General features: G+C 36.5%; 7 protein-coding genes across 7 annotated transcripts; 2 read left to right on the top strand and 5 right to left on the bottom strand.

Annotated features, from left to right (window-relative positions):
• The first annotated feature begins 3,476 nt into the window (after positions 1-3,476).
• On the top strand, positions 3,477-4,337 carry LOC111150054 (olfactory receptor 10AG1-like). The gene has a single exon (XM_022507384.1). The coding sequence runs from the start codon at positions 3,477-3,479 to the stop codon at positions 4,335-4,337; it is 861 nt and encodes a 286-aa protein (XP_022363092.1).
• A 2,644-nt stretch (positions 4,338-6,981) lies between these two features.
• LOC111150080 (olfactory receptor 10AG1-like) lies at positions 6,982-7,947 on the bottom strand. The gene is given in 1 exon segment (XM_022507421.1): positions 6,982-7,947. A coding segment is annotated over 1 exon segment (966 nt).
• Positions 7,948-18,459: 10,512 nt separating this feature from the next.
• On the bottom strand, positions 18,460-19,428 carry LOC111150083 (olfactory receptor 10AG1-like). The gene has a single exon (XM_022507424.1). The coding sequence runs from the start codon at positions 19,408-19,410 to the stop codon at positions 18,460-18,462; it is 951 nt and encodes a 316-aa protein (XP_022363132.1). The 5' UTR covers positions 19,411-19,428.
• Positions 19,429-27,432: 8,004 nt separating this feature from the next.
• On the bottom strand, positions 27,433-28,365 carry LOC111149874 (olfactory receptor 10AG1-like). Its single transcript, XM_022507176.1, has one exon. It carries the CDS (start codon positions 28,363-28,365, stop codon positions 27,433-27,435), a length of 933 nt encoding a protein of 310 aa, XP_022362884.1.
• A 20,802-nt stretch (positions 28,366-49,167) lies between these two features.
• LOC111149873 (olfactory receptor 1094-like) lies at positions 49,168-50,182 on the top strand. The gene is given in 2 exon segments (XM_022507175.1): positions 49,168-50,142; positions 50,144-50,182. Coding segments are annotated over 2 exon segments (1,014 nt in total).
• Positions 50,183-56,996: 6,814 nt separating this feature from the next.
• Positions 56,997-57,953, bottom strand: LOC111150079 (olfactory receptor 10AG1-like). Its single transcript, XM_022507419.1, has one exon. The coding sequence runs from the start codon at positions 57,951-57,953 to the stop codon at positions 56,997-56,999; it is 957 nt and encodes a 318-aa protein (XP_022363127.1).
• Positions 57,954-68,347: 10,394 nt separating this feature from the next.
• LOC111150245 (olfactory receptor 5F1-like) lies at positions 68,348-69,292 on the bottom strand. Its single transcript, XM_022507671.1, has one exon. The coding sequence runs from the start codon at positions 69,290-69,292 to the stop codon at positions 68,348-68,350; it is 945 nt and encodes a 314-aa protein (XP_022363379.1).
• Between the last annotated feature and the right edge of the window lie 2,797 nt (positions 69,293-72,089).

The following is a 72,089-nucleotide window of genomic DNA, read 5'->3' as shown; positions in this document are numbered from 1 at the left end:
CTGGATATTTTAAAAAATAAGTCTGTACCCTGCCATCAATGAAATAAATCATTATTTCTAAAGAAACACCATCTTGAAATCTGAAACTTTAGATCATTAAAAAATTATTGAGGGGTACCTGGTGGCTCAGTCAGTTAAGCATCTGCCATTGGCTCAGGTCATGATCCCGGAGTCCTGGGATTGAGTGGGGAGTCTGCTTCTCCCTCTTCCTCTGAATCCTACCCCACTCATGTTCTCTCTCTTTCTCAAATAAATAAATAAAATCTTTAAAAATATGTCGATATTAGATTTTTTTTTTTCTGATGAAAGAAATACTACAGACCAGAACTGCAAATGTAACTGCCTGTCTTTGTCCTTATCCAAGGGGATTTAGAGTTCTGAGGTCATGAGCTAGATAAAACAGAAACTTTCCTGTGTCCCTGAGGAAAAAAAAAAAAAGTCTGATTGCAATGAAATTGCATCTATTAAATGGACAGAAGAATCAAGTCTCTTGTTTACCTTTCAGCTTGAAGGACTTTTGAGAAAGACTGAACGTAGTGTTAATTTCAGAGTAGTAACATGACCTTCTTGGTCTCTAGGCATAATGAAGGAACACATACATGCAATCAAACAATGCTTGTAATACAATCTCCTCTCCAATTCTAGGTGTGAATTTAGTGTATTAAAAATATTGGAAACCATATATTACTAATCATTAAGGTAAATATTAGTTATGAAAATGCTTAGAAGAAACCTCAGGTTGTGACTTTTCCATCCCCTGCTTCCTCCTCCCTTCCTTCCCCTCTGCCTTATTTTCTCCCTTCCTTCCTGTTGCTTGAACTTCTTCTGGTTCCTGATTCATTTATTCCTTAAGCGTCATTTGAGAAAATAAAAGGTGTACAGCTTTATGGAAGATATGGGTAAAACCATCTTTGAATTGCAAAACATTATAATTTCACTGGAAAATTTTGGAAATTAGACAAAATCATGAAAGGTATAAAATCAGTCATATATATGTATATTATATATGAAATCATGTAAGTAAAAACTGCCAAACAGAATCGGAAATATATAGTGGAATCAGAATAGGGTTTACATTCTGAGACCGCTGGATATCTGCACTGATTCTTTATAACTCAGTTGTCTTCAATTTACTTCAATTTAATTTCAATTAAAAACTTGAAGATTCTAGTGCCTGGGTAGCTCAGTGGGTTAAGGCCTCTGCCTTCGGCGCAGGTCATGATCTCAGGGCCCTGGGATCGAGCCCTGCATCGGACTCTCTGCTCAGCAGGGAGCCTGCTTCCTCCTCTCTCTCTGCCTGCCTCTCTGCCTACGTGTGATCTCTGTCTGTCAAAGAAGTAAATAAAATATTAAAAAAATTGAATACTTGTTTATAAACCTGCACTATATCTGATCAATACATAGTATCTTTCAATATTTTAGTAAATCTGCTTATGAGTGGCATTATTGGAATAAGCTGAAAATTAACAAATTCATAGAAAAAATGCTACCTAATTTTATATTAAGGAAAGCTTTTATGATATTATAATATTTAGGGAGGGAATTAGAAACTGTGGAGACACAGATGATTCTGATTCCTACATTTCCATGTCTTTATTGTATAACTCCATGTTTATAATGTATGTGAAATTAAAAAAATATTCATCATTACTTCTTTCTTTTTTTTTTTAAAGATTTTATTTATTCATTCGACAGAGAGAGATCACAAGTAGGCAGAGAGGCAGACAGAGAGAGGAGGAAGCAGGCTCCCCACCAAGGAGAGAGCCCGATGCGGGGCTGGATCCCAGGACCCTGGGATCATGACCTGAGCCAAAGGCAGAGGCTTTAACCCTCTGAGCCACCCAGGCACCCCACATCATTACTTCTTATTCAGAACTTGCATCAAACCCCATTTGAGCAAATTAGTGACTTCGTAAGTTGTAGATTATTTTCCAATTTATTTTCCAGTTATTTGTTAATTCTGCTTTGTTCTCTTTTTCCAAAGTGTTCACTGGTTAGAATACTAGAGAAGACTAAAGACAGGACTACTGTGTGACGGGGGAGAGAGAGATGAATACAAACACAGTATGAGAATAGCATATCCCACACCCACCACTGGTAGAGTGTATAGTGCTTGCCAGTTAGTAACAGGAGTTGTTATCCGTTTATTAATCAAACACATGTTGAGTGGTTTATGTACATTAAGTACCCAGGAAGGATATTTTATGGTCTCCTGGTTTTACATGTTATAATAAAAGTAATTTGGACTTTACTTGCGCATAAGCCTGAATTCAAACTTCAATAATGCCATTTATTTACTGTGATCTTGGTTGGTTCATAGAACATTTAAAGTTGAAGTTACAAGTGAAATGGTGATAGAATTACCACCCAGCATGATTGTGAGGATCGAGTAAGACAGTGCCTGTGAATGCACCTACCACAGCATTGAATTCCGCTCCAGGAGTTACCTGCTTACCTGCAGTCCCCAGATACTGGAATACGTGCACAGCCTTTGCTCAGTACCATAGGAATAATACCATCATTCCAGAACTTTCCATTATTTGAGTACTAGGTGAATTAAACTCTTACAGAATTCAACAAGGTTCTCTTGGTTCAATAGAGCTTGGGAAGGAGTTGGATTGTCTAGGAGAAACTGCTAAAGGAACTGGGACCTCTGCATAATTTATAGAATACTTTATGAAATAGGAAATAGGCAAAATGAACATAGGATCAGAGTAGGAAGGGCAACCTTCTGCTTGGACCATTTTAAAAAGAAAACCCTCTCAGATTTTTCTCCCTTTGACTTAAGTCTTGAATGAAAAACATGACTATTCACCTCAGGAATTACCATTTAAATGCAGTATTTGCAATTTGGTAAATATCTTTTTACCTATTGATAGCCACTTTTGAATGACTTCTTCCAGTTGAAATACACTGGCTATAATAATGATTATAAAACAAAAGAATATCACAGAGATCACCCAGGAAATTACTTTCTTCAGCTCATTTCTTAAAATATAATGGTATGATGTCACAAAAAATATTTGAGACAGCTTAAATCCAAATGTGAATAAATAGAAATATTTTAAAAGAAATAACATGACAGAGAGGAATTGATGGACAAGGTCATTCTAAGCAAAATTGTCAAATGGCTTGCTATAAATATTATTTTTATTAATGTAATTCCAATTAGACTTTGATATTCCTATCATCAAAGCTGATAGCAAAATACAGCATTACTCATTATCAATAGCAAGAAAATATACCATTTTTCAGCAGACCTAATCCCTGACAAGAATGTTTTCTGGTGGATAATAGTGAAAGAATGAACATTTTTTTTTTAAATCATGGTTTAACATCAAATGCAAATGTTTCCCTAGGAGTCATTGTTAGGGACTTGTCCATTTTTAAAGTGCAGTGCTCTTATTTTATAGTTAAGCAAGCTACAACTCGGGCAGATAAAGTGACTTCACATCTCGAATTCTTTATTTGCACAGATGATACCCAGAGACCAGATAGGAGGAGGAAATTTATCTTCAGTCGTGGAGTTTGTCCTCCTAGGGTTTTCTGACCTTCCAAACTTCCAGGGACATCTATTTGGAATTTTCTTTCTCATCTACATTTTCATCTTAACAGGAAATGGTCTTATCATACTAATTACGAGGGTGGACTCTGTTCTCCAAACACCCATGTATTTCTTTCTTGCAAATTTTTCCTCCTTGGAAATCTGTTATGTGTCCGTCACTCTCGCCAGGATTCTGGTGAACCTTTGGACTCAGGATAGAAGCATTTCTATGCTGGGCTGTGCCACTCAGATGTGCTTCTTCCTTATGCTCGGAGCCACTGAATGTTTCCTGCTGGCAGTGATGGCCTATGACCACTATGTGGCCATTTGTAACCCTCTGCACTATCCTCTAGTCATGAACCATGAGTTGTGCCTCCAGCTGGCTGTCGGCTCCTGGATCGGTGGAATTCCAGTCCAGATAGGGCAAACATGTCAGGTGTTCTCCCTGCCTTTTTGTGGTTCTAATCAAATCAATCACTTCTTCTGTGACATCCCCCTGTTGATCAAGCTGGCCTGTGGGGACACTTCATTTAATGAGATGTGTGTCTATGTAGTCGCTATATTATTTGCCATGATTCCTTTTCTACTTATACTTGGCTCTTATGTGAAAATCATTTCCACCATCCTGAAGTTTCCCTCAGCCAGGGGCCGGTCTAAAGCCTTCTCCACCTGTTCTTCCCATCTCATTGTGGTGCTTTTGTTTTTTGGGTCGGCTTCCATCACCTACTTAAGGCCCAAATCCAGTCATTCTGCAGGAACTGACACACTGCTCTCTCTCTTTTCTACACCATAGTGACTCCGATGTTTAACCCCATGATATACAGCCTTAGGAACAAGGATGTGATTGCAGCACTGAAAAGACTATTACTCAAGAAAACAGTGTGAGCATCTTACAGATCACATTTTTAATAAATTTTCCTCATGGTTATCACAGAAATATAATTTAATGTCTTTCTATTCATGTTTACGATAATTTCAACTGTTAGAATTGTTTTTAAAAATGTGTGGAAGAAATAGGGCTGGCCTTTCCTATTTGTCAAATATTTACAAATATCATGCTGGAATTCCCACCTGTATCTATGACCCATTCATTTCTTTGTGACAGGTTTACACTAGATATGTGTTGAGGGAGTAAACACAAGACAAATTATAAATCATATTTTAAATATTTTAAATTGTAAACAGAAATTAAAAACAAAATGAAAATCTTTAATTATGTCCACTTTCTCAGTATGAGTTAAGAAAATGTTTCCATGTGTGTCCAGAGAAAGTCAAACATCTGACTTGGTCCTATCATTTTGTTTTAAATATTTTTCATGGGTGGGTGGGGGGACAGGGTAACTGTGTGATGGGCATTAAGAAGGATACTTGATGCAAGGAACACTGGGTGTTTCATGCAACTGATGAATCGCTAAACTCTACCTCTGAAACTAGTAAGGCACTATATGTTAATTAATTGACCAAAATAAAACAAAATAAAATAATTTCATCATTGTGCTTTATACCTGTTTCTCAAATGTATTTTTTTTTAAGATTTTATTTATTTGACAGACAGAGATCACAAGTAGGCAGAGAGGCAGGCAGAGAGAGAGAGGGAAGCAGGCTCCCTGCTGAGCAGAGAGCCCGATTAGGGCTCGATTCCAGGACCCTGGGATCATGACCTGAGCCGAAGGCAGAGGCTAGCCACCCAGGTGCCCCTGAAATGTATTTCTAACTTCTCAGAATTCTTTGCCATAGCTTGCTTGATTTATCAAAGTTGCAGTGAAAAATAAATCTATGACTTTTTTTAAAGTGAGCCACCCAGGCACCCCAGTCTATGACCTTTTTCACACTTAATTTAAAGAACCCATTTGAAACTGTAAAGGGGAGAAAACAAGAAACAAATTTCATACACAATTACTTTATATTACAAATAGTAATATGTACATATTGAAGATGCCTAACATGTCTTCCTACAAGTTATATTTAAATTAGTGTAACAGTGACTAATCTTTCCCATTTTATCCTTGTCTCATTTCTATAAAATAAAGTTCTTTTTGCTGGAAAGTACAGGTAAAACCAAGAACTAATCAATCATAAGTATCTTAAGGGTAAGAAGATTTAGGGGATTTATCAACATTGTACTTAACACCCACTTCTCTGTTTTGAATGTGCAACTCAGAGGATACTCAGTCTTTATTTCTAAACATTCTTGTTAATACTGAGGACTGTTTCATTTATCCAACAATTATGCCACTTTATACGTTTTGTTATCCTTGTAGATACTTGTTCCTTCAGATTAGGTCCTTTTTATAAGGACTTGCATTTTAAATGCAACATTCAATGTAAAAGTTTGAATTTTCATTTTTATGGACTTATGTTTTAAACTTCCACCAGTTAACATGATGCTATGATTCCCATAAATTTCTCACCTCTTTTTATTACAGGCAAATATTTTATTTTATTTTTTTTAAGATTTATTTATTTATTTATTTGACAGAGAGAGATCACAAGTAGGCAGAGAGGCAGGCAGAGAGAGAGAGAGGAGGAACAGCTCCCTGCTGAGCAGAGAGCCTGATTCAGGACTCGATCTCAGGACCCTGAGATCATGACTTAAGCCGAAGGCAGAGGCTTAACCCACTGAGCCACCCAGGCAACCCACAGGCAAACATTTTAATAACAATATTTACTTTTATCAAATCATAAAACTGTATTACATAGAAATGTTTGATCTGGTAGTAGCATAAATTGTGTTTAATATTGATTGGTATTAGTGCACCAATAGTTTATAAAACTATGTTTCCAGTGAAAGGTACTTTTTTTCTTTAATGATTTCTTGTAGAGTCATTGCAAGATATACATATTTATTTATTTTAATGTTCGTTGTGAAGCCAGTTCTTAAAGCAAAAGCAACTCTCAAAAGCAACTCTGCGGAAATGAATGATATGGTTTCCCATAAGTGAAACAACAAAGTCTATATTACAACTAAGTTCATTACGTTGAATCTTGTCAAAAGTTCTTAAGAGAGGAAAATAAAACACAAGAAAACTATGAAATTACCAATGGATTGTCTTGTTATTTGTTAAAATGTGCACAAATGTATGATTTGACACATTAGAACATTACAAGTAATTTCTTTAAAAGATTTTATTTATTTGACAGGCAGAGATCACAAGGAGGCAGAGAGGCAGGCAGAGAGAGAGGGGGAAGCAGGCTCCCCATGGAGCAGAGAGCCCGATGTGGGGCTCGATCCCAGGACTCTGGGATCATGACCTGAGCTGAAGGCAGAGGCTTAACCCACTGAGCCACCCAGGTGACCCATAAGCAATTTTTAATCTAGAAAAAAGTTACCATTGTATAGACAGATAATTAGAAATTAATATAAATATCTGTTGAAATTTCAACACCAATACATAAGGAATCAATTCCTGCAAGTATCACACTTTTAATGAAGTGAATTATTTACGTAGCAATCTTCTCAATGCCTTTATGACTTCCTTGTTCCTTAGACTGTATATGAGGGGATTAAAGATGGGAGTCACAATAGTGTAGAAAAGAGAAAGCACTTTGTCAGTCCCTGCTGAGTGACTGGTTTTGGGTCTTAAGTAGGTAATAATGCCTGATCCAAAGAACAACACCACAACCATAAGATGAGATGAACAGGTGGAGAAGGTTTTGGCCTGACTTGTGGCTGATGGCAATTTAAGGATTTTGGAGATGATTTTGCCATAGGAAATAAGTATCAAAAGAAAGGGAGCCATGACAATCAACACAGCAACTATGTAGACCATCATTTCATTCACAAATGTGTCCCCACAAGCAAGCTTCAGTATTGGGGGGATGTCACAGAAAAAGTGGTCAATTAAATTAGAGCCACAAAAGGGCAGAGAAAAAATCTGGAATGTCTGCCCTATTTGGACTGGAATTCCACTGACCCAAGAGCCAGCCACCAGTTGGATGCAAAATTTGTGGTTCATGACTAGAGGGTAGTGCAGAGGGTTACAAATGGCCATGTAGCGGTCATAGGCCATCACTGTCAGAAGAAGGCACTCTGTGGCTCCCAACACAAGAACACAGCACATCTGTGTAGCACAAGCAACGAAAGAAATTGTTCTTCTCTGGGTCCAAAGGTTCATAAGCATTCTGGGGAGAGTAACAGAAACATAGCAGATTTCCAAAAAGGAAAAATTGCCAAGGAAAAAGTACATAGGGGTCTGGAGAGCAGGATCCAATTTTGTTATTAGAAATATGATGCCATTACTCATCACAATAACAGTATAGGTGACTAGAAAAATTCCAAATAGAAGCCACTGGAGATGGGGAACATCAGCAAAGTCCAAGAGAACAAATTCTATCAATTCAGTCAGATTTTCTTCTCGTGGTTTTCCTTGGTGTTTCATCTGCGGAAAGGGTCAATTTAGCATGTACTTTTATTTTATTTTAATGCATCAGTACCTATTCTCTAAATTGCATTAGAGTATCTACATTGGTTTTCATAATCACTGTAATTGTTTCTAATTTAATAATGTTACTATTTGTGTATTTCTCACTTTCTCAGTTTGGATCCTGTGGGTTATCACTGTACACACTCCCATGAAATTTCCTTTAAGATCATCCCATATACTTTTCGAATACAGCCCAGGAGAAACCAAACTATGCCCTGCTCAGCATAGACGCTGGAAACATTGGAATCACTGAAAACAGATCTCCTGCTATGTCATATGATCCCATTCTTAATTACATTTCTCGACAACCCTATTGTACTTCCCTATGGTTTCCTCTACCACACTTCTGTAGAACTACATCAGACTTTGTCTTCCCCATATATTTTCAACTGCCTAATTGAACTCTTCAATATCCTCCTATCACTTGATTTCTTCATCATGCATTTTCTTATTATACAGTTAATATCATTAGGACATTTACCAAAAAAAAAAAAAAATAGTAGAAGAGTATTTTATCACACATAGGGAAATAAAACAAATGTCTTTTGGTAGGATACCAAATGGGGACTATAAAAGGGTTTCATTCAGGAAAAGTTGCGTGGGAGCATGGATACAGATAAAAATAATAAAGAGGGTGATGCTGGGAAAACAAGGATAGCCTGGAGTGTGTTCTTTCCTTGTGGGTATGTGTGGGGTGGGGAGGTATGGGTCTGTGTGCTGTGCGATCTCCACTACCTCTTTTGTTCCTCAAAAGACACTTGACATAACAGTTTCTAAACTCACTTCTCAGAGATAAGAATATTGAGATTTACTAATGATAGATAATGTGATCATGTATACATAGGTGTTATGATTACGAGTCAGTGCTTACTTTTCTAAATATTTTATTTATTTATTTGAGATAGAGAGAGAATCAGAAGAGGGGTAGAGGGAGAGGGAGAGAAAGAATCCCAAGCAGACTGTGCCAGGCTCAGATTTTGATGTGGAAATCGATCTCACAACCCTGAGATCATGACCTGAGCCAAAACCAAGAGTCAGATGCTAAACCAGCTGAGGCACCCAGGTGCACCAGTGCCTTATTATTATTTTTTTTCTTTAGTTGGACTTGAGTTTAAATCCTAACTTCATGATTTATTATCTGTGTGACATTAAGCAATCATTTAGATTTTTTAAAGTTGCTTTCTTATTTGTGATAATTAAATGAGATAATATTGGTAAAATTACCTATCAATTTAATTCTGATTTATTATTAGTTATGGTCTTATAACTATAATTAATATGCTATGAATATGGTAATATGTTCTTAAGTCCTTACTCTCCAAGGTCGTAACACATTGTTTAGCAAAATTGTGTTTAATACAATTATTTCATTACTTGTTGGTGATCATGTCTATTTTTTCATTCTTTCTTTTCATCAAGGCCAGGACTAAGGTAAGGTGAGTGAGACAGCTCAGGTACAAATTTGAGAGGCACTCACTCATTCTCAGAGCTGAATCTGTGTTGTTGAATCCTGAGAGTGAATGAATCCTTAGATATTGTACCCTTGGAATTTCTTGGCTCAAGGTCAGTCGCAGGTCTGCCTTTCATTTCTCCATTCTGGTGGGTTTGGACTTTGTCCACCAAACAGCATACTATAATGTCATGGATATGGAATCCACTGCCAAGATGGGCTGGATTTAAATCAAGGGTTCACCACCTGCTAGTTCTGTGACCTCATGAGAGATGCTTAATCTCCTCATGCTATAGTTCACCCAACTACAAAACTGGCTAAATACTGTACCGACACTTAGGATGTTTATATTAATGTATTCATTTCACACATGTAAAACAATTTGAAGTCCTGGCACTCATGAAAGTCTCTCTAAAAGTAGCTGTTATCATTGTTATTAAAAACTAAAACTTATTCTTCTGAATTGTACTCTCTGCTCTAAGCAGCATGAAAAAATTCTCTAATTTACTTTTTCTTGCATCAAGTGATTAATTTGGAAATGGAATGAGACCTCAAAGCATTCATCAGAATGTCATAAAAAATGTCACATTCTGCAGATATGCATTCTCCACCAATAGTTTTGTATATATTATTATCTCTATTCTGTGAACCTAAGTCCTAGAGTACCTATACCTATCAGCAAAGATTGTTGCAGTTTGGTTAATTCCTTTTGTAACCTTTCTTTTCACTAATAGTGTAAGACCTGGGAAGTAAAGACCGTGGCTGTTTTCCCAGTTAGGATCACTTATAGGTCTTAGAAAATGGCTACACACATAAGATCGTGACAAGTATTTGATTCTGAAGTTAAGTAAAGCAGCAGACATGTTTTAAATAAAATCATATTCTAGGAGAAGGAAAGGAAAAGTGAAGGGGGGGAATCAGAGGGGGAGATGAACCATGAGAGACTGTGGACTCTTAGGGGAGATGGGTGAGCCTGGTGGTGGGCATTATGGAGGGCAAGTATTGCATGGAGCACTGGGTGTGGTGCATAAACAATGAATCTTGGAACACTGAATCAAAAACTAATGACGTGTTTTATGGTGATTAACAACACAATAAAAAATTAAAATAAAAAAACAAAAAAATCATATTCTTAAAGGGGGGAAAGGATTAATATACAAGAGAATAAAATTCCAATCTTTATGTATCTCTATTACAAATGGCATTTATTTAATAGAAATGATTTCATGTTTATTATTGGAAGAAAATTACCATGCTAAATAAAATATAATTTTTAGTTGTACAAACTCAACATTTTGGTGATGAAATCATTGATATATAACATGAAATAGTAAGATTTGTGTATGTATTTCTCAAGAGTGGAGCAAAGCAGAAAGAGCAGAGGTTTGCTCCATGAGCTCTCACAATATTATACTACTTTCTTTCTTATAAATATTTAAGTTCTTATTAATAAAGGGAAATAAACTGAATGTTGTAAGAGTTTTCTTTAAATCCAAGCCTCCATTATGTGAAAAACTCCAAATGATTAAGAGAAGGTAAAACAGCACTCTACTTCAACTAAATATTGGAAGCCACCCAAGCTTCAGTTATATTTATAGATTTGGTATATATTAGCAACTTAAACCTTAAATTAATTTAAAAACAATATTGAATTTAAAACTGTTTTTCATTATCTTGCAAGTCCTTAATTCTATCACTTGTTTTCTTTAAAATAAATGTTCTTTGGGTTCCCCAATGGTTGTAACATGATTTCATGGATTACTGTGCTTTAAATCTCTTATTACATTATCAGGTTGAATACATAAATATAACACTTATTTGTTATAGTGTATTGGTGCAAAATGAAATTTCTAATAATATTACATATACCTAGAAAAATTACTTCAATTATTACAGTTTTCAGTATTTCTAAATGACTTAATCCCATTATTTATTAACATTATTTCATTGTAAATTTTATTTAATAAAATCAGAAATATATAGAAATCACTGTAACAAAATGATATATGGGTTACTTTGTGTTAAATGCAAGTTTTAAATTTAAAAATATCATCTAAGCCTAGTATCAGTATAAAGTAGTTTGTATTTACCTTTCTTCTTTGGGTTATTGCTGATTTTTTTCACTATAGAGGGTTTAATGGTTTAGTTACTGTGTTTGAAAATCACTTGTGTCATCAAAGATATGTAAACCACCTTTATAATAATCTGTTCTTTCCAAACATGAACTGTTCTTTAAATGAAAGTTGGTTAACTCTACCTCAGGGATCTCTTCCACCTGACAAATTTAGATTTCTAATTAGAAGCATCACTATGGCATCTCTGATGTGTTGTATTTTAATTTTTCCACATAGCTCTTAGCCTTCCCAGAATCCTTTCTCTTCAGCCCCTATATGGACTAGAGCAGACAGCATATTTCATTTCTTAGGCATGAACAGAGCACTGAACACTACTATTTGAGACCATCCAAAATTGACACACATCTGATTCTTACCTTATCTATTCTATTCTAAATGCTCCATTGGGAGTCTGTTCCTATCAGACTGAGATGTCAAATTTGTTTTTCTTATGTTCTCCTCTATGATAGGTTCCTTGATCACTAGTTAGAGCTGGCCTGTGTAACCATTGTGTTAAGTGTTCTGATGAAAAATGTTATTTTTATGCACAAAACTATTATACTATTGGTTTCTTCATGGTCACCTGCACAACTTGAGATTTAGCTCTTGAATGAATTACACATGGTTCAAAAAATTAAAATTTTAAGCTAAGGCTAATCTGAAAAGGGGATATTTTTCCTTCCTTCGGCAGGCATATCAATCTTTTCCCAATTTCCTTTTACATCTTTAAGGTGTGAATATTTTCAAGCTTTACTTAGGGTAAAATGAGAATCTGAAATAAAACTAGCTGAGATCATAGGAAAGACTCAGAGCAAAGAGTCTGTGAATTCTAAGCTTCAATTCTAGGAAAGGCAATTTTGTTCCAACAGATTGTTTAAGAATCATGGCTTGGGAACAATTTCTCACATCAAAAATAGGATGTTGCTTCCAGTTGTTTAGTAAATAGTGATTTCTATGAGTTTAGGATTAGGAAAGGAAACTATTTCAGAGAGAGAACTCCTATAGCAATGTGGTAACAGAAAATGATTAGGAAATCGACCTGGGATCCATCAGGAGCATGTGCCCCAGATCATGGAAGGCAATGAGGAGGAGGGCAGCAGATCTCACAGAGGAGCCAGATGAGAGCTCGGCGAGGGACTGAGAACCCCACCAGGCTGGAGCTACAAGGATGTGTATCCGAGATGTATCTCTGCTGAGGACTTCAAAGCCGCAAAATCAGAAGGTGTAATACCAGGCATTGGTACAGAGGTCTTCTCATGATATAAAATAGAATATTGAGAAAAAAAAAAAAAACAAAACTAAAACACAAATGAGAAATTGTCACTCAATAAAGATAGCCTACCAAATTGGTGAAATACATTTAAAGTACATGCCCTTGAGACAACTGGGCAGCCAGTTTCCAGACAACAGGAAAGAACAGTGAACTTTTGTGAAGAGCATATATTATTAAATACTTTAGTGACTGAAGTGATGAAAACTTTCTAAGGAAAGGGTCTTATAATTGTGGAGTAATGAAAGTTTATGGCTCACAATTAAGAAGGCAGGAAACAAAATTTGGAAAAAAAAAAAAAGGATGTGTCAAAATAAGTAATTCTGCATGATAAAAGAAACAAGCCCCCAAAGTAAAGTCAAATAGAATGGATACAATGGGAAAAATAATTACAAATAATATCTTGGGGCACCTGGGTGGTTCAATTCATTAAGCATCTGCCTTCAGCTCAGGTCATAATCCCAGGGTCCTGGGATCCAACCCCACACTGGGCTCCCTGCTCAGAGGGGAGTCAGCTTCTCCCTCTCCCTATGCACTCTCCAATGCTGCTCTCTCACAAATAAATATATAAATAAATCTTTAAAAATGATATCTCAAATGAAGTGGTCTTGGCTTGTTTTTTTAATATTAAAAAAAAAGTCCAAAATATAAATAGAAAAATGTACTAAACCTAACAGTGCGATTGCTGGGTCATAGGGTAGCTCTATTTTTAACTTATTGAGGAACCTCCGTACCATTTTCCTGAATGGCTGCACCAGTTTGCACTCCCACCAACAGTGTAAGAGGGTTTCCCTTTCTCCACATCCTTGCCCACATTTGTTGTTTCCTCTCTTGTTAATTTTTGCTATTCTGACTGGCATAAGATGGTGTCTCACTGTGGTTTTGATTTGTATATTTCCCTGATGCCAAGTGATGTGGAGCATTTTTTTTTCATGTGTCTGTTGCTCATTTGTATGTCTTCTTTGGATAAATGCCTATTCATGTCTTCTGCCCATTTCTTAACTACATTATTTATTTTTGAGATGTTAAGTTTTATAAGTTTTTTAAAGATTTTGGAGACCAGTCCTTTATCTTATATGTCATTTGCAAATATCTTCTCCCAACCACAATTTCCCTTTTAGTTTTATTGACTGTTTCCTTTGCTGTGCAGAAGCTTTTTATCTTGATGGAGGCCCAATAGTTCATTTTTATTTTGTTTCCCTTGCTTTGCTATTTAGGTTTTTTATCCATTTTGAGTTTCTCTTTGTGTATGGTATAAGAGAATGATCCAGTTTAATTCTTCTGCATGTGGCTGTCCAATGTTCCCAGCACCATTTATTGAAGAGACTGCCCTTTTTCCACTGGATTTTCTCTCCTGCTTGTCAAAATTCAGTTGACCACAGATTTGAGGGTCCACTTCTGGGTTCTCTATTCTGTTGCATTGATCTATTTGTCTGTTTTTATGGCAGTACCATGCTGTCTTGGTGATCATAGCCTTGTAATATAGCTTGAAGTCTGGCATTGTGATGCCACTAGATTTGGTTTTCTTTTTCTTTCTTTCTTTTTTTTTTATTATTATGTTTAGTTAGCCAACATATAGTACCTCATTAGTTTTTCATGTAGTGTTTAAAGATCCATTAGTTGCATATAACACCTAGTACTCATCACAACATGTGCCAATGTTCATAACAGCAATGTCCATAATAACCAAACTGTGGAAAGAGCCAAGATGTCCATCGACACATGAATGGATAAAGAAGATGTGGTATTTATATACCATGGAATATTACTCAGCCATGAGAAAGGATGAGTATTTAGCATTTACATTGACATGGATGGAACTGGAGAGTATTATGCTGAGCAAAATAAGCCAATCAGAGAAAAACAATCATCATATCGTTTCGCTCATATGTGGAATATAAGAAATAGTGTGGAGGATCTTAGGGAAAGGGAGGAAAAACTGAATGGGAAGAAATCAGAGAGGGAGACAAATCATGAGAGACTTTTAACTATAAGAAACAAACCAGTTGCTGGAGAGGAGGGGGGGTATGGAGTAATTGGGTGATGGGCATTAAAAAGGGCACAGGATGTGATGAGCACTGGGTGCTATAGACAACTGTTAATTTATTGAACCCTATATCTGAAACTAATGATGTACTATATGTTGTCTAATTGAATTTAAATTAAGACAAAAAAAAAAAAGGAAAGGAAAAGTGTACTAAATAGATTAAGTAAGAATTCACAGAAAAGAGAAGAAGAGCATTCCTTAAATAGGGACATATATTCCTTTGTTTTGTTTTGTTCAATTTCTTTTTCTTTCTGATTGGTATGATTGTGATATTGTGACCTCAATAAGAAATACATATTGATCTCTGGCCCTGACTGCTGACACCGTGCTCCTGGAACTCTCATTATTTCCTAAGTGATGAGCACACTTGGAGCATCTTTTGTTTTAATATTTGGTCTTTGACCCTGGTTCCTGACCCTGCTCCTGAAATTCCTATAATTTCTTGGGCAGTAGGAGTGTCTTTTGTTCTAATGAGGCAAGCTTGGGTGGGATCCTGGATGACTTTTGCATGAGGACTGATTGATCAACAGAAGAACCAAGCCATGATTAGGAACTTAGAATTTTCAGCTCTCCTTACCTCCATTTTCTTTAGAAGAAAGAGGGGCTGAAAACAGAGTTAATGGCCTGCCTTGCCTATGTAATGAAGCCTCTTTAAACATTCCTAAAGCTGTGGCTCAGAGAGCTCCCTGTGGGGTAAACATATCCATGTGTCCGAAGAGTGACACATCCCACCGCATGAGGACAAAGAAGTTCATACATTCGGGAGCCTCCTGACCTCACCCTATGTATGCATCTTTTCATCCGGCTATTGATCTGTACATAAAATTTATCTCCATTCAAATTCCAGCATTTGATATCCTAGCATCAAAGAGCAAAACTGAATCCAAAGGCAAATATATGCTAAATCCTAAACATACCAACATTGTTAACATATATTAGTAGGTTTGAATTTTACAGTGTTCTAAAGTAAGTGAAGAATATTAATACAAAATCATATTGACATAAAATAATTCACACTTTCAGGTGCCTGGGTGGCTCAGTGGGTTAAGCCCCTGCCTTTGACTCAGGGCATGATCTCAAGGTCCTGAGATCGAGCCCCGCATTGGGCTCTCTGCTCAGCAGGGAGTCTGCTTCCCTCTCTCTCTCTCTGCCTACTTGTGATTCCTCTCTCTATCAAATAAATAAATAAAATCTTTTAAAAATAATTCATAATTTCTCTTCTATGTTTAGTTATAGCTTCTTTTTCCTCCCTCAGTAGAACAGTGTAAGTAGCTACATTTTATATATATTATATATGTAATATATGATATAAATATATACAAATACATATATAATCATATATATGCAAGAAACTTTTGTTTTGGGACACCTGGGTGGCTCAGTCAGTTAAGCATCTGCCTTCAGCTCAGGCCACAATCCCAGAATCCTGGGATTGAGTCCCAAGTTTGGCTCCTTGCTCAGCCGGGAGCTTGCTTCTCCCTCTGCCTGCTGCTTCCCTTGCATGTGCTCTCTGAATCCCTCTGACAAATAAATAAACAAAATCTTAATTTTTTTTAATGTATGAGATTATGGATTGCTAACCTTTGTCTTACAAAAATAGTTATGTTTTATGCATGCATTTACTTTCTCACATGTCAGGAAAGCTTGGAAATTCTTCAGTGAAGGGGATCAAAAACATTGTCTTGAAAGGCTGGCTTATATTATATGGTGTAGATGTACTCCACTATCTCGGTATGTTTCAACTGAGAGCACCTTCCCTTTGCTTCTTGTTTCCTTTTGCACTATTAAAAAAAAACCTCTTATAAACACTCTTGAACAAACACATTTAATAAAAATTCTTTTTTTTTAAAGATTTTATTTATTTGACAGAGAGAGATCACAAGTAGATGGAGAGGCAGGCAGAGAGAGAGAGAGAGAGAGAGAGAGGGAAACAGGCTCCCTGCTGAGCAGAGAGCCCGATGCGGGACTCGATCCCAGGACTCTGAGATCGTGACCTGAGCCGAAGGCAGCAGCTTAACCCACTGAGCCACCCAGGCGCCCCACATTTAATAAAAATTCTTAAACGAATACAGGTAATAATTATTCTTGGAAAATATTATTTCTACAAGATGAGTTTTCATTGATATGTTTTTTTTTTAAAGATTTTTATTTATTTATTTAACAGACAGAGATCACAAGTAGGCAGAGAGTCAGGCAGAGAGGCAGACAGAGAGAGAGGAAGGGAAGCAGGCTCCCTGCTGAGCAGAGAGCCCATCGCGGGGCTGGATCCCCGGGCCCCAGGATCATGACCTGAGCTGAAAGCAGAGGCTTTAACCCACTGAGCCACCCAGACGCCCTTCATTGATATGGTTTTTAAAATAAAAGGACAAGTACTTTGATTTTTTCATTCAAAAGAAAAAAATGCCAAATTACTTCCCAAAAAGGGTACAGAATTTATTCCAGAGGATTCAAATAGATGCAATTCAACGAAAAGACTATTTACATAGTGCATTACTTTCCTAGGTCTACTGTAACAAAATAACACCAATTGAGGAGCTTAAAACAACAAAAATTGAATCTCTCATAGTTTTAGAATCCAGAGTCCAATATCACAGTGTTAGCAGTCTCTCCTCGTTCCCTCTACAAGATCTAAGGGAGGCTCATTCTTTGTTTCTTCCAGCTCTTGGAGGCTCTTGATCTCTGTTTGGTTCTGGTTGCATCACTCCCGTCTCTGCCTCCACCTTCACATGACATTCTTCTCCGTGACTCTATTTTTTAAGCTGTGTTTACCTTTCTGTCTCATAAGGCCACGGGTCAAGGAGTATATTGCCCACCTTAAATCAGGATGATCTCATTTCCTTGACTTGATTACATCCACAAAGTCCTTTTTTTTTTCCTTTCCTTTTCGTTCTTTCTCCTTTTTTTTTTTTCAAATAAGGCACATTTGCAGATTGTAAATAGACATTTATTTTAGAGGGACCAACATTTCAATGTGTTACACATCCATTTGGATAGTTTATAGTGAAAACTCCAGAGACTTGTAATACTAAATAGACATTATCAAAGCAAAACCTGAAGCTACAAGGGGGAGGGAATGATGTCACCAGAGTAAAGGGAAAATTGTAATCTTAAAGCAATATGGACAATGACAGAGATAGACAGAAGGGCAAATGCAAAGAAAATACTGATTCTCCTGCTTCCGCCATCTTGGTTGCTGCTGGGTTTTGTCATTGACTAAATTCAATCACAAGTACAAAGAATGGCAGCAAATATATTTGAAGGAATGAGAAGGTTAAAAATAAAATGATCACAGCACATGACCCTAATCCTTCGTTATAAAACACACTGAGTTAGCTATTATTGTATTGTTCAGGCAATCTCTTAACTTACTAGTTCACAGTAGAGGACAGATGGATCTTCAAATTAGATTGTCGCAATTGAGATAAATTGTGCTTTGATTTGCAGAAGCCCTTAACTTAATCCTGTAAAACTAAATTTTCTTAATATAATGTAGGTTGCTATGATGACATTAATGATCATTATTGAGAAATAAAACTAGAAGACTTTTTTTCTATTGTCTCTACATGATGAACACATAAGCAAATTCTTTCCATAATTTCATGTATTTGAGTCACATTAATAACTTTGTTAGTAGTTTTCTCAGTGCTACCATGATGTCTTTGTTCCTCAGAGTATATATAATGGGATTCAATGTTGGGATCAAAACAGTGTAGAAAAGAGAGATCAATTTTCCAACTCCTTCAGACTGATTTGGTTTGGGTCGTAAATAAGTGATGGTAGCTGTTCCATAGAATAAGACTACAACTATCAGGTGAGAGGAGCAGGTGGAGAAGCCTTTAGCTCTCCCTTTGGCTGATGACAATTTCAGAATGCTGGATATAATTTTGCCATAGGAGAAAACAGTCAACAGAAATGGAACCATGATGAAGACCACTGCAACTACATAGATTGCTATCTCATTCACAAATGTGTCCCCACAAGCAAGTTTGAGTACTGGGGGGATGTCACAGAAGAAATGACTAATTGTGTTAGACCCACAAAAGGGCAGTGAAAAAATCTGGCATGTTTGCCCAATTACAACTGGAACTGTACTAATCCATGACACAGTCACCAGCTGGACACAAACCTTGTGGTTCATGACTAGAGTATAATGCAGAGGGTTACAGATGGCCACATAGCGGTCATAGGCCATCACTGTCAGGAGAAGACACTCTGAACCTCCAAACATAAGGACAAAACACATTTGTGCAGCACAGGCAAAGAAGGAAATATTTCCTTTCTTGGTCAATAAGTCCATGAGCATTCTTGGGATAGTGACTGTTACATAACAGATTTCTAAGAAGGAAAAATTGCTGAGAAAAAAATACATGGGGGTCTGCAGAGCAGAGTCAATTCTTATTATCAATATTATGATGCTATTGCACATAAGGATAGTTAGGTAGATGACTAAAAATACTCCAAAAAGAATCCATTGGATATTGGGAATATCAGAAAACCCCAAGAGAACAAATTCAAAATTGGCAGTTATATTCAAAATTTCTATTTTTAATTTGTTCTCCATCTGCAGATATAGTAAATTCAAGATGGTTAATTCACCTTTTTTTTTTTTTAGAGAAAGAGAGAGTGCAAGTAGGGTTGGGTGGGGGGCAGGGAGAGAAGAGAGAGAAAGAGAATCTCAACCAAGCTCTGCACCCAGAGTAGAGCCTGACACATGGTTCTATCTCATGACCCTGAGATTACGACCGGAGTCAAAATCAAGGGTCAGAAGCTCAACTGAATGAGTCACCCAAGTGCCCCAATTCACTAACATTTTGAACCACATTTTTCTCTCCTGTTACCTGGAGTAGATGATGAATGTATTTATGTAATCTCAAATTATTTCCATTACTTTGCTCTATTTCTAGGAAACAATATGTGTAACCTCATAAATGAACTGATGTGCAGTTAAAATCAATTCAAGAAATAAAATCCTAATATATAGGTCTTATACTTGCATGTAATAATACTAGAGATACTGAGAAGTGTATTGTGCAGGAATAATCTGTATTTATTTCACCCCTATTAAAAGTGGAATTATTTTTCTATTGTTTTTGTCTGAGTTCATCATATTTTTCTGTATTGCTTGACTTATTCCATCTTCTTTCAATTCAAATATTTTCTCTTAAACCTTTGTTTAATTCTTATTCAAAATGAGTTTTAAATCTTCCTATTTATATTCCAACGAGAATCACTTTTTTAAGCCAATCTTTTGTTCCTGAGGGAATAAATATATGCAATATTATTGTTCTACTTTATGTACCTCTCCATCACTTTTGCTAAATATTGAAAGTTTAATCTCATCATACAGCTCAATAACCTCCCTTATTAACACATCCTGTACAATGCATGATAAATATCAAGTAAGCTTTAATCCAATCCAAAAAAATGACCCATTCAGTGCAATTTTTTTCCATATATTGCTCTTTACCTATGTAAGATTCCACTGTAATCAAATGCAACTCCCTTTCTTTATATTCTTTTTTTTAAAATTTAACCTATTAAAGTGTAACTTTCATTAAACCTAATTATTATTTATTCTGAGCATGCAAATGGTCAGAGCATAAGAATGGGACTAACACATACACACACTATCTTACTTCACTTAATAATGCCATCTAATATTAGGCAGTCAATACTGCTTAATAATTTCATTATACCTTAATATTTGTTCTCCAACTTTCCAAAACAAATATTAAGTTTTCCTACTTCACCAAATCCACTATTCCTGTCTCCACCTTATATCCCTATCAGCTGGCATTTTTGCCTTAATGCTTTGATAAATAAAACTGAACAAAAAAAATAAAAAAAAATAAATTTTAAAAACTGAGCAAATTCTCTCATATTTTCCCATTTCCATTAGAACTAGTTTTCAAAATTACCTTAAGTGAATATTTTTATTACAAATATAATAATGATTGTTATTTTACATATATCTAATTTTACTTTATCATTAAGAAAGATAAGAACTATATGGATCATGTTAAGTAATGGGGAGTGCAGGGCAGGCTGCCCCAAATATACCACAATGGTATAATGATTATTTTGTATTAAAGTTACTTAAGAAACAGCCAGTACAAGAAAAGCACTCTGACACCCTCTCCTTTTGTCTCCAGAAAGCAGGAAATAAATTTTCCATATGAAAGGACCTGTAGCAGGATATAGAGAGACATTCCTATCTTCAGAGATAGGCAACTCAGGGTGGAAGAAACCTATTTAAACAAACCTTATTACTTTTACTGATTATTACCCCAGCCCAAATTCTGTTTGGAATCCCTTTGTCTAAGATGCATAAAAGCAACACGATTACTTCTTTAGGTCTCAATTTGTTTATTGGGCTTCTGAGGACACAAAATTAATTTTTTTTTCTCCTCTGTTTGTCTCAAGTCAGTTTCTCTTGGACCAGCCAGAAGAATCTTGAGGGATATAGAAAATTATTTCCTCCCCAAGAGTAGGTAACTCATTTTCAGATAAAGATCTCAAAATTTTATGCTTTTCTATTTTGTTCTTTGTATCTTGAGCCTCAATTTTAGAAGTACCCTTAAATAAAATAGTCTAGCTCAAAATTATAGCTTACCTTTATGAATTTGCATGAAGCTATCTATGGGAGTGTAGGTATTTTGTAACCAATAAAATTTTTATGTTCTTCTTTTGTGTTAGTAATTCACTGTAATTCTGCAGTACTCTTGCTGGCTTCAAACATTAGCTGCTTTTAAATAGGAAGTCGTCATGCTCATCCTGGGGGACATCTTCTCTCATGTATCATTTTGATTTCCAGAAGACTGCCTCTGTTGAGCAATCATTTGAGTTTATTTTATAAAACTTTCTCTGTAGATGACCTGTCCTTCTCTTCAGGTTCTTCTTGCAAAAAACTTCCCCACTATGGGGGGGGGCAGTCCCTAGGGGGAGAAAATGTGTCATTTTTTTGTCTAGTATTACTTTCAGGGAAATAGTTTAATTTTTTGTTTGTTTGTTTTTAGATCCTTAATAATTGGTATGGGTTTGCTTTTCTTACTTTCATTCTGTAATTCATCCTGGTCTAGATCCTCCACAACCTTAGAAAAAATGTTTTACATGTTTTATCACATGAACATGGTACTGGTTCTTAAATATATTAGGCGGTGAGATCCATTTTCAGAAGAAGAGAGGTCTGTTCCTAGATTAAATTTTGTGGAAATTGAAGCATGCCATGTCTGCTGACAAAAATCTAGATGGTTTAAAAAAAAAATCTAGATGGTTTTAAGTTATGTCATCTTCTCAGGCATCAGGGAAAATATCTAGCTGATTCAAAATGTAAACTACCTCAGAAATAAGCATTTAAAAATATTTAAGAAAGAAAGAGAGAGAGAGAGAAAAAGAAACTTCCCTGTCAAAATTGTTTTCCTATTTAGGCTACTTCTAGCTAGGTATGGAGATAAAATTATCATGCATAAAGTTGCAAACCCAATATCTACTTCTATTTGCAATTACATTTGTTTCTTCCTTTTGGGGGTTCTTTGGCTATTTGTGAAAATTCTGTGCTTCCATTTGTCAAAATGATACATTTCTATTTGTCCAGATAGTATGTTTTCAAAACTGCCTTTCCTTTCTGTATTTTAAGGCTGCTTCTCTTCACTATAGCATGCTTCCTATACATTGGCTCTCTAGACTCCTTATTGTCACTGATTTGATATTGCTGAGGGACTTCCTTCAGGTTTATATGCAAATGGGCACTTCATTCATGATTTGCCTTAAATAAGATGTCAGTTACTTACAGGCTGGGACATACTGAATGCCCATCCCACACTGGAGTAGACTGATCTATTACCTATCCTATCCTTAAGACAAAAAATTGAGTGTTTCTTTATTCAATTAATTATCACCATCACCAGAAAATAATAATAATAATTTAAAAAGTGAAACAGTGTCTTAGATGTATCAGTTTCTTAACAAAATAAAGAACATCTTTCATTTTTACTACAGTACAATTTTGTGACCAATAATTAAGAAACTATGGTTTCTTTCATCTAATAATCCTGTTGTACCCTAGTTTGCTCATGTTTGTAATTCCTCTTCCCAATGGGAGCCATTAAATCAGTAAGCATCCCCATATATTGTCTTTTAACATTACCTAAAAGGACATATACACTATGTTTATGGTTTATTTTGTTCACTGATAAGACTTCAATCAAGTTGTATATAATTGTGTTGTTCATTTTGATAGATCTCTACTTTTCCTTCATGTGAAATTTACAGTTGTTACAATTTTGATTTGATAAGTGTTTGCTTTCATGAAGGTTGCTAAAATAAACATTCTTAGAGGGTTCCCAGCACCCATGTGTATGCAATTCTGCTGGATTCGTACCTAAGAGGAGAATTATCTAGATGAAGGCAGATTACTCTAAATGGGTTAACAATTCACATGCTAGCATCAGAAGAGTTTCCATGGCTCGGCATACTATGACCAGTTTTCTTGTTTTACTTTTATCATTTTATTTTATTTTTTTCATCATGATAAATATACTCTTTCATCCCAATCCCCTGTTTCACACATCCCCCACCTACCACCCCTCTGGTAATTATCGGTTTGCTCTTTATTAGATAAAAGTCTGTTTCTTAATTTGTCTCTACCTCTATTTTCCCCCTGCTTATTTGTTTCTTAAATTTTACCTATTAGTGATATCATATGGTATTTGTCTTTCTCTGACTGACTTACTCCATTTAGCATTGTACTCTCTAGCTCCATCCATGTCATTGCAAATGGTAAGATTTCATTCTTCTTGATGGCTGAGTAATATCCCATTGTATATTTATACCACATCTTCTTTATCCAATTGTCAGCCAATGCACATTTGGGCTCTTTCCACAATTTGACTATTACAAATAATACTGCAAGAAATATAGGGGTACATGTGCCTCTTTGAATCAGTATTTTCCTATCTTTTGGATATATATCTAGTAGTGTAATTGCTGGGTCATAGCATAGTCCTATTTTCATTAAAGCTTTATTATGGTGCATTTCATATTTAGGTTTGCAAACTACCTGGATTTTTTTTTATAAATAATGTGAGGTATGGGTTTATTTTTTAAAATACATTCACTTCTAATTAAATTAGTACAATTTATAAAAAATCATCTTTTCTATATTATTCTGTGGTTTTTACATATTCAAGTGAGTCCATGAGCTTGGTATGTACTGGGCTCTCTATTTTGTGCCACTGGTCTCTTTATCTATCATTGAACTCCTTCCTCTGGTCTGAATTCCCAGTTTATAATGTCCCGATGCCCAACAGAGTGGGTGCTCCCACTCTACTTCTCTCCAGCAGTGGTTTGGCTATTGCTGGCTGTCTTCATTTCCACAACAGTTTTAGAATCAGGTTGGTACATTACAAACACATATCTTGCACACATACAGATGGGTTTTTATTGTATTGTATTGAATTTGTGGTTCATACTGAGGAAAACTGACACCTGAAAATTATTATTAATATTTTCAATTATTGAAAAATATTGAGTTTTGATCCATGAACATGTCCTTGCAATCCATTTACTTTACTTCTCTAAAACTTTCCTCAAATTATCTTATAGTTTACTGGGTAGACTTCCTGCATGTTTTTTTATTTTAACTAGATTTCTCTTAAGAATTGGATATATTCGATCCTATTTACATAGTGCTTTAATGTTAACTTATGTTTGCTTCTTTTGTGTGGAAATACATTGATTTTGCTTATTGATTATGCATTCAGCACATATATAGGATTAATTTATTAACTCTAGTAATTTCAATGTAGATTCTGGAATATTTCTATATCTATATTTATATATTTTTGCCAATAATTACTTTAATACCTATCTTTCCAATTCTCACATCATTTCTTTGTCACTGCAGAATCTAGTATTGCCAGTAAAATGATGAACACGAACTCTAAGACACAATCTTTTTCATGGTCTCAATTGCAGAAAGACACATTTCAATATTTTTACACATAATTATGTTTATTAGCTCATACTCTAACACGTCTCTTCCTTATTGCCATTTATATGTACTGTACCTTATATAAACTAGTGAGTGTGGGATCCTTCCTCTCCTCTTTTCATTTATCATTTCTTCATTGTCTTCACTTATCATTTTTAACTTAATAATATGTAAGATTTTTTTTCTGTAGGTGAGTCTTATTGCTGAGATAAAAAAAGAAACCTCAGTGCCTGTCATGATGGAAAATATTCTTTAACCTCTGATTACCAAACTAAATTAAAAAGTGTTCTATTACAAATGCAATCTCAATCACTTTACTGTACATGATTTACTTCATAATTTTAGACTATCTTATTAACGTATTTTTTAACAGATTTATTTATTTATTTATTTATTTATTTATTTATTTATTTTGGAGTGAGAGGGATTGACCACGTGTGAGGGGAAGGACAGAGGGAGAGAATCCCCAAGCAGACTCTCCACCAAGTGTAGAGTCCTAAGCCAGAGATCATGACCTGAGCTGAAACCAAGTTGGATGCTCTCAATTGACTGAAGCAACCAGGCTCTCTTCTTACTAATGTATTTATCTAAGTATTTAACTGCTTCTTCCCATGTATATGTAAGTTACATAACAACTAGATTTTTTTTTCTTTGAAATCCACGATTGTAACGATATCATATGGTAACACAAAATAATATATAGTAATACAAAGCTATTTTAGACATCACAGATTAGATCAGTTACCATCTGAATACTCCTTTAGGGACCACAGTCAATGTCACATGGAGCAGAATAATCACTCAGTGGATCCTGCTCCAATTCCTGACCCTTGTTCTAAGCTACAAACCTAGGGTGTGATTTGTTATGCAACAGTAAAAAACTGAAACAGGACACTTCCAAATGGTTATGAAATCAACGTTCTTACCTTTCCTTCCATTATTTCTCTAGATGGTTAATATGTTTTAGTCACAGTTATTCTCTGAACATTCTCTTCTCTGAAAGGAGTACCTTAATTGTTCTGTATTTTTAGATGTCTTTATTGATGCCATGATACCTCTTTAAACAAGAGAACTAACTGATTTATAAATTATGGATATTATTTAAACTTATAGAGAAGAGATACAATAAATAAATACCTTAAAACAATAAAAAAACTGTATACAAACTACATTATTTTCCAATCAAGTTTGATTGAAAATATATCCAAATGAGTTTTCTGTATTTTAATGGGAAACATTTAAAGAAATATAAGACTTTTGCTTCTTAACTGTAACTTTTGTCTGTTTAGTATAATGATTCTCTTTTCTCATTTATCCTCCTTTCATCCAGAACAACTTGGCAAAATAATGCAATAAATATCAGAAACGCTGCTATATTAATCTCAATTATATGTTCCACCAAAAGAATAAAAAAATTAAGTCAAGTAATCTTAGAGAATGGGTGAATCCTTTTGGGAACAAAGTAGTTCAATCCCATACATATTGTATGTCTGAAAAACACAGTACACTCATTTTTTGCATTAATAAAATCTAAGGTAAGACATTATCAAAACATCACTGGTCATGATTCAGCCATATAGAAAAAGCATATGTCAAAGAGAAGATCAGGCTGACTATAGAATAAAAAAAAAAAAGGGAGATGGTAAAAGATGCATTGCCATCTTATCAATTTCTAAATATCCATAATCAAAGGGCTTTTGTTTGTTTTAGTCTTTCCTTTGGTGTTCTCAAAATCATAACAATTTTAATATTAATAATAATAATAATAATAACAACAGTTTGATGAATGGTAAAATGTCTCATAAAAGTATAAGCATGTAGATATTTAGCAAATATTCTCCAAAAGCTTACTATATTTACAATCGAATAATTTCACGAGAAGAAAAAAAGACTGTTACATAAAAGGGAAAGTATCAAAAACATTCACTAGACCATCTTTTATTTTTTTTTTAATTTTTTTTTTTAAAGATTTTATTTAGTTATTTGACAGACAGAGATCACAAGTAGGCAGAGAGGCAGGCAGAGAGAGGGAGAGGAAGGGAAGCAGGCTCTCTGCTGAGCAGAGAGCCCGATCGATGCGGGACTCGATCCCAGGACCCTAAGACCATGACCCGAGCCGAAGGCAAAGGCTTAGCCCACTGAGCCACCCAGGCGCCCCTAGACCATCTTTTAATTGCAAGTTCCTGAAATAAAGTCCATTTGCTCTAAGGAAAAAATAAAATAAAATAAAATAAAGACTATAATTTTTAGGTGGAAAAAAGTATATGGCAACAATTACTAAATAAGAAAAATTACATTTTTCAGTAAAAAGTAACTAGTAGTTACTAGTAATATTGAAGGAGAAGTAGAGTGGTGGCCTGAATATGGAATTGGCTGGATACTTAGTTTCTTAATTTCTTAATTGGCATGACCACCTTGTGGATATAATCCCAATATTAGAGTCCAGCAAAAAACAAGTTCAGCAATGAGTACAGGTAATTAATGAATAGTTAGGTAGGAAAACAAACTGAGTACTAATTTTTGATTGCACAATGGCAGAATTAAATAAGAAAATTGACAATAAGTTCAAATCAGCAACTAATACATTAAACTTCAAGGCAACAATTTTCTCAAGGCTATCATGACATCCTTATTTCTCAGAGTGTATATCATGGGATTAAACATTGGGGTGACGATGGTATAGAAAAGAGAGAGAAACTTGTCTGTTCTGGAAGAATGTTTAGTTTTGGGCCGTAAATATGTAATGATTGCAGATCCAAAGAACATGGCCACAATTATGACATGAGATGAGCAGGTGGAGAAAGCTTTGGTTCGTCCTGTAGCTGATGGCAACCTCAGGATGGTAGAGATGATTTTACTGTAGGATCCAAGAATCAACAGAAAAGGGATCATAACAAAGAGCATAGCAACTGTGAAGACTAACATCTCATTCAGGAAAGTGTCCCCACAAGCCAGACTGAGTAGTGGGGGAATGTCACAGAAGAAGTGATTGATTTGGTTGGACCCACAATATGGCAGAGAGAAAATCTGGCATGTCTGTCCTATCTCGACCAGAATGCCTGTGATCCAGCAGGCTGCCACCAGCTGGACACAGACCTTGTGGTTCATGACGAGAGGGTAGTGCAGAGGGTTACAAATGGCAATGTAGCGGTCATAGGCCATCACTGTCAGAAAGAGGCACTCTACGTTTCCGAGCATAAGCACAAAACTCATTTGTGTTGCACAGGCAAACAAAGAGATACTTCTTTTTTGAGTCCAAAGATTTGTGAGCATTCTGGGAAGAGTGGCAGACACAAAACAGACTTCCAAGAAGGAAAAATTACTAAGAAAAAAATACATGGGGGTCTGGAGAGCCTGGTCAAGCCTGGTTACAAGAACAATAATGCCATTTCCCATCAGAATTATCACGTAGACAAAGAAGAATATTATGAAAAGAAACATTTGAAGATTGGGATAATCAGAAAATCCCAAAAGAATAAATTCCGTCATTGAAGTGAGATTTACTTCTACTGGGTTTTTTCCCATCTGAGAAAACAATAAAATTAGCCACTTATCTTTTGAGGGCTGCTTTCCAGTTTTTTTTTGTTTTGTTTTATTTTTTTTTAAATTTCTAATGGACTAAAGGGACTTGGGGGAATTAGCACATACAATTTCTATTGTTTACTAATTTCCAACTTTTTATATCCTGGGCTCTAAGAACACAACTGAAGTCTAATGGAGAATACATGCTCAATTCTAAATATATCAACGTATTTGATATTTAAGGCTAGGTTTGGATTTGGATGAAAGTAATATGTTCTAGAATTATTAACTTTGAATTTTTGTATGTTTGTGTGTAGACCAAATTAGTCCATTTTTTTCTTCATATCAACAAACAGAATCCTGAGGCAGAAACTTTTACATCACATTTTCTCAGTGGTGTATTACCATCATATTTCAAATTATTACTGTTTTCTTGTAATTTCTCCACTCTTCCAAGTATAAGGCATGCCTTTCTTTCCACACTGTACAGCTATAACTGTTACTACTCATGCATGCATGTTATTTGAAACCATCTGGTTTCATTTATTTATCAAAATAAACAACATAGTCATCAGGTATCACAATGCAAGATCTTTTATTTATCTTACTCAAAGATGCAGTAAATGTTTGAGTGTTTCTTGAGCTATTGATTATTTAACTAATAATGACAATATTAAAGGAATTACATTGATGAAATGATTTCTAAAACTCTGCCTAGTAAATTTATCTTCCAGTGACTTGCTACCTGCCATTGGCCATTTTCGTCTAACAATTTTCATTTTAATAATATGTCAGAGGTGAAAAACATAAAAATCATAATGGAATGCTACAAAGTATTTTAAAATATCATTATTAGTTTCCAGAAATACCAAAGACAGAGAATATGTATTTTAAATAGAGAGTGAGCAAGTATATTTTGATCATGAGTAATTAATAAGACCTACAGAGACTCAATAATCTCATGTGTTGAGATATAGGTGGACAATATAGAAATTTAAACAAGAAAGACAATTACATTATACCATCAAACAATATCTGAGAAAACAAAGGACAAAAGTGATTTTAACTAAGTGACCATTGTGTTGGCCAAGAACATGCAATAAGATCTCTCATGTAGTCTAAAATGATCTTGAATTCTATGCTGGTGTCTTCATGGTACATTATAGGTGGAAGTACTTAAGCTCAAACAGTTGTATGACTAACCTAAAAACCCTTCTATTTGGGTCCCAAGATTCATGAGCATTCTGGGAGGGTAATGGATACATAGCAGATTTCCAAGAAGGAAAAGAAAATTCAAAGATTTTATTAGGAAAAACTTTAAAAACAAAATCTACATGGTAACCTGGACAATGGGGCCCAGTTCTTTCTTTTTTAGAAATAATGGCACCATTGTCCATCAGCATAAAGATATAGACAACTAAATCCTGTGGATTATCACTGTAAAATCTCCCCTGAAAGTTCCTTGAGGGTCATTCCATTACACTTTCTGAAAACAACCCAGGATAAAGAAACTATATCCCATTCAGCAGAGGCTCTGGAACGTTGGCTGTTGTGGAGACAGACTCCGAGCTTTGCCATATAACCTTACTTTCTTAATTGACTGCACTTTTTGACAATCCTATTGTAGTTTTTTTGTTTAGTAGCTCTTTTTTTTTTTTTTAAAGATTTTATTTATGTATTTGACAGAGAGAGAGAGATCACAAGTAGGCAGAGAGGCAAGCGAGGTTGGGGGGAGCAGGCTCCCCACTGAACAGAGAGCCTGATGCAGGGCTCCATCCCAGGACTCTGAGATCATGACCAGAGCTGAAGGCAGAGGTTTAACCCATTGAGCCACCCAGGAGCCCCCAGTAGCACTTTTTCTTAAAGTGTCTTTTCACATATATTTTCAGCCACCAATCTCAGGCCTTCATTCCTCTGTCCTCACTTGTTGACCTTGAGCTTAAATGCCCCTATTATTCAGCTCAATTTATTAGATTTCTTTAATTGTTAGAACTGTTATCATCTCATGAAAATATCTTTTAGAAGGCTTCTAGGTGGAAAACATAAAAGGGTTTTATTCAAAAATATTAACTAGAGAACACTGATTCAGATAAAAAACACTAAAGGCAATCAAACTTGGGGAAACAAGGATAGCCAGAAATGTGTTCACTACCAGTGGTCTGTACATGTGTGGGTGCGGGGAGAAAAGATGTCTACATCTGGTTTAACCCTATACAATATGCACCCTCCGTTGCCTTTGTTGGTCCTCCAAACATACTCCCTCAACACCATTTCTAAACTAAGGTAGCGGGTAAGTCCATTTCCTTTCTGCTGGACACTGGACATTCTGTTCTGCCTTCCTACTTGGGTCCTACTCCTCCCTCTCCAGTTGCAGTTATGGGAATTGATGGTACTTCCTCCACTCCAAAGGCCAGCCCACCCCTTACATGCAGCCTGGATGGGTTCCCCTTCTCACACTCCTTCCTCATTATCCCTTCCTGCCCCGTTCCCCTACTAGGCAGGGACATCCTCCACAAACTTCAGGTCACCATTCGTCTCTCTCCCTCTCCCTCGACTTCTGCTCACCTCATCCTCCCTCTACTCCCCTCTGACTCGTCCTCTATCCCAGACTGTCTCCCCTCCGTAGACCCGCAGGTATGGGACATTTCCAGATCTATAGTAGCAACCCACAGGCGAGGACTTAAGCCCATCATCAACTGCCTCCCGCAGCAGGGTCTCCTTATCCCCATTAACTCTCCAAGCAACTAGATGTCACCGCCCAGGGATGGCAGCCCTGCCTCAGGGCCCTAGAGGCAGCTGCCTCTCTGACAAAAGAGGCCCTTAAACTTACCTTAGGACAGCCCATCATGGCCTTCTCCCCCCATTGACTGATGGACTTAGCCACAAATCCTTGGCACAACTCACTCCTTCCCGTCTCCAACTCTACCACCTGCTGTTCATAGAAAACCCCCAGGTCACACTCTGTCTCCCCTCACCTAAATACCGCCACTCTCTTGCGGACACCTTCGTCTACCCCCACTCCTTCCCATTCCTGCTCTCAACTCCTGGAAGAACTCTTCTCCCTCCCATCCAGGACTTTCGGACCGGCCGCTGCCTGACCCCAATCGCACTCTGTTTGTGGATGGGAGCTCCCTCATAGCTCCAGATGGACGGCCACATGCGGCCTATGCAGTGGTCATCCTGGACACTGTCATAGAAGCGGCCCCCCTTCCCATTGGGACTTCTTCTACCAGGGCCCTTCACTTATCTGAGGGACAACGGGTCACTATTTATACTGACTCCAAATATGCTTTCCTTATTACTCACACTCACTCTGTCCTCTGGCGAGAAAGGGGATTTCTCACAACCAAGGGAACCCCCATAGTCAACGGGCCTCTTATTGCCAAACTCCTTGAGGCTCTCAAGTACCCTACTGAGGTGGCTATTGTCCACTGCCATGGCCATCAGGCCTCCAAGGACCCCATCTCTTTGGGGAACAACAAGGCCGACTCTATTGCCTGACAGATGGCCTTAAACTCCTCTCCAGCCCTTCTCCTGTTTCTCAACATTCCTCACAGTCCCTCGTACACTGATGAGGAGACTCGAGCCCTCAAAACATTAGGTGGCAGGTTGGATGACAAGGGATGGTATTTTGTCCAGGACAAAATTGCCCTCCCGAACAGCCTAATCCACACCCTCATTAATGACATCCACCACATCGGTCCAAAGGCCCTATACCAATTTCTCCAACCTTTCACCACCCCCTCCTCCAAAAGACCATTAAGGAGGTACACCAGGCCTGCGGAACCTGTTCTGTGGTCAACGCCCAGGGCGGCTTCTGCAGACCAGGACCCACCCACCAGCTCTGCGGGCATCAGCCAGGCGAGGACTGGCAACTTGACTTCACTCACATGCCTCGACACAAAACCTTTAGATACTTACTAACTCTTGTGGACACCTTCACAGGCTGGATCGAGGCATTCCCCACCACTAGGGAAACAGTGGACGTGGTGGCTACAATACTCATCGAGCACATCATCCCGAGGTTCGGATTGCCCCGGACCCTCCAGTCAGACAACGGACCCGCCTTCATCTTCAGTGTAACTCAACAGGTAGCTGAGAGCCTCAACATAACCTGGAAACTTCACATCCCATACCACCCACAGTCATCGGGTAAGGTAAAGAAGGCCAACGGGCTGCTCAAAGCCCAACTCACCAAACTTACCCTAGAAACCCACCTTTCCTGGCCCACACTTCTGCCCCTGGCTCTCACCAGACTCCGGGCTACGCCCCAAGGGCCTTCGGGCTTAAGCCCATTCGAATTACTATACGGCCGGCCCTTTCTTATAAATCATAGCCTTCCAGCCATTTCCCTGCCTCTTTTATCCTATCTACCTTACCTCACTCTCCTCTGAGCTCTCTTTAAGGGCCCACGCCGACGCTGTCATCCCAGCCCCAAGCGACCATGCTTTCTAAGGGGATATACGAGATCTATCTCCTGGGGACCAGGTCCTTCTCAAAGCTTGCGGCCAGGCTCCTTACAAACCCGGTGGACCGGGCCTCATACGGTCGTCCTTACCACCCCAACTGCTGCGAAACTGTTGGGGCACTCTGCATGGGTACATATCAACAATCTCAAACGGGCACCCACAGATACTGATTGGACTTTCCAGATGGCAGGCCCCACCAAACTCCTCTTGGTTAGGGCCCCTTCTCATATTCCTTCTAATCCAGACAAACCAGGCGGAACCATGTGAGTCTAGCTGCACGAGGGGTTCAGGTACCTCTCGCTATTTTTCGGCCTTTACTTATATGCCTGCAACCTGCTACCGGGGAAAGGAACCAACAACCTGTACGTATGACCAGAAAACCTATTGGGTCTCTGACCTCGTGACAGCCAAATGCGGTATTGCCCCCTGCAACATCTACCTCAGGTCTGGAAAAGTTTGCTGGACCTATCTGGGTCATGTCGGTCTCTCTGACGGGGGGGTGGGGGGGGGTGTCCAGGACCAGGCTAACCGCGAACGCATTAAAACAGCGGTCACGGACCTGACCAAATGACTCCAAACCCCCAGTGACCCGGTCTATAAGGGCATCAATCTTGGTAGCATACAAAAAGTCCCTGCCACCGAACAACTGACAGTGGCCCTCCTGAACTCTAGTTACAACCGATGGTGAAATGTGTCGAAGAACGGTGACAGTGACTGCTGGATCTGTTTCCCTTTTTCAACACGTTCCAACATCGTAGGGGTACCCCTCCCTATTGACTGGCCACTCCCCAACTCCACGGCTACAAATAATACGGTCCATATCGGCCCCATCGGGGGAAACATACCTATTATTAATGTGTCCTCCCCCCTTACCACAGCAGCTGCCAACATCACTAACTCCTCCCTCCCGTACTGTACTCCCTCGGGAATATTTCTCTCGTGCCCTCAGGGAACCTGTCGCTGCCTGACCACTAATGACTCCCTAGGCTGTATATTCATTCTACTATCTTCCTTCTACCACCATCTACTCTGAATCCCAGCTGTAATCCATCCTATTCCCCCAACACCGTGGAAGAAGGGCTGCCTTCCTCCCATTCATAATAGGGGCAGGAATAGCTACAGGGGTGGCAATCGGAAGAGCGGGGATAGGAACTTCCATAGACTTTTATTACAAACTCTCCCAAGCCCTGAATGATGACATGGAACGGGTTGCTGACTCCCTCACAGCCCTACAGACGCAAGTTACCAGCCTGGCGGCCTTAGCTCTACAGAACCGAAGGTCCTTAGACCTTCTGACCGCCGAAAAAGGGGGGACCTGCCTATACTTAAATGAAGAATGTTGTTACTTTGTTAACCAATCAGGTATAGTTACCTCCAGAATTAAAGAACTCAGGGATCGGATCCAAGCGTGGCGGCAAGACACGTCCTCCTGGGGCCTGGACCCCTACACCTGGGTAACCTGGCTACTCCCTCTGGCGGGACCTGTATGCATAATCCGCCTTCTAGTCGCAGTTGCTCCTTGTCTTTTCTGATGCTTGCAGGGTCGCCTACAAGAACTTGCCCGAGTGTTCGTCAATCAACTCCTCCTCCAGCCCTACTCTTGCCTGCCCACTTCCGACTACCCCTATGAAATTTAGCACCTGTGCAATGTCATAGGTGAGGAGTACAGTCCTCCACTGGTGGACGGAACTGAAGCCTGGCCACTCCACTGCTAGTTTGTGACCTGGTACAAGTTACTCTGTTCTCTCAGTCAAAAGTGATCCTGCTGTTGTTCCAATGCTTTGGGTCATTATGTGAATTAAATCATTTAATATATGCAAAAAACTGGAAGAAGCCTTGGCATTTATAAAAGTTAACACCTGTGCTAGTTATGACCATTATAACTAAAAACTAGGCTTTATTCTTCTGCATTATACTCATTATAATGAGTTCATTATATTATTGTGAGTTCTACACAACTTGGAAAAATGCCCTGTAAATAACTTTTCTTTGTGTCACACAATTATTAGAGAAATACAGTGAGATTTTAAAGCGATCACCAAATGTTATAGAAATCCCAAACAATTAAACACTCACGTTGCAAATTCTCCTGAATTTTCTGCCAATATGTAGAGTTTTTGAACTATTAACCTTGCCTACAGGATGCATAACTGTTCGAGATTTAGTGCTGCAATTTGCTAAATTCATTTTGTTTTTCTTTCTTTCACCGACACTAAATTATCTGATAGGAAGGACTGTGATCCCTTTCCTATTAGGGATACACACAGATCAAAAAAAAAAAATACAATATATGTATCACGGTGCTCAATATTTGATTCTACAATGAACAGAAGATGTAGATGCCATTTAAGAATCATCACTCTTAAAAGGGATGAAAGAATTAGTGCAAGAAAGAACAGGAGTCTAATGTTTGTGCATCACTTTAAAGAATGGCAGCATTTGGTTTAAATAATTTCATTCTAATTATTTCAATGTAACAGCCTCCAGTGCTGAATAAAATATAATTTCTAGTTGGACAAACCCTATGTTTTCACACTTAAATCATCAAGGTAAAACATGAACCATGTAAGATTTGCATATGCTACTCTCATGAGGGAACAGAGTAGAAAGAGCAAATTTTTACTCTCTGTCTCTCACAAAATTATCTATATTATTCTTCTTTCCTATAAATGTTTAATTATTTACTCATCAAGAAAAAAATAAAAATGTTCTCATATAGCTATTTTTTTAAAATTCAAGCTTCTACTCTCGGGAAATATCCAAATGATTGAGGGACTGGGCAATATTACTCTAAATCAGTTTGATATTTGCCATATTAACATCTCTACTGACTTTACTTATGTTTGTATATTTACTATTGATGAGCAAATGAAACCCTATAATTAATTCTAAGATCATTTTTTCTTTATTTTGAAGAATAAAATATTCCTTGAATTCCCATAAAATTGTGATTGTATTAGCTGAATTATTTTATTTTAAAATCTTTTAGTACATGTCATCAAGACTAAAATTATGAAATAAATATGTATTCATTATCAGGTCTTGGCTCAAAATTAAGTTTGACTCTATTATGCGTTTACCATACTTACGGAAAATATATCAAGTTATTCAAGTTTTGAGGATTCCAAAGAGATTTAATATCACTATTTAATATTATTATTTAACTATAAATTATATTTAATATCAGAAATATGTAGGACTTGCTTTAATATGACACATTTGCTATATATATTAAATCTTAATTTTTAAACTTAAACATATTATAACTGAAGCTTCCAACAGTATGAAATAGTTCATATTTACCTTTCTTAGTAGAGATGATGCTGATTTTTTTCTCACTGTAGAGGATTTAAATATCCATATTACTTTAGATGATATCACTTAGTCCATCAAAGACATTCAACCATAAATTGTTCTGTTCTTTCCAAAAATAAAGTGCTGTTTAAATAAAAGGTAGTCATCTTTACACTGTGGGTTCTCTCCAACCAGAAATGCTTAAATCTCTAATTACAAGTATCATTTTGGCATTCTGTGATTTGTTACATTTTTTTCCAGATAGCTCTCACTCTACCCAGAATACTTTCTCTTCAGCCTCTCCATGGAATGATGCATACAGTGTGTCTTATTTGTTACTATGAATAGAGTACTGAGCAATATCATTTAAGACCATCCAAAACTGATATACATCCAATTCATCCACTGTTATGAATACTCCATATAGAGCTTCTGTTTCTGTTAGACTCGTTCCTGTCACTTTCCTAAACCATTTCTTTTCTTACTCTTCTCTATATTCAGAGTTCTGCCTGTGTAATAGTTGTAAATGTCCTGATGACAAATACTATTTTAACCTGTTCTTTTCTTGATTTCTTCATGAGCACCGAGGCAGCCTGAGAGCTAGCTGTTGGATGTATTATATCTAGTTTTAAAAATTAATTTTGGGGGATGCTTGGATGGCTCAGCCTATTAAGCTCTCAGTCTTTGGCTCAGGTCATGATTCTGGAGTCCCAGGATAAAACCCCACATTGGGATTCCTGCTCAACGGAGTGTGCTTCTCTCTCTGCCCCTCCCTCTGCTCATTCTCTCTCTCTCTCCCTCTTTCTCACATAAATAAAGAGAATCTTAAAAAATAATTTTGGAACCAATATGACCTTTAGTAGGGGAAAATTCTTTTTCATACAGCATTTTGTCATCTGCCTCTAATTTTATTTCCAGTCTGAATCCACTTGTTTTTTTAAAGATTTTATTTATTTGTTTGACAGACAGAAATTACAAATAGGAAGAGAGGCAGGCAGAGAGAGAGAGGTGGGGTGAGGCAGGCTCCCCACCGAACAGATCGATGCAGGGCTCGATCCCAGGACCCTGGGATCATGACCTGAGCCAAAGGCAGAGGCTTTAACTCACTGAGCGACCCAGGCACCCCCTGAACCCACTTTTAAGTGGAAATACTACCAAACAACATGTAGGATAATTATTCGATTTTTTTCCCAGCTGCGTGGGAAAGATGCCAGGAAAAGCATGTCTCTAAGCTTCAATTCTGGAAAAGACAATGACTTCCAACACTTAGATTGTTTAAAAATCATGGCTTGGGTTCAATTCCTCAAAAATAGGATGTTGTTTCTTGTTATTTAATAAATAGTGATTTCTACGAGTTTATGATTAGAAAGAGAAAATATTTCGAAGAGAGAGAACTCCTATGGTAATGTGATAACAGAGTGATTAGGAAAACTAATTATGAAATATTAGGAACACATGCAGGGGAACATAGAAGGCAGTGAGGAGGAGGGCGACAGATTTCACAGGGAAGACAGACATGACAGAGCTCAGCAAGTGAGTGAGAGGAGGGCCAGGCAGGTGTTACTGAGAATGTACATCCAACAAGTATCTCTGCCGAAGGGTTCGAAGCCTCATAATACTAGTACCGGGCATGGGTAAGGACATCTTCTGATGCCATAGAGTAGAATGATAGAAAAAGATTCCAATACAAATGAGAATTTATCGTTCAATAAAGCTCGCCTACCAAATTGGCAAGACGTGGACATTTAAAATGCATGTTACTGGGACAGCATGGAAAGCTTTGAAGAGAAAATACAGATTTTCATTAAAACATCATACTACAGCAAGGAAATCTTCTAATGAGCTATAGGTTTAAATATTTTAAAAGATAAGATAATGAAAGAGTTCTAAGTTTTTATAATTTTTTTAAAGTTTTTGTAATATTGAAGCACAGAAAGATTATGTAGCTTTGGCTCAAAATTAAAAATGCAGGACATAAAAATTGAACAAAAAAGAAAACAACTACATAAAAATAAGTAATTCTATGTGGTAGAAACAAAGTTGAACCGAAAGAAAAATCAAAATACTATTGATAATGTTGATAAAACGTAATATCTCAGATAAGGTGTTATTTGCCATTACAAATAACATCTTCTTAAATATCAAGAATTCCAAAAAGAAAGAAAGAGGGAAAAAAAAAATGAAGGAAGAAATGAAAGAAGGAAGGAACTGAAGGAAGGAAGGAAAGAAAAGAAGGAAAACAGGTCAAGTAAATGAAGTAAAACTTTAGGAAAGGGGAGGGAAATCATCCTTTAAATATATGAAAGAATACTCAATTTCATTCAAGAAAAAGGAATACAATTTTAAAGGACACAGATATTTAGTTTGTAAGAAACCCTAGGACACTTGCCCAATGTAATTTCTTGGAAACACACATTTTATATATTAATGGTGAGGGTGCACAAGCCCTGTGGGGAGGGATGGGACACCATCACTTATTTCTTGAACAATACAACTTGCACAAGTATGAATTTGTGCAGTTTTGTCTTTAGAAACATTGTAAGCAATTCTGCTGGATACATACCTAAGAGTAAGTGTCTCCAGATGAAGGCAAACTTCTAATTGGAGTACCCATGTTTTAATATCCATTTATTTATTTTTCTTTCAATTCCTTCAAATTATTTTATAGTTTATTGGATAGACTTTCCACACATTCTTATTAGAATTTTAATATTCAAGTATTTGACATATTTGATCCTATTTGCACAGTGGTTTTTGTACAATATTTTAAATATTTAATTATGTTTGCTTCTTTTCATAAAAACAAATTGATTTTTGTTTATTGACTGTATTCAGCAAACATGTTAAAATCATTTATAAACTATAATAATTTCATTGAAGATTCTGGATTATGTTCTGTGTATACATACATCTAAGTCCTATGACAGTTGTAGTTAAGTGTAAAAATTTTTACTCTGCCTTTCTTCCCCTTTTACACCCGCACTTAATTATTTTTTTTCTTTTTTAAAAACTTAATCACATGTAGGATTCTGTTGTCTAGATGAAAGTGTCATTGGTGAGATAAATGAGAGGCATAATGCCAGTTACAATGGGAAAATGTTTGTAATCTTTGATTACCCAAAATAAATTAAACACCGCTAAATACTGCAAATGCAGTTTTTATGCACATGATTGTATTTGATTTATTTCATTATTGTATATAATCTTAACAATGTGTTTCTTTTAATTTAACTGGTTTTCCCCAATAGAATATAAGCTACACAAAACTGGATTTTTGTCAAGCCATTTTGTACATTGTAGATTAGGCCCATCACCATCTGAGTACCCCTGAGTGACTACAGTCAGTGCCACATGAGATAGAATGATCACCAGCTGTCCCCTGCCTTAATTCCTAACCTCTTCATTTATGAGATACAATAAAGTGCTAATACTCTAGGTTAAAAAGTCTGTGGGTTTTGTTTGTTTGTTTGTTTGTTTGTTTGTTTATGCAGCAATGGAATACTGGAACAGAGGCATTCCATAACTGTTATAAAACCAACTTTCTTGGTGAATTTTCTTCCATTATTTCTCTAGATTGGAACCATACATAGACATTTGATCATCAGTTACTACTAACATTCTGAGCTCTGAAATCATGGTCTTAATTCATTGGTGTTGTATTTGTAAGATGATATTGGAACCATATCTATTTAGATTACAAAAGAACTAACTAGGTAAGTTAGGGAGTATCAAAGATAAATTAGTTCCTACAAGTATTATGTTAAAGAAGAGAGAGATTAAAAAAATGCCTCACTCATCACTTAATCCAGTATGATTGAAAATGAATCCAAATGAGTTGGCAGTAGTTAGTGGGAAACATCTGAAGGAAAACAAATAAAACTTGGCTTCCTTAATGGGAACATCTTACCACTTTTGGGGGGCAGTGTAATAATGCTCCTTTCAAATGTCATCTTTCTCAACCAGAAAGACTTGGCAAAAAGATGCAGTGAATGTTTCTAGCACAATTATTTTAATTTCTATTTATATTATCCACCAAAAGAATTAATAAAGTAAAAAAAAAATTTAGAGAATAGGTGATTCCATATTTGAGCAATATAAAAAAAATCGTCTTATTATTTCTCTGAAAAAACAAGGATGCATTCATGTTTTTGCATTAGTAAAAGGCATAAAACTCTGGGGATGTCACTATATGATTCTGCCGTATATTCAAATCATTTCTACAAATGGAAAATAAGGTTTACAGAAAAGCAGAACAGAAAGAGGCAAAAAAAAAAAAAAAATTCTGAGCTTGTTCAGATAACTAGTTCTAATTTCTCCTAATGGCTATCCATCTCCACTAGTTTAAAATATAGGGGGTGGAAAACTTAAATAATGTGTTTCCATACCAAAAGCTTCACAAATAACATTTTCGTTAAGGTTTTATTGTTCATCTGTTCTTAGATTAATTATAGGTTAAATTTTAAATCAGAAAGAGGCAACATCCATCTTTTGAATGGGTATAACTTCTAAAAATATAAGGTAGAATCATTCAAGAAGTTATTCTCCAAAGGCTTACCATACAATATTCTTTATTAGTTGATGTATTTTTTTTTTTAACTCACGAAAAATTTATATCTTAACTATTGGTAAAATACTAGAGTTTTGTATCACACATTCATTGCCCAGAAATTTCTCAGAAGTCCTATCTTGGTGATAAGACCTTATTTCCCCTCACCCCTTCATTGATGATTCTCATTTAAAAATGTAAAAGATGGGATTGGGAGGGAGACAAACCTTAAGTGACTCTTAATCTCACAAAACAAACTGAGGGTTGATGGGGGGAGGGGGGTTGGGGGGGGGGGGTTATGGATATTGGGGAGGGTATGTGCTATGGTGAGTGCTGTGAAGTGTGTAAACCTGGCTATTCACAGACCTGTACCCCTGGGGATAAAAATATATTACATGTTTATTAAAAAACAAAAAAAGCAAGAAAAATTTAAAAAAAGAAAAAAAATGTAACTGTGATGAGATAACAATTACAAAGACTGAACAAACAAAAACAAAACAAAACAAAAACTCTTTTGCTCTCTTTACATATTTCTTTACCTATCTAGACCTTGGGTACCACACTCCTGACTCATGATACTTCATTCTCTGCAACCATTTTTCCAATCTTTCACTGTGGATATATAGTTGAAGTATAATTCAGATTTCTCACTTTGTGGTCACTTTTTTAAATGAGAATCATCACCCCAGGGAGGAAAAAAGGATAGTTCAAAAACTTGATTGAAATAAGTCTATGCTGATGATACAGTAATAATTTTTCCATGTTAAACATATGGCTTCCTTCTTTGTATCTGTTTATTACTTTTTTTAAGTTTTTATTTCTTTTCAATTTAACAGTATTCATTGTTTGTGCACACACCCAGTGCTCCATGCAATACGTGCCCTCTCTAATACCCACCATCTGGTTCCCCCAACCTCCCACCCCTCACCCCTTCAAAACCCTCAGGTTTTTTTTTCAGAGTCCATAGTCTCTCATGGTTCACCTCCCCTTCCAATTTCCCTCAACTCCCTTCTCCTCTCCATCTCCCCATGTCCTCCATGTTATTTGTTATGCTCCACAAATAAGTGAAACCATATGATAATTGACTCTCTCTGCTTGACTTATTTCACTCAGCATAAACTCTCCCAGTCCCGTCCATGTTGCTACAAAAGTTGGGTATTCATCTTTCTGATGGAGGCATAATACTCCATAGTGTATATGGACCACATCTTCCTTATCCATTTGTCTGTTGAAGGGCATCTTGGTTCTTTCCACAGTTTGGCGACCGTGGCCATTGCTGCTATAAACATTGGGGTACAGATGGCCTTTCTTTTCACGACATCTGTATCTTTGGGGTAAATACCCAGTAGTGCAATTGCAGAGACATAGGGAAGATCTATTTTTAATTTCTTGAGGAATCTCCACACTGTTCTCCAAAGTGGCTGCACCAACTTGCATTCCCACCTTTTGGGACCTCATCAAGATTAAAAGCTTCTGCACAGCAAAGGAAACAGTCAACAAAACAAAGAGGCAACCCACAGAATGGGAGAAGATATTTGCAAATGACAGTACAGACAAAAGGTTGATATCCAGGATCTATAAAGAACTCCTCAAACTCAACACACACAAAACAGACAATCATATCAAAAAAATGGGCAGAAGATATGAACAGACACTTCTCCAATGAAGACCTACAAATGACTATCAGACACATGAAAAAATGTTCATCATCACTAGCCAACAGGGAGATTCAAATTAAAACCACATCGAGATACCACCTTACACCAGTTAGAATGGCCAAAATTAGCAAGAGAGGAAACAACATGTGTTGGAGAGGATGTGGAGAAAGGGGAACCCTCTTACACTGTTGGTGGGAATGCAAGTTGGCGCAGCCCCTTTGGAGAACAGTGTGGAGATTCCTCAAGAAATTAAAAATAGAGCTTCCCTATGACCCTGCAGTTGATGTATTTTTTGAAACAAATATAAAGTACATGACAGAGGGGAAGGAACAAGGATATCCACAATAATTTTTCTTAGGGAAATAGTATTGAGACATCAACTATTAAATAAGAAAGATGAATAACCAGTGAATTTTTTGTTGTGGAGAATAGACTAGCTCACTAAATATGAGATTTAATGAAAAAAAAATTTGTTTCTTATGGGCAGCAGAAATGCTGTGAATATATCAGAAATTCCAGCACAAAGCAACAAGCTCAGGTATGAGTAAGGATAATGGATGTACACAGTTTTCCCATTCACTAGTTGATGGATATTTGGATCATTTCTAGTATTGGAATAAATTGAATAAAGCTGTTATAAATATTGCAATAACTTTGTGTGAACATATGTTTTCTTTCATCTTGGGTATATAACACAAGTGAGATTTCTGGGATATTGTGGTAAGTGTATTTTCACTTTGTAGGAAACCATCAGATTGTTTTTCTAAAATGGCTGCACCACTTTGCTTCTTAGTAGCAAGGAGTGAGGGCTCCATTTGCTCTGCATCCTTGTGAGTATTTCTATTGTCATTTACTATTTATGCTTTAAAAATTCTAGTCCTTCTAAGGAGTGTATGAGACCATATTGTGGTTTTAAGTTATATTTCCCTAATCTCAAGTGCTACTGAACAATTTCTCATGCACTAAATTGACATCTGTATATCTTCTATGATGATGTGTTTATGTCTATTTTTATTGTTTATTTTTCTTTTATTTTCATATGATTGAGTTATTAGGATCTTTATATCTTCTGGATATATCCAGATATATACCTGCTCTTTATCAGGTAACTGTCTAGCAAATGTTTTGTACAGTATGTGGCTGGCTCATTCCCACAACAGTGTCTTTTACTAAGCTAAGATTTTAATTACAATGGACAGTTTATTATTTTTTCTTCTCCTTTGATTCCTGATTTTTGTGTTTCATATACAGAGTTGTGGCTAACCCAGGGTCACACAAGCATCTTTTCCTCTCTCTATAAATGTTATAATATAAGGTTTTATATTAAGGTCTAAGATCCATTTTGAGATGAGGTTTTTTATATGGTGCAAGGAATGAGTCACTGTCTCCTTTTTTGTGGTGTAAGGTTATTCTTCATATCCAACATGATTTTTTTAAGACTATCTTTTCTCCATGGATTTCCTTAGAAACTGTCAAAAATTAATTGATTATATTCTGTGAATGAAATTCTGAAGACTATTGCATTCCACTGATCTAGATGTCTATCTTTTCACCCATGCCATACTCTTTATTATTTTAGCTTTGTAGTAAATCTTAATGAATTCATGTGAATCCTTCTAACACTATTGTACTATTTCAAAATTGTTTTGAGTATCTTATTTCTTTTGAAATTACATATGAATTACCCTGTCAACTTCTGCAGAAATGGTTGTTAATTTTAATTAGAGTTACATTGAATGTGTGGATAATTTGGAATTGCATTTAATGAATAGATCCTTTGTTCATAATTGGACTGGCTACAAATACCATCTTCTCAGCTGGGATGCCTATGAAGTTTTTCTTCATTCCTTCATATCTTCCTCCCTCTCTTCTTTTCTCCCTCCTTTCTTTCTTTCCTTCTCTTTGCTTTCCTTTCCTTCTTTCTTTTTTTTTCCTTTTCTTTCCTTCTCTTTTCTTTTCTTTCTTCCTCCCTTTCTTCCTTCATTCTTTCCTTCCTTCCTCCCTTCCTTCCATCCTTCTCTCCTTCCTCTCTGTCTTCCTTTCTTTCTTCTCTCTGTACCTTTTTCTTTTTCTCTCCCTTTCTCCCTTTCTCTCTTTCTCTCTTTCTTCTTTTCACCCAGATTCTATGTCCAACATTCTTTAACTACTAATTTAGAATTTCTGAGTGTACAGTTCAGGCATCCATGTATTGTTTACAATTTTAAAAAATTAAATACATAAGTAGGTACTAATATATAGATTAGTGTATGGGATCCCAATGACAACACAAGACCATATACAATCAAACCATTTGACATTTATCTCTGCCAGATCTCTAATATTCTAATGTCGTACTATATAAAATATAAAATGGTCTGTACGGTGCACCATATCTCCTGTCCATACTTTCTATTCATGTATTTATATCCTATATCCTCTGTTACACTTTCAATGAACTTAACTTCATCTCTTGTACCACTTAGATGTATAGCCCTTTAAAAGTTAAATAAGTATGGTAAGCTTTATTAAGTGATTTTGAAGTATGTTCTAGGTTACACTTTCATATTATTTCATTACATACATGCTTACAGAATTTTGAAAGAATTAAACAGGTGTTATTCCCAGGAAGAGGAAGCTGGATTTTCAGAGAATTTAAGTCATCAACCCAATGGTACATACTTATTTAATATCAGAACCAAGATATGTTTTGCTGCATTAGATTTCTATTCCAGGCTTATGCATATTTTTTTTTCCCACTAAGGATCAGGTTATTCCAGAAGCCAAAGTGTACCATGTAACCATTTTTCTCATGTAGTTAATTACTTCAGAACTAGTCACTTACTTGTTATGGAAAAGAATTAAGTCATCTTGTTACTTCTCTGTCCCAGAAGAGAACTATTGTTTTTTGTCCTCGGGGCATTGTTGTGGACTTCAAGAAAAGCTTGAGAACCTGGCATACAAATCCAAAATCCTAATATTTATAGAGAACATTAGCGGAGTGAGCAGTTCATTTCCACAGGTAAGAGGAAAGGATTTTTATCACTTATAAAATATTTTAGAAGCTATGACCTTAAACGTCAAACTAGATTCTACATTTTAAATTTAGATCTGAGATAGAAAGTTCTAGTCAACTCACTGTTGAATTAAGAATTGAATGAGGGTATTCCAGGGAACATAGTAGGGGAACTGCTTCCATATACTGCTTCCAGTATAATGCTTCCATTATACTTAGGTCACTAGAGCTATAAATTAGAAAATTGCTTTAATTTCTTTGATGGGAGGTAACAGTGAGAATGAAGATAGTAGAAATAAATGGCTATATTCAAAATTTGGGAAATTTATTAAGTGGGAAAATTAATTATCAGCCAGCCATTGAGTATATGCCATTTGGGGATCATAAATCACCTTAAAATTTATTTTATTAGTTAGCTAATTGATCTACAAGCCACTGCAGATTTTTATTTTGTGTGCTTTAACATCATAGTGTACTCTAGCTTGATGATTTCTTAAAGAAATTCAAATACATGTAGATGTTATATTGTATTGATTCTAGGGGATAGCATTTCCAGAATTAGGGCATGTCACAATGAGTCTGCAAAATGGACAAGTGGAAGTAGCTTAAAATGTGTGACCAAGACTCCTGGACTTTAATCCTCCTTCTATTAGTAATTTATTGTGTGGGTTACATTAATTTACAGTTCTCACTGGTCCATAGTGTTCTCATTTTAAAAGGATCCAAATTATTTACTTTGTAGGTTGCACAAGATGAAATACACAAAATCCCTAACCTCTCTTAACCACTTTATAATTTGTGGTAGTTGCCATCATAGTTTGGTTTCTTCTCAAGCTTAGTGTTTATAGTACAGTTCTCATGGGTGTCCATACGGTCTGTTTCTAACTGTGTTAGGGCTGAGGAACTCATTTGACTTTAGTTTGGGATCTATATTTTTGCCTTTCAAGCTTCTGTCTCAAAGCAAAATCAGCTAGATAAAAACAATCAGTTTTAATTTCTTTAAATATTAGTTAACAGAAAGGCCTAGTTTAAAGAGCCATCTTGGATGAAATAAATGAACCTCATATTTTGTGTCTACATAATTTGTCTAATGGGGCATTATTTAGCATAAAATTTACCTTCATTCATAAACTACCTTCCTGTCCTACACATATGATCAGATATCAAGAGTTATGGGAAATTATTATGGATAAAATGATGAGGAGGATTTAAATAAACATACTATTATTTTATTGAAATGCCCAAAGTCAGAATGCAGTGACCTAGATGCATTTTTAAGATATGTGATACCATAGAATATTGGGATCCACTGGATTTAGTCTCATGAGAATGGTATTTTAATATGTAAGTGTCATATAACACACATATGACTAATAAAAGAAGAAACACTTGGGATCTTTCATTGCTCAATGCTTGGATGATAAATTGATTTTATAACTCCCTATTTATTTTGCTGTAGTTAAATAAAATTTGGAAGTAATGTATCATATGTATGCATCCCTCACATATAACAAACCCTTTACTAAAACATATTTCAGTGCATGTCATATAAAGTGCTCTGCAATCACATGATATTCATGTAGCTGAACAAGACATGGGCAAAAATTTTGGTCCATCTTATTCTTTGGTTAGTAGGATAAAATTAGTATTCCCCGGTCATATTAGGTGTAAGTCTGAGATTTAAATGCAAAGTTTTAGACTCAAAGTATAATGTTCTTCATCTTCCACAGGTGTACTACTTGAGACACATCAGTTAAGTAAAGATTAGAATTATATTGAGGCTGGAATTTCCCATATGTATGTCAGTCAACATGTATTTTTTTAATGGATTCCTTAAGTAGACCACCTATTAGTCCAATTTTCAAAATTTGCTTGTATATTTTCATTTCTTTTCACTCTGCTTCTTTCTATCTGCTTGATTCCTATTTTGTACCTGATTCTCCTTAGTAAATGTTTTTGTATGCAATACATGGATTCTGGAAAGAGAAAGAGAAAACAAAAAACTTGTTTAAATATAAATGTATGTTTTGATGGTCAAACAAACAATACATTAATATGTTTTAATGTTGCTAGTTGATGGTTTTATAAGTTACTTCGTTCACATAACCATTTATACTAAACTAAATTTTTTTGTAAAGCATTTGTGTGTGCATGTGTTCTCATGAGTAAAGTATGAATTATCTGAATTGACACAGATGTCAATATTTAGCTTAATTACATTTTTTTGCTCTGTAATTCTCTGAGGATCAGATAAACTTTTTTTTTTTTTTTTTTTTTTTTGGTTTGGTAATCCCACATTTAAAAAGCTTTTTGTTCTATATATTTAGAAAAATTTCCACATGAATCTGGGAGGAATTTTTGAGAGAAAATAAAGAAATGTGGATTTCTTCTCCTTCTAATAATAGTTTTAAGCTGATTTGCTCATTCTATCCTTGATGTATGGTGTCTCAATATTACAAAAATAAAGTATGTTTCCTGTTAGGAATATAAATCATTGCTACTCACTGAATTCAACCCAGTCTATGCACTACAGATTTTTTACTCCTTTATAAATATTGGTCTTTGACATACTGAGGAAAAACAGGATTCACTATGATAAAGTCTTGCTTCTAAATATGGTAGGTCCAATATTTAATTATGTTTCAGGGTAGGAGACTTTCAGTTCAGATACTAGTGACACCTCAACATTCTGTTTGTTATACACTTTCCTTTCTTCATGCTCCACTGAGTAAAAGACAGTCTGACAGCACAGAAAGAGCAATAATTATTACACTATGTTGTGGCTTATGTAAGGATTTTATTGTTTTAGTGATCACTTCTATAAGCAGTTTTATTATCTATTGCTAGTTGAAATTTATTTTATAGTAAATATAGAAAGTCTATAAGCAACTGTAACCTAGAAGAGGAGTGACCATGAATTATATTTCATAGAAATGTATCTGAAAATATACCCAAGGACTTTTCAGGGATGATGACTATATGTGCAGAGAAAAATCTTGAATTAATACTAAGTTAAAATTTGAAAAACAATAACAGTAAAATAAACAGTGACAATAATAAACAGGTCAAGCAAGGGCAACTTACTGATGTTTGTTTTAAGAAAGGAGACGAAAACAAAAAAACAAAAAACAAAAAACATTGCTCTGTTTTTGTTTGCAAACAAGGTACTTCTAGTTTCATAAGGTCTTTGGTTCTGTTCATTACTGTTCTCAAGAAATGCTAATGAAATGACGCAATAGCCAGAAAACCAGACATAAAACAGTTTGGCTGGAAAAGGCTGCCCCATATGACAAATTGAAAAATAAGTCTCTTTTCTTAGCAATCTGGAAAACTTAGAAATTACATAATTTTCACACTGATTTTTCATGTAAACCCAATCCAATCTTGTGATGTAAGTGTATTTGCTCCCATTTCACAAATTACGGACATTATGGAAAGGCATTCCATGCACCATGGGATATCTAGGATTAGTACTCAGATGCCTATTTTCTATTACACATTTTTTTATTCAAAAACTCCTGTATTAAGGTGTCTTTCTGAATGTGAAGATCATGTAATATGAAAACAAGAGGTATTAAATTTAACGGAAAATAAACTGGACGTTAAATCACGTAAGGTGCCACTATTTTTCACATAGCAAATATTGCCAACAATGAAATCAAATAATGTATTTAATCTGTTTGTACAGGGTAATGCATCCACTTGGACCACATTTTTTCATCTCTGCCTATCCCTTCAGGACCAAAGGTATCCATACGTCCTTGTAAGAGACAGATATGAGGATATGACTGAGTAGATTATATATTCAAAGAAAATTGTCTTTAAAACCTATAAATAAAAATTGAAATGTCGGCGGTGCCGTCAGATTTACATTTTTACAGGATTCAGATGGAAAATGTGACTCAAGTCACCACGTTTATTTTGATGGGCTTCACAGATGATTTTAAGCTGCAAGTTTTCCTATTTTTACTATTTCTAGCAATCTATCTTTTCACTCTGGTAGGAAATTTGGGAATGGTTATACTGGTCATTGGGGATTCGCGGCTCCACAACCCCATGTACTATTTTCTGAGCGTGTTGTCATTCCTGGATGCCTGCTATTCCTCAGCTGTTACCCCCAAAATGTTAGTCAATTTCTTATCAGAAGATAAAACCATTTCATTCCCTGGATGTGCAGCAGAGATGTTTCTCTTTATTACTTTTGGGACCACGGAATGCTTTATTTTAGCTGCAATGGCGTATGATCGCTACGAAGCAATCTACAACCCTCTCCTGTATTCTGTTAGAATGTCCCCCAGAGTCTACGTGACACTCATAATTTCCTGCTATGTTGCTGGTATCCTGCACGGTACTTTACACACTGTGGCTACTTTTACTCTATCCTTCTGTGCATCCAATGAAGTTAAGCATGTCTTTTGTGACATCCCTCCTCTCCTGGCCATTTCTTGTTCTGACACCCACATAAACCAGCTTCTGGTCTTCTACTTTGCCGGATCTATTGAGATATCCACAATCGTGATAGTCCTGGTCTCTTATGGTTTCATTCTGTTGGCCATTCTGAGGATGCATTCTGCTGAAGGGAGGCGGAAAGTCTTCTCTACATGTGGCTCTCACCTAACTGGAGTGTCAATTTTTCATGGTACGGTTCTCTTCATGTATGTGAGACCTAATTCCAGCTATGCCTTGGATCATGATATGATAGTATCAGTATTTTACACAATTGTGATTCCCATGCTGAATCCCATCATCTATAGTTTGAGGAACAAAGACGTGAAAGACGCAATGAAAAGAGTATTTGGTAAAAACTGGTTTGCCAATAAAGTATGCTTTTCACGCTAAACATCAAGTTGAAAGAAATTAAGACTGATGTAATTGTCTTCATATCAAAACACTATGAATAAATTGTTTCGTTTTCATTTATTAGTGTCTTTCTATTCATAATGGACATTTTTAAGTAAAGATCAGAGTCAACTCATTGCCATTGGAGTTTTTACACATGCAGAAATTGTGTCATCCATTTGCTTCTCTGGACTGAATAAAGGGAAACCCATCTAAGATGGAGTGAGGAGGCCAGGAAGAGGAGTATTACAGCCTACCACTTGTGGTCAGCAATAGAACAAATGGGAAGAGATGGATCTTGTATTCCCAGCAGAAAGAAGTCTACCCTTTACTAACCTTAACAAGAGGAAGAGAGGTTTCCTCCTCCCCTGCAACAGCCCAGCCAGTGAGAGACTGTCACAACCCAGCCAGTGCAAAACCACTATTCTTGGAAATCTCAATTTAATCCAATAGACTTTTGCTTATAACAGTCCTTCCCACCTCCCGCCTTCCTCTATAAAAGAACAGCTCCTCTCTTTTGCTATCCAGATTTGCCAATGTTTTTACATAGCCTGCATGGCCCAAAGTGCAATTCTCTGCTACTCTTGAATGAACCCATTTTATAAAGTAATCAGCTGTTTTATTTTTAAGGTTAGCTCTCCTTAATTATATATGCACATAAACATGCATGCATATAAAATATCATGCTGATGCTGGTAGTATTGGTTTACTAGGGCCACCATAACAAAGGTACCACGGACAGGTTGCTTAAACAGCAAATTTTTATTTTCTCTCTCTTCTGGATACGAGAAGCCTAAGATCAAGGTGATGCCACGGTTGCTTTCTCCTGAGACCTCCTTTCTACATTTGTAGATGGTAGTCTTCATCCTTTGTCTTTAAGTGATCTTTTTTTTCTCATGTCAGTGTCTTAATCTCTTCTTCTTACAAGGTAAATAGTCATATTGGACACAATGTCATTTGAAGCTTATTAATCCTCAAAGACCCTATCTCCATATACAGTTATATTCTGAAGTATTAGGGGATAAGATTTCAACGTACATTTAGTGGGTTTATTTACAGGCACATATACACATACACACTCGTGGAGTCACATTTGCATGTCATCTTTACATTACGTTATATAGTATTATCTTTCATCTCCATATAACTCAAATTGGATAGGCACCTGTAGTTGCAATTATAAGTAAACATTATACTTTTATCTGACTAACTTGTGCAAATATCACTTCATTAATAGCAAAACCACCACTCACATAATCCCAATTCACTTTTCAAGGAGTCATTCGCATCTGATTCCAGATCAAACAGTCTGCTCTAACCTTGAATCTGTGCGTTGGCAGCAATCCGATCACAGCCTGACTCTGGGTCCACAGAGTGTGTGTTCAAGTGCCTGGTGACATTACCGTATTCTTTGTGAAAATGCATTTCTCCCACTTTTATTATTTCATTCAGGGCATGGACATTGAATGCACTTTTACTTCTACATAGAACACATAGACCAGGCTTTAGCATTAATCAAAATTATACTTAACCTCAAGAATAACAAAAGACACGCACAATGCAGGATAAGATATAACCAGATGGCAGATTTGGGTCTTGACACAACTAAGCCCCAACCCATCCTGACAGGTATCTCTACATGCTTGGTTCAGACTCAGCTTTGGCCCTTTTCCTGCCACCCCAGGATGCCACTACAGATGTCACCACTCCTCAGTGCCTGGGCCTGAGAACCAAGGCACAGAAGAGAGTCTCTACCATACACATTGTTAGCCCTGCTTTTGACAGGCCTTATTTGCACAGTAAGGATAGATCTCCTTCAAAGTTGATTATAGACGCACCTCAGAGACATTGTGGGTTTAGTTCCAGACCACTGTAATGAAGCAAATATCACAATTAAGCAAATAAAAGGAGTCTTTTTTGGGGGGGTTGGGGTTCAGTGCCTATAAGAGTTATATTTGCACAATGCTGTAGCTTGAGTGTGCAATATCATTTGTCTAAAAAACAATCTTCATAACTCATGTTAAAAATAATTATTTCTAAAAAAATAATTAACCATCATCTCAACTTTCAACAAGTTATAGTCTTTTTGCTGGTGGAGGGTCTCACCTCCGTGTTGACAGCTGCTGACTGATCAGGGTGGTGGGTGATGAAGTGGGGGCAGCTGTGGCAATATCTTAAAATAAGACAACAATGAAGTTTGCTGCATTGATTGACTCTTCCTTTCATGACCGATTTCTCTGTAGCAGGTGATGCTGTTCGGTAGCATTTTACCCACAGTGGAAGTTTCCAAATTGGAGTTAATTCTCACAAAAACCTGCTGCTGCTTTATCACCCAAATTCATGTACTATTCTAAATCCCTTGTTGTCAATTCAACAATCTTCACAGCTTCACCAGGAGTAGCTTCCATTTCAAAAGACCACATTCTTTGTTCATCCACACAAAGCATCTCCTCATTCGTTAGTTTGATCATGAGATTGTTGCAATTTAATCACATGTTCAGGCTGCCCTTCTAATCCTGCCTCTCTTGCTATTTCCACCACAGTTGCATTCCTTTCTTCACTAAAGTCTTGAATCCTGGTACTTCCTGCACTAAAGGCATTGGGAATGGTGAATCCTTTCTAGAAGGTTTTTCAGTTTATTTTGTCCAGATCCATCAGAGCAATCACTAAGTATGGCAACTTTATCTTTACAAACAGCATTTCTTAAATAATAGAACTTGAAAGTTGTCGTTCCTACCTGACCCATGAGCTGCAGAATGATGTTGTGTTAGCAGGCACAAGAACAACGTTAATCTTGTCCATCTCTGTCAGAGCTCTTGGGTGATCAGATGCATTGGCAATGAGCAGTCATATTTTGAAAGGAATCTTTTTTTCTGAACTGTAGGTCTCAACTGTGGACTTAAAGTATTCAGTAAAAACCATGTTGTAAATAGACGTGCTGTCATCTAGGCTTTGTTGTTCCATTTAAAGAGAGGCAAAGTAGATGTAGCATGATTCTTAAGGATCCTAGGAGTTTCAGAAGGGTAAATGAGGATTGGCTTCAACTTAAAGTCACCAGCTACATTCACCCCTAACAAGAAAGGTAGTCTTCCCTTTGAAGCTTTGAAGCCAGGCATTGACTTCTCTCTTGCCATGAAAGTCCTAGATGGCATCTTCTTTCAATGGAAGGCTGATTCATCTTCATTGAAAATCTGTTGTTGGGGCGCCTGGGTGGCTCAGTGGGTTAAAGCCTCTGCCTTCATCTCAGGTCATGATCCCAGGGTCCTGGGATTGAGCCCCGTATCAGGCTCTCTGCTCAGCAGGGAGCCTGCTTCCTCCCTTCTCTCTGCCTGCCTCTCTGCCTACTTGTGATCTCTCTCTGTCAAATAAATAAATAAAATCTTTAAAAAAAAAAAAAGAAAGAAAGAAAATCTGTTGTTGAGTGAGGTCACGGTCATTAACATCATAGCTGGATCTTGTGGATAACTTGTAGCTTCTCTCTCAGCAGCTACCTCTTCACCTTGCACTTTGATGTTATGGACACATTTTCTTTCTTAAATCTCATGAACAAACCTCTACTAGCTTCAGACTTTCCTTCTGCAGCTTCACTTCTCTCAGCCTTCGCACAATTGAAGAGAATCAGGGTCTTGCTCTGGATTAGGCTTTGGGTTAAGGGAGTGTTACGGCTGCTTTGATCATCTATCCCGACAACTCAAAGTTTCTCCACGTTGGGAGGAAGGTTCTTTCACTTTTTTATCATTTATTTGTATGTTCACCAGGGAAGCACTTTTAATTTCCTTCAAGGACTTTTCTTCTGCATTTACAACTTAGCTATTTAGTGCGAGACGCCTACCCGTCAGCCTATTTTGGCATTGACCATGCCTTCCTCACTGACCTTAATCATTTCTAGCTTGTTAATTCTAACTTGTTAAGTGAGAGTTAGATGACTCCATCTTTCAACTGAACACTTAGAGGCCATTGTAGGGTTTTTAATTGACCTAATTTCAATATCGCTCTTTCAGGGGATAGGGAGGCCTGAAAGGAGGATGAGAGACAGGGGAACGGCTGGTCAGTGGAGCAGTCTGAGCACACACAACATTTATTTGATGAAGTTCACTGTCTTATATGCATACAGTTCACAGCGTCCCCCGAATTACAAATGTAACATCAAAGATCAGATCACAGAGCCCCATAACATTTGTAATAATGGTGAAAAAAAGTTTAAATATTGCAAGAGTTACAAAATGTGATTCAGAGACATGAAGTGGACAAAGGCTATTGGAAAAATGGCTCCAAAAGGCTTGCTCAGTACAGCGTTGCCACAAACCTTCAACTGGTATAAAGCAGTGCCTTGTGAAGCCCAATAAAGCAAAGGACCTAAAGAGAGGTGTGCCTGTACGGGCAGCTTGGTAGGAGACCATGTCCAGAGAGTTCCCGGCTTCTTCACTCCAGAAACATGTTCTAAATGTTGCCTTCACAAGAGGTATTCCAAAGATAAATGGCCACAACCTCCCGACCTGCTTTGACATATTCCATCAGAAAATTTTAAAGGCCTTCCTCAGTTCAAATGTTTCAGATTAGTACCACTTGCTCTGTGGAGTCAGCTGAGATAAAAATGCCTATAAGTTAATGTTCTGTGTGCCCAAAAACTTGGCAGTATTTTGCAGCTCAGGGACTCCCTTCTGGTCAGGCTGGTCTCCTCATCCAGGAAGTCAGGCTGAAGTTAGAAACCCCACCTTTCTCCATGGTGTTCATAGGACTAGGGAAAGAGTTTTGCTCTTTTCAATAGCTTTTCTATAATATTCCTATTTCTTTCATCCTTCTCAGACTGGATGTTCCATATGTAGTGTCTAATACAACAACATGGTAAAGCCACACATTTTAGAAAGAAATGAAATTCTGATGTCCATATATTGACTGAATGCAAAGTTTAGAATATCAGCCCTGTGTACCCCGATACCCATCCTTTCTTCTGCTGCTACAAACATCTTTCGAATTTTAATATTCCAAACATGATAGACAACTCCAATCTTATTAGGGGAGGAGGCAGTTCAAGAGGTGACATTGCTAAAAAATAAAAATGAATAGTCCCCCTGATATTTGTTTGGTAGCACTTTCACATGGAAGTTAAGAACATCTCTAAGATCTATTTTCTTAGGATATGTTTCTCTCTTTCTCAGAGATAACGTTTTTTGTTACAATTGGACACTATTATGACCTTGATAATTATTTCTTAATATATGTAGTTTTTTTTTTTTCATTTTTCTATTTTAAGTTGAGGTTTTATGCCAGGGAAAATTTCAGAGAAGTTGTATTATGTGTACTCTCTCTTCCTCCTAAAGGACTCTGATGATAAATGCAGCAGGGGGAAGCTGAAGGTGGAGGGGAGTAAAGGTACTCTGTATTTTGAAAGGAATATGATGGGAATCCTGGTGGGAGTACCCAAGGGCCTGGAATCATTAGTGCGAGAAGTTTACAAAATTTAGGATCGTGTGGAAGAAATGGTTGTGGGAAGAACAGTGTTGTTTTATAGGAGTTTTATAACATTTTGTTTCTTTCTTTTTTATCTTTTTAAAAGATTGTATTTATTTATCTGAGAGAAAGTGAGAGCGAGTGAGATCACAGAGGCAGAGGAAGAGGGAGAAACAGACTCCCCACTGAGTAGAGAGCCAGATGAGGGGCTGGATCCTAGGACTCTGAGATCATGACCTTAGCCAAAGGCAGATGCTTAACTAAGCCACTCAGGCACCCCAGATTTTGTTTCTTTAATGTTCAAATTTACTCTTTCCTGTCTTTCTACACAGTTATTTCTTTGTCATTAAGACACTATAAATTTTTTTTAATAAAAGGAAGAAGAGGGGTACCTGGGTGGCTCAGTCCATAAAGTGGCTGCCTTCAGCACGGGTCATAATTTCCAGAGTCCTGGGATTGAGTCCTGCATGGGGCTCCCTGCTCAGTGGGGAGCCTCCTCTCAGAAAGAAAGAAAGAAAGAAAGAGAGAAAGAGAGAAAGAAAGAAGGGAAATTGCTGATTTCTCCTTCAAGAAGGGAGGAAGAGGTAAGAAAAGTAACTTACACAGCCCAGAACAAACATTCTACAAAAAATTTGTTCCAATGACTCAAATACTTTTATCTGCCCCCATTTGTGTCCTCTATGTACATTTACAATCTATATATCTATATTGAATTTACAACCAAGTCTCCTAATTAACATAATAAAATTATAGGGGATTAGCTAGTATTGTAGACTAAGACTGGATTCTGGAACTGAAATAATGTGCCCCCCTTTTTCATATGTGAATTTAGTTTTAGGGAATTAGCTGATGAATTACCAATAAAAATCAACTCTGTAACACATCAACGCTACTCACTGCTGTTAGATTCATATCCTTCCTTTCTTTATGTGACGCCACCTGATGATTCTAATGCAATTGTTGTTCATGAGCAGATAAAATATCAGTAGTTTAGCCTTTGTTATTAATCATCCTTTCAATCTAACAAAGTTAATTAGATGTCTGTTATTTTTCATATAGTATGTCGGGACTGGAGATAGAAAAACGAATAATCTTTTTGTGAAACAGAAAATGTTGGCCATATTCTGGAATCCTAAAAAGCAGCAGCAACAGCAACTTTTAATAACCTCTATGTGTTATTTTCACTATTTCAATACCTGAAATTAAGTTTAGAATTCATTTAATATTTAAAAATAACAGCCAAATTTATTTCACAGAAGATAAAAAGAATGATAGCACTTACGTAGAAGAATTAAGAGTTGTGGCAAAAATTGGAGAAGCACCAGCATGAGTATATGGGGACTGTGATAAATAAGAAACAAATTTTATAAAGTTATGTTTTTGAGTTATAGTACAATCCATTTCAGTAGGAATTTTTTGAGTGCCACCATAACATCTTTGTTTCTCAGACAATATATTATGGGGTTGAACATTGGTGTCACAATGGTGTAAAAAAGAGAAAGAAACTTGTCTGTTCCTGTTAAATTACTGGACTTGGGGCTCAAGTACGTTGTGGTGGCTGATCCAAAGAACAAAACCACAACCATGAGCTGTGAGGAACAAGTGGAGAATGCCTTGGCTCGCCCAGCGGCTGATGGCAACTTCAGGATGGTTGAGATTATTTTCCCATAAGATCCAAGAATCAACATAAAAGGAATAGTGACCACTAGAAGAGAAACCGCATAAACCAACATCTCAATCATAAAAGTATCCCCACAGGCAAGTTTAAGTACTGGAGGTATGTCACAGAAGAAGTGATTCAAATGATTGGACCTGCAGAAGGGTAGAGAGAAGATCAGGTAGGTGAACCCTATGTGTACTGGAATTCCAGTGATCCAGCAGCTAACAGCCAGTTGGATGCAGAGCCTGTGGTTCATGATGAGAGGGTAGAGTAAGGGGTTGCAAATAGCAACATACCTGTCGTAAGCCATTGTGGTCAGAATGAGGCACTCAGTGGCTCCAAACACCAAAAAGAAATACATTTGTGTAGCACAAGACAGAAAGGAAATTCTTCTATTTTGTCTACAAAGATCTGTTAATAATCTGGGGGCTGTGACTGACACATAGCATATTTCCAAGAAAGAAAAGTTCCTAAGGAAAAAATACATAGGAGTCTGGAGGGAGGGGTCAACCTTGGTTATTATGATAATGAGGCTATTTCCCATCAGAATAATCACATACATGATCAAAAACACTCCAAAAAGAAATCCTTGGAGGTCAGGAACATCAGAAAAGCCAAGCAGGATGAAATCCATTAATGGAGTCTGATTCCCTTGCAGAGGATTTTGTCCTGTGGATTCCATCTATAAACAAAATGATTTTGAGGCTTAGAATTCACTTCAGTTGCTTGGCTCAGTTGCAGAACAGGACACAAATAGATGATTTCAAATGCACTGACAAAGGATAGATATTCAGTTTTTTTGTTTTGTTTTGTTTTTCATTTTGTATTTTTGGTAATAAATTTCAATCTAACACCCCCAAATTCTGGTAGATAAAAACAGAAAGTAATCAACTCTAATCTTCCCGCTAATATTAATAGTATATACAAATGAACAACACACCAAAACAGACAATAACAAAATAAAAGCAAAACATGTCAAATAGCCTATTCCCCTGTGTTAGTTAACACAGGACATTCTCTAATGAGAAATGTGTCTCCTTCCTTGTCAATCAGGTATCTAATGCACTTGTATGTTTTTCTGCTTACCCAATTTTTTTTAATTAACCTATCATGTATTATTTGTTTCAGGGGTACAGGTCTGTGATTCATCAGTTTTACGTAATTCACAGCACTCACCATAGCACATATCCTCCACAATGTCCATCACCCAGCCACCCCATCCCTCCCACCCCCCAACCCTCCAGCAACCCTCATTTTGTTTCCTAAGTTTAAGAGTCTCTTACAGTTTGCCTCCCTCTCTGGTTTCACCTTGTTTCATTTTTCCTCTATTTTCCTATGATCCTCTGCCTTGTTTCTAAAATTCCACATATCAGTGGGATCATATGATAATTGTCTTTCTCTGATTGACTTATTTTGCTTAACATAATAGCCTCTAGTTCCATCCACACTGTTGCAACCAAATATTAGATTTTTTATGTTTGGTTTGATGTTTCCCCTGTCACCTGCATCTCACATAACCACAGGGCAAGGTGGTCAGTAAGAATGCATAGCCAGGCCCAGCTTAGACCAGCCTGGGATGCTCATTATCTGGGAAAGAGACTGAGACTCTGATCAGGAAAACAGGGAATATTGCCTAGCCTCCATCATAGAAAACCATTTCATTTAAGATATCACACAAAGTTATATGAGAAATCATGCATCATAACAAGTCATATGCTTAGAATGTAAAATAAATTATATAAGATTTGACTATAATATGTCCTTAAACCTACCATGGTCCCCAAAATCTTAGTAATTCTGCTTATATTCTAAATGGTATGACTTTGGGGATGCCTGGGTGGCCCAGTCAGTTGAGCGTCTGCCTTTGGCTCAGGTCATGATCCCAGGGTCCTGGGATCAAGTCCCACATCAGGGTCCTTGTTCGGCAGGAAGCCTGCTTCTCCCTCTGCCTGCTGCTTTCCCTGCTCTTTCCTTCTCTCTCTCTCTCCCTCTCTCTTTCTCTCTCTTTCTCTGACAAATGAATAAATCTTTAAAAAAATAAATGCTATGACTTCAGGAACAATTAGATAAGTTTGGGGCCTTTACAGGATAATTAAATAAGGAAAAGGAAAAATAAATTAGGCAAGAGAATTTGATCTTAGAGTGCATATACCTGATGCCAGACAAAATGTGAAATCTGTTTTTGTGTACCCTTTCTTATCTCTGAGTTGCTGAATATATATAATATATATTATCAATATACACTATATTATTCATTTAACTGTACATTATGAACATGCCAATTGATATATATTTTGTAGTATATATTATAGCTTATGGTGAATAAGTGCAGTGTATTATGAATATAAAATATCCAGTTGACCCTTGAGCAACGAATGCACCAATCCCTCTCTAGGCAGTCAAAAGTCTGCATATAACTTTTTTTTGTTTTTTAAGATTTTATTTATTTGACAGACAGAGATCACAAGTAGGTAGAGAGGCAGGCAGAGAGAGAGACGGAGAGAGAGGAGGAAGCCAAGCAGAGAGCCCAATGTGGGGCTCCATCCCAGGACCCCGGGACCATGACCTGAGCCTAAGGCAGAGGTTTTAACCCACTGAGCCACCCAGGCGCCCTTGCATATAACTTTTGACTCCCTCAAAACTTAATTGCTAACATCAATAATCGATTATCTCATGTTGTGAATGTTATATGCATTATATACTGTATTCATACAATAAAGTAAGACAGAGAAAAGAAAACGTTGCCAAGAAAATCATAAGGAAGAGAAAACAATTACGGTGTGTACTGTAAAAATCTGAGTGGACCAATGAGGTTCAAACCCGTGTTGTTCAAGGGCCACGTGTATTCTAAATACCTACGGCTGACTAACCACCAGGAACCACGGGGCTAAATGCAGTGTAGACAGATCCCAGCCAGCTCTTTCAAGAAGCAAGCATTTTTCATCCGCCTAAGTTCGGTCTCTCTGCCACGCAGTGCACCTTAGACCCCATATTCCTTTCTGTGACCTCCATCTAGTCTTCATTAAGGCTAACCTGTGGCCTTTTTCACAGATTGTCACATACTCTGAAACCCAGATTGCCATGGGTTTTGCAGTCTCTTTGTCAGTTTCACCGGTTCCAAATTTGCCTTCCTTCCTCCACCATATGGCCGCTCTTTCTTCTTTTAAGACCTGATTACTTTCACCTGTAACAGATCCCAGACGACTGAAACAATTTGCAATGCCTACTTTGTATTTCCTTCTTCTCACCGATCCTAAATGTGTGGTTTATTAAGGGTAAATACTGAGCGTCTTCACTACAAAGTAGACTAAGGACACTAATGACAAATAAATGAGCTCAGTTTCCATCTGTACAGAGTTTACAGAAATCAGCAGGCAGGTGTTGCTGGGAAAGTGCATGGTCTATGAAGAGAGAATTACAAGGTGTTCTGGGAGCACCAGACAATTTCTTATGAATATGGTATCTAATCTAGTACTTCATTAGATTTTAAGGTATCAGAGAAATCATTTTGTGATTTTTACTTTTAACTAAAAATAGTAAAGCATATCCCAGGAACAAAAAGGTCCTCATGTGCTCCTCAGTTTCATATCCCAATAGCTAATCAATTTCTTGCATGGGTGAATAGTTTTTAAATATTTCCTCACGGGTAATGGCAAAATGAAGTTTTCCTACTGACCTCAGCAGTCATGCTGCATTCAACTAGATTCAAATTCACTGACCAAACAATCTCATGTTGAGTGACTTACAACGGAAATTAGGTATATTCTGGCAATATGTCCTTAGTTAAATGACCAGAGTGAATTTTTCCTTGTTTGGAAGTATATGCTATAAAGATAACATGAAACTTAGGGAACTGTCTCGAGGACTAAGCAGCTTGGATTGTATTAATCACTTTACTTAGACTCTATTACAAGTATCCTCCTCATTGTGTTTATCATTATGACTTAAATTTATATATTTTTTCTTCTTTTGAATTTTGCTCATCTTCCAACTTCTCTAGAGTAGAGTTTTCTTAATCTGGGGAGGAAAGGATGTATGGGGTAGTATTTTACAGGAAAACTAAGATTATCAGTAGACCCTTCTATGCTGGATAGATGCTAACATAGAAATATTAGTAAATAAAGAGCTGAAGTTTTCATGTTAAAATTGCAAAAGGCCATTCATTGTTAATGAAGAGAATAGATCAATTCCAGAAAAGAAAGTAGCCAGAAAAAGTTATTGCTGAGGATGCTTTCATATATTATTATTATTATTATTATTATTATTATTATTATTTTGCTTTCACATATTAAATGGGATTTGAGTTAAGCTTTGAAATTTAATTTTGCTTATACATCTATAACAAAGCCTGCTTTTCTTATTTGCTCGAAGTACAGGAGACTGATGAGAGGGAAAAAAAAAAAAAACCTGAAAATAAAAGTCCAGTAAATTAAAGTGGTTTTCCCCCAGATATTGCTGCTAGTTAGTATGAATGGGAATAGCTATGGACAGTAGAGAGACCTGATTATTTGAAATTCTTTTTATTATTATTAGGTTTTGAACATTTATTATGTGCTAACCACCCTGTTAATGACTTTCCCCGTAATAGCTCACATATTACATTCTGAATGAAGTAGGTACTGTTATTACTCCCATTTTGCATAAAGAGGGAGAGGCATACAGGAATTAAGTTAATGTGCCCAATGTCAGGAAGCTAGGATGTGACCTGACTTCAAACTCAGCCATGTAATGTCAGGGTCCATTTTCTTTTCTTTTCCTTTCCTTTTCTTTTCTTTCTTTTCCCTTCTTTTCTCTTCTTTCCTTTTTTTCTTTTCTTTCCTTTTCTTTTCTTTTCTTTTCTTTTCTCTTCTTTTCTTTTCTGTGTGTTTATTATGATCAGTGATCCAGCATATAGAACATTATTAGTTTTTGATGTGATGTTCAATGGTAACATTTTCTTAATCAAAACTTAATGGGCTTCATAGAACGATGCTGTCGGTGACAGATTGTAGCTATACTTGTGATGAGCACAGAACAATGTATAGAGTTGTTGAATCACTATGTGGTACATTTATAATTAATGTAATTTGTGTGTTTGTGAGTCAACTATATTAAAAAAAATTCAGTGGGTATTTTTATTAATATTTTTTTAATAAACAGGGTAAAATAATTAAAGCTTACCTTTTTAGGGGTGCCTGGGTGGCTCAGTGGGTTAAAGCCTCTGCCTTCGGCTTGGGTCATGATCCCAAGGTCCTGGGATCGAGCCCCACATCAGGCTCTCTACTCCACGGAGAGCCTGCTTCCTCCTCTCTCTCTGCCTGCCTCCCGGCCTACTTGTGATCTCTCTTTCTGTCAAATAAATAAACAAGATCTTTAAAATAAATAAATAAATAAAGCCTTCCTTTTTGTTTTATGAAAGAAACACTATGTCACTCTTTTATAAAGACTGTGGTCTTATCTGATGTAACTTTTGGTTTTGAATTATTCAAGGAACAATTTCCAGCCGTCCTTGTTTTTTTGTGAAACTTATACTTTACTTAGCTAGGTCAGTGGAGCTCTGGTAGAAAATAGCTCCTTATTCATTGAAGAACATCTTCTCTCTATGACATGTTGCATTTTTAAGCTCAACAATCTGTCGAGTGGTAACTTAGAGAATAACCCAGGTTGTCTCTGGTTGGATCAGTGCTGCCTTGAAGGTACTCTCTCTATGGAGTATGATCTGAGGAACAGTAGCCTCCTGGCCACTCCTCTCTACCTTTCTCCCCAGCCTCTTCATCTTTGGAGAATAGAATAATTCCCCTACAAGGACATTCAAGGACTTAAAGTTGGTTTATATTTATGCACAAAGTCTCAGAATACTAAGTTTGAAATTATTAAAATGCCATTTCTTAAACTCAAATAATGTGAGTTTGAAATTATCTAGATTCCATGCATCATCTAAGTTGTTTACACGTTAAGGTCCTCTCTCTGCACATGCTGTAGGTGGAATTTTTTAGTTACATATACACACATAAGAAAAAAAGTGAATTTTGACAAGAAGACACATACACTGAATTTCAAGTTTTTCTATATTATGAAGCTGAAGATGGGAAAATGATATCATGAGGGCTTTAATGCTATTAGGAGAGAAAGATAAATTTTTTTGTTGCTATAATTTTCAACTTTACTATGTTAGAAATGGTGGCTTGCTTCTGTTTTTGTTTGAACTTGGCCAGCAAAAATAATTGTTCATGTTGGCAGAAGTAGAACATTTGCCAGCATGAAAAAGCACTATTTAGAATAATATTTAGCGTACCATAACATATATTTTCTTAGTTTAAAACACAGGTGACAACAACAGTTACATTTGTAAAATGTACACAAATGCCCTGGAATCAAGGAACTAATGACAAGAAGAGAAAGTCAAATTCAGAAATAAAAATGATATGGGTCATGTGTCATGGGATATGACATACTAGCTCAGTTTCACAGAGGAACACAGGTTTGGTAGTCTAGAGAGTACAAAGTTTTCTGTGCCTCATGTAGTGTATAGCACAACACCTTACGTGGTTAGATACTTATGAATGCTTCCATACATAGAGAAAAGCTGAATGTATTAGCTAATTATTTTGATAACATCAGTTTTTATAGAGCAAATTCTCCTCACATTGTTTCTAACCTTTGCTTGATATCTAGAGCTCTAAAAATTGATTTAACATTTTTTAGTATATTCTTTGCTTTATTAAAGACATGGTGATTCACAGAGGTTCTTGCCCCCCATTATAGAAGTCCTCTGTAGTCCTTTTATTTCTTCTTTTTTTTAAATTGAAAAAATTTAGATCACTTATTAATATCACTCATCACATGGATCCATATATTTTTAATGCTATGGACAGAAAGCTAATTTAGTAATCATCACTAGAAATATCTTCATATATGTATTGTTGGTATGAAAGATTTCCTATAAGTCAAATTGGTGACAAATGTAAAACATTGCCTTTTTTTTTTTTTTGGTCGTAGAATGTTAAATTTCACCATTGAAGAATCATTGTAAGAATTAGGGATATTTTCACATCAAATACATTATGCTCTGTGCATCTGAACAGATCAATAGGAGATAGCTACTTCATATAGGTCTCATATGAAGTTATCGGCCCATCGTAGGGGATAAATTTAACACACATACATTTTTTAAAGGAAACATAAAAATTAAGAGATAAGAAAAGAGTGTATGTTACAATTTTGTTTGCATGTTAGAAAAAAATCACTGACCATAGCCACTTAAAAATAAAACTTGTGTCTTGTCACTCTGCTTCTAATCTCTGTTGATACCACTTTATGAGCCCATGTTGTGTGTCTGTATTGGACCCTACCACTGAAGGTTAAAGTATGTCACTGCAATCAGCCGTAGAAATATCTTTAGCATTTGCTTCTTAAATATGACGTTCCTTTTGACTACTCTCACCAAATCTAGCATTTAGGATAATTCTGACACACAGTTCTCTTCTGCAATACATGATTTGGGCATGATAATGTTATGATGTGTGAAATCTAACCTCAATCTTTATTTTGCATGTTTTTAATGCTGCTTTTTCTATTTCCAAACTAAATAAACCTTCTGTTTCCATATCCTCTCCAAATCTGTAACTTCTTTTTATTTAGCTGTTTCTCTCATCAGTGTATAAATGAATCTGACACACTCTCAGCACAACCTTAGCTAATAAGTTATATTTTGTTAATTTTACTTTACAACACATGGTTAAAATGATCATAAAACTTCAGGAGGTTGAGGGTTTGGAGCCCAATTTGGAAACTCACTTTTGACATAGATCTTTATCCAGTTGATCTCCTATTTGCAAAAACTCACCATGACCTGGTCCATATTCACTACCTTCCTCTTTAGGGAAGATCTGGGTGTAAAATTTTGTTAAGTGACTGAAATACATCAAGAATTCCTCTGAGACTTTAGAAGGGTACATGGACATATACAATGTTTTCACATTTAAGATTAAAATCACAGGGCGCATGGGTGCCTCAGTGGGTTAAGGCTCTGCCTTCAGCTCAGGTCATGATCTCAGGGTCCTGGGATCGAGCCCCACATCGGGCTCTCTGCTCAGTGGGGAGTCTGCTTCCTCCTCTCTCTCTCTGCCTGCCTCCCTGACTACTTGTGATCTCTGTCAAATAAATAAATAAAATCTTTAAAAAAAAAAAAAGATTAAAATCACAAAATTTAAAGAGAACCTTAAAGATAGTACACACCAATTTCCCAGTCAAAATAGTAAATTATAGGGATGCCTGGGTAGCTCAGTGAGTTAAGCCTCTGTCTTTGGCTCAGGTCATGATCTCAGGGTCCTGCATTGAGCTCTCTGCTCAGCTGAAGCCTGCTTCCCCCACTCTCTCTGCCTGCCTCTCTGCCTACTTGTGATCTCCCTGTCAAATAAATATATAATTTTTTTTTAAATAGTAAATTATACCTAAGTTGAACAACAATGACCACACTTCTGCTTTCTGTTGCAACACATTCTATTTGATGTTTTCTATGTTTTCAATAAACGTACTTGTTTTAAGATTGTTTCTATAAAGCTGTATATTTCCATGAAGTTATATATTTTCTTTTTTTTTTAATTTTAAGATTTATTTATTTCTTTGGTGGGGAGGGGCAGAGAGAGAGGGAGAATCTCAAGCAGACTCCCCACTGAGTGTGGAGCCAGATGCTGGTCTCAATCTCATGTCCCTGAGATCATGACTTGAGCTGAAATCAAGAGTCAGAAGCTCAGTAGACTGAGTCACCCAGGTGTCCCAAAGCTATAAATTTTCAATACAGCTCTTTGTGCATTTCTTTTCTACAGATTACATCTTCTCACATCACCTCAATTAATTTTTTAAAAAATATATTCCTGTTCACCCAGCCATTTTGACATTATCTTCTTGACAAAATTTCACTTATCTCTATCTTCTGGAGGCTTATTATGAGTTAACAAAGTACCTTTTACTTTAGCAGTGTGAAATTAAATGAATTATTGCTTCACTTATTTCAGCACCTAGCCTTTACTTAATTATTGTTTACAAATGTATACTTGCCATTTTTTTTATTTTTAAATTTTTTTTTTAATTTTATTTTTTATAAACATATAATATATTTTTATCCCCAGGGGTACAGGTCTGTGAATCGCCAGGTTTACACACTTCACAGCACTCACCATAGCACATACCCTCCCCAATGTCCATAATCCCACCCGCCCTCTCCCAACCCCTCTCCCCCCATCAACCCTCAGTTTGTTTTGTGAGATTAACTTATGGTTAACTGTGAGAGTCACTTATGGTTTGTCTCCCTCCCAATCCATTTTTAATGGATTAATGGAAATTATATTGTCCATGTTAAATTATACTTAACAAAATAAATCCAAAATTATTCTTATACATAACATAAAACTGTACAATTTTTTTTGCCCAAATGCAGGATTTCAATAACAATAACTTTTCTTCTTTTGGTTGTTTATTTGGACCTATATGATTCTTGAATACTTATTCTTCATTATTTCCAACTTGTCTGCTCACTCAATATAATAATTGGAAGTCTCAGTGGCTTCACAGGTTAAATTTATTTTGAGTTAATGAAAATAAACCATTCTTGGAACATTTTTCACATAAATGTGTTGTACACTATACAAAAAATTATGATAATTAAAAAATAGTTTTACTAGTTTATGGGTTAAAGAAATAATCAGAATTTACATAAGAAACCCGTATTTAAGTAATTAAAAAGCAGACAAGATAATTAAGTGATTATAGCCCCCAAAATATAAAGTATTTGTAGATTCTGTAAATAAGAAAAAGTAAGTGTAAAAAAGCTGCATTAGAGAGCAGAGAACATGACCTAAAATAGGATGTATCTAAAAATCAAATCTCAGGATAACTGGATTTTCTCTCCCAAACATTCTTTCAATTGTTAAATTTTACTCGAAAATAAAACATCTATTGGAAGGGATATATTATTGCCATTTACTTATGAAATATCTTGGTCTTAGTATATGATCCCACCAAATACTGGGGATGGGGAATGCAGAATGAATCTAGCCAGTGAGCAGCCAGCTGGTGCAGAAGATTGTAGGCAAGCTACTCAGAGGATGGACAAATGATCTCACAGAACAAACTGTCATTCTGCTGCCAGGTGTCCAAGCCAGGCAACCACTCAGGACCTGTGAGTGAGAGTAAAGCTCACAGGTGCATAGACAACACCCATGACATCACAAACACCTGTCTGGGCAATTGAGAGATATCTATAAGAGGAAATCCATAACTTATTATAAAGAATATATGTCAGATTCATCCACTGAACATTGACCTCCCTCCTATGGAGCTATGCACTGATTAAACTCAGCAGCAGTTGAATGCATGTGTATGTAACTTGGTCCTATGGGTCAGCCCAAGAGAATGGAAGGGAAAGAAAGGTTAAACATTTTGAAGACCAGACAAGGGAATATGAGAGTTGTAACTGGTGCATTCTAATGAGATGATACCTCTCCTGATATCACATTTTGTACAAGCTCACATTTCTTAATTAATGAATATATATGTATATGCAGAGAATGGTGTGGGGGAAGAAAGATGGTGAGTTGATAGCTGCAATGAAAACTGTAGTCCTGAAATTTGATTTAAGCCTCTCCCCCATAAGATAATTCAATAAATTAAAATGTAAATCTATTTTAAATTCAAATTGTTTTAAACATAAGTGATACATAAAAATCTCTTACAAACCACAAATGGTGAAATAAAGATGCAGAAGAAAAATAAGTGAACAATTAATAATACTCTATATATAGTTAGTTTCGTGTGATATTAGGACTTTTGATTCTAAATACTGTGTCTCTTTCATTCTCTAACCAAGATTTCATTAGAAATAAGCCCTATTTGAGAAAACCCAGCAAAAATAGACAATAATTACATGAAATCCCTGAGTCCATATATAAGATTGGTGAATCATTTGTACATAAAAGGGTCCCTGCACTCAAGTATTAACAGAAAGCAATTACTTAGAAATATCCTAATGAAAACTGTAGGATTCAATCAATCTATAAAATTCATTTAATACCTAGTTCAGAAAATTTACCAAGCATATCAGAGAAAGGAAGGGAACCTTGTCCTGGTAGTTACATTCCATAAAGCTTTCTTTACTTCCTTATTCCTGAGGCTGTAGATCAGAGGATTCAACATGGGGATCACCACTGTGTAGAACACAGAAGCCACTTTGTCCTGATCCAGGGAGTAGCTGGAACTAGGTCTCAGATAGGTATAGATGGCAGTGGCATAGAACAGAGTTATAGCTGTCAGGTGGGACCCACAGGTTGAGAGGGCTTTGCGCCTCCCCTCCCCTGAATGCATATGGAAGATAGAAAAGAGAACGTAGGAGTAGGAGGTGAGGATGACCAGCAAAGCCCCAACCATATTCACACCAGCAAATGTGGAAAAGATGCTTTCGTTCAGGTGTGTGTCTGAACATGAGAGCCTAAAAAGTGGAGGGCTATCACAGAAGAAATGATGAATGACATTGGAACTGCAGAATGGCAAGCTGCTCACATAACTTGTGTTAACCATGGAGTTCAAGAATCCTGCTGTAAAAGCCCCTGCTGCCATTTTGAGGCAGACAGTCCTAGACATGACCAGGGAGTAAAGCAGAGGGTTGCATATGGCCACATAACGGTCATAGGCCATTAACCCGAAAAGGATGCACTCAGTTGTGGCCAAGGCAATGAAAAAGTACAGTTGCAGAAAGCAGCCAGCAAAGGAGATGGTTTTCTCCTCTGATAATAGGTCCACCAGCATCTTAGGGGTGATGGTGGAGGAGTAACTAACATCCACAAAGGACAGGTTAGCCAGGAAGAAATACATGGGTGTGTGAAGTCGGGAATCAATCCTTATTAAGAGGATCATCCCAACATTCCCCAGAACTGTAAGTGTGTAAATCACCAGAAAAAGCAAGAAGAGGACAATCTGTAGTTCCATCGTGTCTGCTAATCCCAACAGGATGAACTCGGTCGGTGAAAAGTAGTTTCTTCTGGTCATTTGTTGCACATATAGTTTGCTTAAACTTGCATTAGGTGTAAATATTTTCCTCTCCTAAGTTTTTAAGAAATAGAAATGTTAATGAGGTCATTCACCCATGGGGGAAAAGCACAACCCAGGATAATACAACACAGCAAATTGAGTGATGGAGGAAGAGGAAATTGGGTGACAAATAGACCAGTCTTTGAATTTAATGAACAAGTGTCTGAATTGAATCAAGATTGGGGGATCTCTCAACTCACTAGTGCAGGACCACACACTCCCATTCAGTTTCACAAAAGCTACTTACATGATACTATTGTCTCGGTACAATCTATGTCCAAATGAAAGGATAAAAATATCCTTGCTGACATCTCTCTCATTCACTGAGCAGGTATGTGAGTTTAGCTCTATTGTTTTTCCTTTCCATATATCCTCAAAATCACTCTGAGTATTCTTCAACTCTAAAATTCATGCATTCCTTTCCAGAAATCACTCTTGAGTACTTTAAGCAGCCGCCATACTAACCAATTCTAATAATCAGTATTTTGACTCCTATCATATATTTAAAAAATGATTTTCTTTTGTTTTAAAAGTCATCCAAAAATCTGTTCTGATTACAAAGTTCACTTCTAAATAACATCCTTAGCAGGAGACATGCAACCTGTCCAACTCAGTGAGTAACAGCACAAAATCCTGATCACTTTCTTCCCAGTGTCTTACCTGGGGAGTCTAGGATTTTCTTTTTTCATGAGATGTTCTCCAATCAAATGGAGTTTACAGAAAAAGGAAGAAAATTTCATTTTTAAAAGTAAATGAAATACAGTAGGCATTCAATTTACTTTTTTGTAAACATTTGAAATGGCTTCTGAGTAAATACACATTGCCACACTTTTATTTTGTTTTCATAAGGAGGAATGAATAACCATGGGACTAGATTATAGGTAATTGTGAGTCAGACCTCTAGAGACAGACACTCCAGTCTCAAAAGTACACAGTATATGATCACAGGTAGATATATGGAATCAAACATTATATGGGGCTTGCATCACAAAGTAATTCCTGATCTTTATGTTACTTTAAAAGTCTTACAGAAGTAAAAAAAAAATTAAGTAATAATACTTTTAATTGGTTGCTGATACTGCTTCTCCCTTTATATTTTTAGCTTATCCCAAATGGATACAAAATCCAGTACCAGGGGCACCTGGGTGGCTCAGTGGGTTAAGCCTCTGCCTTCAGCTCGGGTCATGATCCCAGGGTCCTGGGATCAAGCCCTGAATCAGCCTTTCTGCTCAGCAGGGAGCCTGCTTCCCTTCCTCTCTCTCTGCCTGCCTCTCTGCCTACTTGTGATCTCTCTCTGTCAAATAAATAAATAAAAATCATTATTTAAAAAAAAAAAGAAGAAAATTCAGTACCAAATTATTTTTCTTTCTTTGTTATTTTAGTAATTGAAAAAAAAAACATTCTTTCTGTTTCCTTTTGTGTGAAATTGTGTTTTTGAGTGTTTGTGTGTGTGTGTGTGTGTGTGTGTGTCCATGCACACACACACGTCTTTCTCTAAGTGTATCTCTCCATTCAACTCTCTCTTGAGTGAAATTAATGAGAAGGAGAAACTAACTTAATTGCACAATATTTAAAGAAATACTAAACCCTGGGCAAATAATACAATGGATATGAAAATGAACTCATGTTTTTATGATTTCAGAATTGTGTTAGATTTTGAAAATATTGCCTATGATTCTGTACCTATAAGGGGATGAAATGACAGATTTTCCAGATCTAAATACAACGAAAGCTAGGTGAAATAAACCTCATATGGGGGTTCATATGCATGGAGAGCCTATTTGCATTGAGAACTCAAAACATATAGCTCTTTTCCATTTAAATCTTCAGTTAATTCTCCCTGCCAGTCTTTGAGGTTGACATTATTATTTTATGCATTTTGCAGCTGATATTTCAGATAATTAAATGACTTTTCAATAGACAAACTGTTAGAAAGTGGGAGAATCAACTGGAACACAATCTTAGCAGAAGGAAATAATACCCAGATACCTAATTTCCTTGTCCCGTCCCCTTTTATCCTAGTCACTTATATACATATACATGTATAATGTGTGTGTGTGTGTGCACATCTTCTATTAAATACCTATTTGTTGTTTACAATTGTAGACTTCTCATTTTCAACAGAGCAATAAAAATTACATTGTGCATGTTAGTTTACATTTAACAAACTAAATCAAAATAAATTATGGGAGTGTTCAGATTAAACTCTCTGTACACATTTTTTCCACCTAAATTCAGGACTTCATCTTCTAATAACATCATCTCTTTCTCTTATACTGTGTTTTTGGATGTGTGTGATTGTTGATATTGATTTCTTCATTTCTTCCAAATTGCTTGCTTATTTTTTCAACTTTGTGATGCTAACAGGTTTTGTAAGCTAGCCTCTCTTGGCCTCACCTAATCACTGATGAAAATACTGGCCAAAACAAAGCCTAAATGCATACAATTTCGACATCTTTCATTAATTTTAGTAAATAAATTACTCAAAAATCATTAAACAAGACAATATTTTGGTTGATACCTATATATTTGGATAATGAATTTGAATTAAAATTCAACCAAAAAAAAAAAAAGAATGAGGAAGACAGGAAAAGAGAAAAGCAATGACATAGTGTATCAAAGAGGCAAAAACACTATTACATTCATGAGAAGAGTTTAGTAAATATTGCCAAGGACTTAAGACAAAAGAGAATGATAAATCACCACTCTATATAATAATGAGAAGACTCAATGTTTTTGTAGTTTAAATTTATCT

This window comes from Enhydra lutris, unplaced genomic scaffold (assembly GCF_002288905.1).
Source record: "Enhydra lutris kenyoni isolate GAN:26980312 unplaced genomic scaffold, ASM228890v2 scaffoldscaffold22, whole genome shotgun sequence".
In the NCBI taxonomy this organism is placed as follows: domain Eukaryota; kingdom Metazoa; phylum Chordata; class Mammalia; order Carnivora; family Mustelidae; genus Enhydra; species Enhydra lutris.
Note: the sequence above shows the minus strand (reverse complement) of the source record. Positions and strands in the feature narration are given on the sequence as shown.

What these genes read in the sequence shown, in the direction of transcription:
- LOC111150245 (XM_022507671.1), bottom strand. Translation starts at nt 69,292, where the DNA reads ATGACCAGAAGAAACTACTTTTCACCGACCGAGTTCATCCTGTTGGGA.
- LOC111149874 (XM_022507176.1), bottom strand. Translation starts at nt 28,365, where the DNA reads ATGGGAAAAAACCCAGTAGAAGTAAATCTCACTTCAATGACGGAATTT.
- LOC111150083 (XM_022507424.1), bottom strand. Translation starts at nt 19,410, where the DNA reads ATGGAGAACAAATTAAAAATAGAAATTTTGAATATAACTGCCAATTTT.
- LOC111150079 (XM_022507419.1), bottom strand. Translation starts at nt 57,953, where the DNA reads ATGGAATCCACAGGACAAAATCCTCTGCAAGGGAATCAGACTCCATTA.
- LOC111150054 (XM_022507384.1), top strand. Translation starts at nt 3,477, where the DNA reads ATGATACCCAGAGACCAGATAGGAGGAGGAAATTTATCTTCAGTCGTG.